At 46.4% G+C, this 71,315-nt stretch overlaps 1 protein-coding gene across 1 annotated transcript; it reads right to left on the minus strand.

The window, feature by feature from the left end:
- Window positions 1-33,437: 33,437 nt before the first annotated feature.
- C5H6orf62 (chromosome 5 C6orf62 homolog) lies at window positions 33,438-59,489 on the minus strand. The gene is made up of 5 exons (XM_063923274.1): window positions 57,765-59,489; window positions 56,122-56,298; window positions 55,243-55,365; window positions 36,259-36,393; window positions 33,438-34,768 (listed from the first exon to the last, which is right to left on the minus strand). The coding sequence occupies exons 1-5, from the start codon at window positions 57,891-57,893 to the stop codon at window positions 34,643-34,645; spliced, it is 690 nt and encodes a 229-aa protein (XP_063779344.1). The 5' UTR covers window positions 57,894-59,489; the 3' UTR covers window positions 33,438-34,642.
- Window positions 59,490-71,315: the final 11,826 nt, after the last annotated feature.

The following is a 71,315-nucleotide window of genomic DNA, read 5'->3' on the forward strand; positions in this document are numbered from 1 at the left end:
GGGTCAGACATGGTTTGAGCAGTGGTGTTTGGTACCTAACTAAAGAACATTTTATTAGTAATAATCCGGTGCTGGTTAGGTAAAGATTAATCGCTCCTGCGTATAGTTATGTCTATTAGTAGTTTCTGGACATTTACTATATTTGCGGTTCATTATCCATGCGGCGGGAATTCTGAGATTCCCTCCCACCTGAGCAGTTTGATATAGTCACAGCCCACCTGTTCAAACTAACCTATGACCTTTTGTTATAATGCGGAGAGACATTCCTGTGTCCAATGAACAATAAGATTGTAGGGCCCTTTGTAGTACACTGTATGTTGTGTATATAAGGGTCACTGTCCCCAGACCGGCCAGTACTCTCTCTCTTCAACATTTATCTCTGATAATTGGAGGACTGGATCCGGTTGCGCTAGCGAGTGTTCCCCGTATGGTATGTTTCTCTGTGGCCACTTTGTTACCCGTTTTAATGTTAGCCATTCATTCTTAGTCTATGTATTTGTGTTTGCGATCGTTCGCTATTGTGTATATTTCTGTTTAGTTATTCTGTTAGTTATTAATGTTAGCCTGTAGTGTATAAGCTGTTATTGTATCTCTTTTTCCTTTTCTTACTTACATTGTTTAGTAAAGGTGTTGGAACCTTAGCAAGGAGTGTGTTTCACCATTTGTTATTAAGGGTTGCTGAGCATCTCAATCGCTCAAACAGCTAGCTTACAGACCAAGGTTATACAGTGTTATATCATTGCAGTATCTCAACACTAAGATTTACAGTATAAGCATACTCTGTGTAAGGTTTAAAAGGTTATCTGTGTGTACGCTCGCTGTGTGTATTCCGTACTCACAGCGCAGCGTGTGTACGTAACTTGCGTACCACGTGCGAGGTCTTTGTACGCAAATAGCGTACGAAGTGCGTAGCACGTGCACGAGGGACAGCGGCCATTACGGCTTCACGATATTAGTAAATAGCTTGTGTTCTACGGTAAATAATCAGCTTTATCAATTGGGGCCTCGTCCGTCCTCCACATATCCACACTGGTGAACAGACTTTATCTGTCAGCAAAGGGCGGGAAAGCAGTATCCCTTCGTATCCGTATTGGTGGTGAGGGATACTGTGGTGCTGACTATATAAGCGTCTGTTATGCTACGCTGTAGGAGTGCTGGGGTGGAATCCGGAAGGTAGGAAGGTAAGAAAAATACGCTATTATCTTTTATAACTGTTTATTTCTGTTTTGCGTACGCACACACCTGCATTGTTGCATCTCACTCTCTTGTTGGCATTAGAATCGATTATTAGAGACGTGCTGAGGAAATCTGGTGCTATTTAGTTGAGATTAAAAAGGATAATTTTTAAGGGAATAATTGTAAAGGACACGCACACAGCATAGCAAATACTGTGTGGTGTACGGTAAGCGATTACAGTTGAACATCGTTTACATTTATAGAAGCGTGTTAGTTGCGTTGCTGTGGGCATATCTGGACTTTGTGCATACGTGTCTCGGGCAACGTGCGAGATTACGTACGCAACACAAAGGCATACGCACGTGGCATGTTTACGCAACGGAGCGTACGGATACGCCCACCGAAACTCAAATCACACGATAACATTGTTTTAGTGGGGGCGGTATAGTATAGCCACCTGATAATAGCACAGGTTTGTTCAGTTTCCAAAAAAAAAAAAAAAAAGCTTAGTTAAAAGAGAACCTTTTTCTACTGCAAAATCCAGGGATTGAACTACTGCCAGTATGAAAGGAATTTCTGTACAGAAAGATCAGTGTGCATATGAGTGAGTAGGAGTGAGTGTGGAAATAAAGGTATTATTTTGTGAACCCAGAAATCGGGATCCCGTCGGAGACCACATCAGGTGAGTGGACACTTGGTGGCGTGGGACTGGCTTGCCCGCGTTAACATTATACAAGGTAAAAGGAGCAAGTAGTATCCGCAGACAAAAGGACTGCGAAGGTTTAAGCGCAGCCCGGGGGGGGGTTTGCGTATTACCCATATAGCTCCGGCTGAAGGTTTCGCAGCCTAAACAACCGATTCCGTTGGTCATACAGCGTATAAATATTAAGTTACTTATGCGCAGTGCGACTGGACCGCACGTAATTGTGTGCATTAGTTTGTTACCTTGATACCCATTAAAATTTACTGTGGGATCATAAACGCTATTTGTACATTCTAACGTGATTTGTGTAGGTTTTTGTTATTTTAAGGGAGTTTCGCTGTTCACTCAGGAAATCTCCAACAACCAATACTTACTGGGGAGGGTAGCATACTCCCACACGCCCGAGTAAATAGAGGTTACAAAAAGATCCCGCGAATTGGGTACGTCCAGTGGTGGGCACATTGCTGGAACTCGTATTGGCCAATTGGGGCGTAAAGTGAGTGAAGGCACTAGTTGAACTTTCACCGTCGCCTTACCGCGGGCAACTTGGTTTGTTTTGTAAGAATTCGCTGAGACAGCAATATCTGCAAACAATGGGGGCCAGTTGTTCAAAGAAGGGACGTCCAACAAGGGTTCACGTTGGTATTTGTTGGCCCAAAGGGTCAGCACGGTATATAATGTGTGAAAAATACGGATCACACACACAGGTATTTTGCAAAGAATGGGAACGAATGACAGAGGATTATGGGGAGCAGTTTCCCCGGGTAGGCAGTTTGAACCCTGAGGTATTGCAGAATCTAAAAAAAAGGATAGGTCTAAAAAAATTTGCAGAGCATTAGACATTATGATTGTTTACAGGTATGGCAACAGGAAAGTGAAATACAACAGGAATTAGCTCAGAAAGCAAATTCAAATCCTGGTAGGAGTCTGATAGCAACGGCACCACCACCGTATATAGTAGGGGAAAAAGTGGCTGCAGAGAATGACATGCGGGTGTACGATAAGGGTGCACTTAACCAATGTAGTAGTGATAAGAATAAAATGAAAATTAATGCAAATGTTGATACTAACGCTAACCCATGCAAGTTGTATCCCATTTTAAACTTCCCCCAGGAATACGACCAGGAAGATGAGCCCACTACGATTTCAGCTCTCTCTCTAGTGGCCACCATAAACGATACTTCAGTGGGCACCGCCCAACCAGTAAGAGTGGTATCAAAGGCACATAGTTCAGGGACAGGTGAGGTTGTATCTAGAGGTAAGTACGGCACTGTACAATATGCTGAAACTGTTGCACCACACACTGTAGAATCAACCCAGAGTGAAGTAATTAATCTTAATCCTGTTAGAGTGATAGCGGTCCCCAATGGGAAGACCGACACAAATGGGGTCACACCCATCAGGAATATTGCAATGCACTGTCCCTGGTCCCGAGCAGAATTAAGAACAATTTTGTCTGAATTTCCTGATCCCAGAAAAGATTTAGCCGCATGTCAGAGGTTCATTAAGGACCTGGGTAACTCCACTGAACCTAACAACAAAGATTGGCGGACACTACTGAGGGCATGTCTGCCCTCTAGTATTGACCTTGTGAAATTTATAGCTGACTGTAAATTAGATGAAGAAGTACCCCTTACGGATGAGTATAATCAAGATAATGTAACCAGAATCAATCTACAGCTGGGAATATACTTCCCAGCTGTGGTAAAATGGAACAAAATTTTCTCCATCAAACAAATGGAAGGAGAAACTGCCTCTGACTATTTCCACCGGGCACTGGAGGAAATGGCTAAATATACTGGGATCGTGGAAATTGAGGCAAATGTACACCATAGAGAGGTAGCGGTGTCCGTCTTGATGGACGGTTTAAAGGAGGTATTAAGGAATAGGGTACAAACCACTCAACCTAACTGGAGAGGTATGTCGGTGGCCGCCTTAAGAGAGACTGCTGTTGGGCACGACAGGAACATCACAAGACGCAGGGAGTCACAGAGTGATAAACTGTTGGCTATAAGTATCCAAGCCCTTACAACAAGGCCGCCTCAGTCTAAATCTCAGACCCCTGGTGGTAAGCCGCATATGGTAAAATGTTACAATTGTAATAGGGAAGGTCATTTTGCACGTAACTGCACCAGTAACCCACACAATGCATATAAAAACCCTAGACAACGACATGACATACGAGATTGGGATCAAGGACCGCAGAGACGGAGTTATGAGCCACACGCAGGGGAAACAAGAAGGTATCCCCCAAGAAGAGACTGGCAAGTCTCTGATAGTTCCCATTTACCCCCTTCACAGGTAATAGCTGCCAGCGCAATGCAGGGAGGTCACCACGCACCATAGGGGTGGGGCCACACCTGTAGTCTGCAGCCAGTGAAATTAATTGCGAGCCTTGGAAGTGAACCCGAGGTTACAATTGATGTAGCTTGTAAATCTCTAAATTTCCTTGTAGATACGGGGGGGCCAAGTCAGTGATAAATTCGACCGTGGGCATGAGAACCACTGGTAAAACAATTCCAGCCATGGGAGTAACAGGAGTAGTGCGACAATACCCTTTAAGCAAACCAGCAGAGATTACGATAGGGCCTTTGCATACCAAGCATTCTTTTCTGCTGGCTGCATCGGCTCCGACTAATCTCCTAGGGAGAGATTTACTGTGCAAAATGGGATGCGTCATATACTGTAATCCTGAAGGTGTGTTCTTGGACATACCCGAAAACCACGCTCAGGAAGCGCAGGATATGCTAGACTCCCCAACAAGATTAATGTCACACACTGTTGTTGTAAATAGGTGTCCGTCCAAGGTAGAGGAAATGATTTCCCAGATACCGGAATCACTTTGGACCAAGGATGGGCAAGACACTGGATTAATGGCAAACGTAGCCCCAGTAGTTGTGCAAGTAAAAGATGGTAGGATAGCTCAAAAATCCCACAATAACCTCTGAAGCCAGAGGTGGAGATAGGAGTTTACCCTGTAATAGAGCGCTTGCTACAACAGGGCATTCTGGTAAGGACGTCCAGCACTGCCAATAGTCCCATCTTCCCTGTTAAAAAGAGTGGGGGGAGGGGTTACAGATTAGTGCAGGATCTAAGAGGGATCAACAAAATAGTTGAGTCAATTCCCCGTAGTGCCAAATCCAGCTGTCATCCTTATGCAAATCCCTCCCACTGCCAAATTTTTCACTGTGATTGACCTCTGCTCCGCCTTCTTCTCGGTACCTCTGCACCCTGACAGTCAATACTTATTCGCATTCACATACAGAGGAGTTCAGTACACTTGGACTCGATTACCACAAGGTTTCATAGACAGTCCAAGTATTTTCTCACAGGCCCTGCATGATTGTTTACAGTCTTTCCAACCAGAGTGGATCAATATTGATACAGTATGTGGATGATTTACTGCTGTGTTCAGATTCACTGGAAGCGTCCCTGAGAGATACGAAACAACTCCTGTTTCATCTTTCAGACACAGGACACAAGGTTTCCAAGGACAAGTTACAATTATGCCAGACCCGTGTGAAGTATTTGGGACACTGTTTAACACAAGGACTGAGACACCTCACCGCTGATAGAATTCAAGCAATTCGTGACTGTCAGGTCCGGGTGTTTTTGTGAATCCGTAAACCCTGAACCAACCACAGGTGTAGGTGCTGGTGGGAAATGAAAGCAGGGAGGACGAAGGAAGTTCCGTTTCATATTTTATTAGAAATAACAATTCAGTAAGGTGTTAAATGGCAAGTTGTTAATCATCATATTATACTGAAGTATTGCAGGAATGGCAGAAACAATATGCAGGATAACACTCAAAGATAAATAAAAGAAATGTTCATGAAACTGTATGCAAAACAAGCTGATGAATAAATGTAGAATTGTCCAAATATAAACAAGCTTTGATGCTGAACTGCAGAATGTGTTTAACTGGTTAATGCAGACATGGAGAAATAACTGTAAGGGTTCGCAATGGAGTTTTGAGAGTTAACTGAGAGACTGTGAAGAATTATCCTTGTAATGACAACATAACAAATAAAAAGTTCTGAATTGGGTTACTTGCGGGTTCCGGAGATCACTGTGAAACTGTAGTAGATGATAAGGTGATGAATGGGTTAAATGCAGAGTTGAACAAACGAACAGCTGAGAGAAACAGAATCCTCCAGACTTTGAATGATAGGCAGACTGACAAGGTAACCTCATGCAGGACACTGGGAATCCAACTATTTCCAATAGGAGTGCAATTAACTGACAGCACAGCAGAGAGCCGGTAGATCTTTCAGCAGTGAAGGCTGCAGACGGACCTCTGGGAACGGAGGCGATATCTGGACCACGGGAATCACACAGGAATGCACGGAGAGAGCTCAGAGCTAGAGCACAGCTTTGATACAACAAAGCACTGGCCCAGAGTGACATAATCCCAGCCTACTTAAAGGCAGCACAAGCACGGGATTGGTTTACACCTGCCCACAGGTGTTTTCACAAGTGCTCAGTATTAGCTATTTGGTCTCCAACATGGCCACCTCCTATACAGCAGACACACCGCAGTGCCTTAGGCCATTTGGTCCCCGCACTCACAGTTCCCAGACTCTGCATTACCTGTGCCATTGATCACGCCGTGTCCCCACACGGGCGCACAGCACCGCGAGCAACCGCACTGGCAACGGATGAACCCCAGAACCCGCAAAGGTGAGAGACCGGTTCGTGACAGTACCCCCTCTTCTACGGGTGGTCTCCGAACACCTTTGAACCTTGTCAGGATTTTTGGAGAAGTATTTCTGTACCAGTCTTGGAGCATGAACATCTTCAGAGAAAACCCAGGATCTCTCCTCCGGACCGTAACCCTTCCAGTCGACCAGAAACTGTAAACGTCCATATCGGGAACGTGAGTCCACAATCTCCTTAACTTCAAATTCCTCATTCTGCAAAGAGTGAACTTTAGGAGATTTGGACTGGGTAGTACGGAACTTATTGAGAATCAAAGGCTTCAGTAAAGATGTATGAAAGGCGTTAGGAATTCTCAAAGACGGTGGCAGCTTGACTTTGTATGACACAGGGTTGAGTACCTTTACAATGGGAAATGGACCAATAAACCTGGGAGCAAATTTCTTAGAAGGAACTTTGAACTTGAGATTGCGCGTAGAAATCCAAACTTGGTCTCCCACTTTGTAATTCGGTACAGCTTTACGTTTTCTATCTGCAAAAGATTTATAACGAGCGGAAGTTTTGACCAAGGACTTACGTACACAACTCCAGATGCTAGATAGACGTTGAAGCTCTTGATCTGCCGCTGGGACCTCTAGGGCTGGCAATGGATGAAACTCTGGCACACGAGGATGAAAGCCGAAGTTAATATAAAAGGGCGTAGATTCTGAAGATGAATGGAAGAGATTATTATGAGCAAATTCTGCCAATGGAAGGTAGTCAACCCAGTCATCCTGTGAGGACGATATATATAGCCGGAGAAATGTTTCAAGGTCTTGGTTGACTCTCTCAGTTTGTCCATCTGTCTGAGGATGATATGCAGAAGAAAAGTTCAACTTGACATTTAAAGATGAACAAAGCGACCTCCAAAACTTGGCCACAAACTGTGTTCCCCGATCAGAGATAATTTCTCGAGGAAGGCCATGCAACTTGAAGATTTCAGAGATGAACAATCTGGCTAGTAAAGGGGCTGATGGTAACCCAGTTAATGAAATGAAATGTGCCATTTTCGAAAATCGATCCACTATCACCCAAATGGTATTTCGCCCTTTTGATGGAGGTAGATCGGTCACGAAATCCATTGAGATATGAGTCCATGGTTGTTTGGGTATGGATAGTGGATGTAGTAGACCTGGTGGAGAACTTCTTGGACTCTTATGTTGGGCACATTTAGGACATGCTGCTATAAACTCTTGGACATCGGCTTTGAGACGTGGCCACCAATAAGACTGTTGAATAAATTTGAGAGTCTTTAGAACCCCAGGATGACCCATGAAGGAAGAGGAGTGAGCCCAGGTAAGCAGCCGTTTTCGAAGACTTGTGGCGACAAAGGTCTTGCCAAGCGGAGGAACTGGAGAGGTTCGAGTCATTAAAAAGGACGTAGGATTCACAATGGCTTGATTCGTGGTAGCATCGTTTAATTCAGAAGAAGCAAAGGACCGGGAAAGGGCATCTGCCTTTTTGTTCTGAGACCCTGGACGATAGGTGAGTTTGAAATCAAATCGTGAGAAGAAAAGCGCCCATCGAGCTTGTCGTGGATTCAAACACTGAGCTGACTGCAGATACAGAAGATTCTTATGATCAGTATAAACTGTAATGCGATGTTGAGCTCCTTCTAGAAGGTATCTCCACTCCTCAAATGCCAACTTGATGGCAAGTAACTCTTGCTCACCGATTGCATAATTACGTTCTGCCGGGAGGAACTTACGGGAGAAATATCCACAGGGATGGACCTTTTTATCTTCAAAGACTTGTGACAACACAGCTCCTACTGCTTCTGTAGATGCATCCACCTCTAGTAGAAAGGGACGATTCAAATCAGGCTGTCGAAGAATGGGGGCTGACACAAAGGCTTGCTTTAAATCAGAGAAGGCTTTGATTGCTTCAGAAGACCAGTTCGTAGGATTTGCTCCCTTGCGAGTTAGGGCTGTGATGGGAGCAGCTAACGTAGAATAATTCTTGATGAATCTCCTATAGAAATTCGCAAAGCCAAGAAATCGCTGAATCCCCTTGAGAGTTGAAGGAGTGGACCAATCTCGGATAGCTTGTACCTTACCTGGATCCATACATAGCTCTGATCCAGAAATGATGTAACCAAGGAACGGTATGGAAGATACTTCAAAAGTGCACTTCTCTAACTTACAATAAAGTTGATTTTTCCTCAGACGTGTCAGAACCTCTTTAACTTGGTGACGGTGAGACTTTAGATCCTTAGAGAATATTAGGATATCATCCAGGTACACTACTAGACACTTGTAGAGAAGATCACGAAAAAGTTCATTCACATAGCTTTGAAAAACTGCAGGTGCATTACAAAGACCAAAGGGCATTACGAGGTATTCGTAATGCCCATCCCGGGTATTAAAAGCAGTCTTCCACTCGTCCCCTGCACGGATGCGGATTAAATTGTAGGCCCCTCGGAGATCCAGTTTTGTAAACACAGTAGCTCCCTTTACCCGGTCAAATAATTCTGGAATTAAGGGTAATGGATACTTGTTTTTCACAGTGATCTCATTGAGTCCACGGTAATCTATGCATGGTCGTAACCCACCGTCCTTCTTCTTAACGAAAAAGAATCCGGCTCCTGCAGGTGAAGAAGATGGTCTGATAAATCCTTTGATTAGATTTTCCTGTATATAGTCAGACATAGCTTGCGTCTCTGGGATGGATAGCGGATAAATTCGTCCCCTAGGAGGGGTTTTGCCTGGAACCAGGACGATTGGGCAGTCCCATTCGCGGTGAGGAGGTAGAGAGTCTGCTGCTTGTTTACTGAAAACATCTGCAAAAGATTGATACACCGGAGGTAGGTCGGGAAGGCTAATTGACCGGAGAGGTACAATTGAGGCTAAACAGTCCTTGGTACAAGATTTACCCCACGAAAGGACTTCCATGGTTTGCCAATTGAGTTGAGGATTATGTTTCTGCAGCCAAGGTAAACCAAGTATCACATCTTGAGAGGCTTTGGGAATCACGTAGAAGGAGAGGTATTCGGAATGGAGCACACCAACTTTCATCTTGAGACATACGGTTCGATGAGTAATTATACCATCTGGAATTCGACTTCCATCCACTGCTGTAACGGCAACTGCTGCTTCCAGAGGCATGGTTTGAACTTTAGACCGCATGACAAAGGCTGAGGAGATGAAGTTCTCGGCTGCCCCGGAATCTAGGAGAGCTGAAACCTTCACTGTAGAACTTGGAACTTCTAATTGAATAGACAAGGTCGGCTCTTTCCCAGAACGTGGTTCTAAAGTAACTCCTAGCTTAAGCTCCCTTGAATAAGCTAGGAGCGAGAGTTTTCCAGGCCGGAGTTTGCAGGATTTAACTAAATGTTCGGAGGACCCACAGTACATGCAGAGGTTACCCTGTCGACGATGAAGTCGTTCCTCCTCTGTGAGGCGAGAGCGCCTAATCTGCATAGGTTCTTCTGTTGTTACCGGCGACTGTGATGAAGTATCTTGTCGAGGCCTAGGATGATAACGTGGACTAGATCGCTCTGTCCTGGATTTCTCTAAAGATCGCTCTCTGTAGCGTAGGTCAAGTTTGTTACAGAGAGAAATCAATTCATCCAGTGTAGTAGGCACATCCCGGATGGTTAAATCATCCTTGATTTTCTCTGAAAGTCCATTCCAAAACGCGGCGATCAGGGCCTCCTCATTCCAATTTAACTCTGAAGACAACGTACGAAACTGAATAATATATTGACTGACAGGACGTAAACCTTGACGCAGACGGAGAATCTCTAAAGATGCTGAGGTGGTTCTGCCTGGTTCGTCAAAGATTCTCCGGAAGGATGATACGAACTCCTTGTAATTAGAGAGGATAGGATCACCTCTTTCCCATAATGGAGATGCCCACTCCAGAGCCTGACCGGAGAGGAGGGCAATAATATATGCAACCTTAGAACGAGCTGATGGGAAACTGGCGAACAGTTCAAACTGGATCTCGCATTGATTCAGGAATCCTCTGCAAAGTTTTGGGGTTCAGTCAAACTTACTTGGAGAGGGTAACTGCAAACAGGACGTAGGTAGCGTCTCAGGAGAAGCTGTAGTGGTAACTGGGACAACTGGAGTTGGAATCTGGACTAGAGACGTTTTAATAGCTGTATGAAGAATCTCTAAACGGTCTGCCATAGTTTGCATAAACTGCACTATTTGTGTCTGTATAGACTCCTGGTTTTCCAGACGGGAAAGGATATCTGATGTAGCACCGCCTCCTGCGAATTGGTCACTTGACGGATCCATGTGGCCAGTGCTTACTGTCAGGTCCGGGTGTTTTTGTGAATCCGTAAACCCTGAACCAACCACAGGTGTAGGTGCTGGTGGGAAATGAAAGCAGGGAGGACGAAGGAAGTTCCGTTTCATATTTTATTAGAAATAACAATTCAGTAAGGTGTTAAATGGCAAGTTGTTAATCATCATATTATACTGAAGTATTGCAGGAATGGCAGAAACAATATGCAGGATAACACTCAAAGATAAATAAAAGAAATGTTCATGAAACTGTATGCAAAACAAGCTGATGAATAAATGTAGAATTGTCCAAATATAAACAAGCTTTGATGCTGAACTGCAGAATGTGTTTAACTGGTTAATGCAGACATGAAGAAATAACTGTAAGGGTTCGCAATGGAGTTTTGAGAGTTAACCGAGAGACTGTGAAGAATTATCCTTGTAATGACAACATAACAAATAAAAAGTTCTGAATTGGGTTACTTGCGGGTTCCGGAGATCACTGTGAAACTGTAGTAGATGATAAGGTGATGAATGGGTTAAATGCAGAGTTGAACAAACGAACAGCTGAGAGAAACAGAATCCTCCAGACTTTGAATGATAGGCAGACTGACAAGGTAACCTCATGCAGGACACTGGGAATCCAACTATTTCCAATAGGAGTGCAATTAACTGACAGCACAGCAGAGAGCCGGTAGATCTTTCAGCAGTGAAGGCTGCAGACGGACCTCTGGGAACGGAGGCGATATCTGGACCACGGGAATCACACAGGAATGCACGGAGAGAGCTCAGAGCTAGAGCACAGCTTTGATACAACAAAGCACTGGCCCAGAGTGACATAATCCCAGCCTACTTAAAGGCAGCACAAGCACGGGATTGGCTTACACCTGCCCACAGGTGTTTTCACAAGTGCTCAGTATTAGCTATTTGGTCTCCAACATGGCCACCTCCTATACAGCAGACACACCGCAGTGCCTTAGGCCATTTGGTCCCCGCACTCACAGTTCCCAGACTCTGCATTACCTGTGCCATTGATCACGCCGTGTCCCCACACGGGCGCACAGCACCGCGAGCAACCGCACTGGCAACGGATGAACCCCAGAACCCGCAAAGGTGAGAGACCGGTTCGTGACAGTGACATGACCTTGCCACAAATCCAGCAACAGATTAGAACGTTTTTGGGAATGTGTGGGTATTGCCGTAACTGGATCCCAGGTTTTTCCATACTGGCCCTACCTTTGCAGGAGATGGTCTCATCAAGCAAACCTGATCGGATTTCGCACACAGACGAATCCGAGATGGCATTTGAGAGACTCAAACAGTGCCTAACGCAGGCACCGGCATTAGGTATGCCAGACTATGGGAAACCCTTTGAGCTGTACGGAACAGAGAGTGCTGGGTGCGCGGCAGGTATCTTAACCCAGAAGCATGGTGATGCCAGCAGGCCGGTAGCCTACTACAGCGCTCAGCTAGATACGGTAGCGCGATCCCTCCCCACATGCTTGCGAAGTGTTGCAGCAATAGCATTGCTAGTCACAAAGAGCGAAGATGTAGTGCTAGGACACAACCTCACAATTCATACACCACATGCAGTGTCAGCCTTACTGAATTCGGCCCAAACCAGACACGTCTCATCAGCGCGGTTTACAAGATGGGAATTGACATTGATGGCCCCCGTAAACATCACCATAAGGAGATGCAGCGCATTAAATCCTGCAACGTATCTCCCAGGTGTGCCTGGACAGGCACAAAGGGTGGAGGAGGAGAGTGATGGTGAAGGAGGATTTAATACAGGGGATGACACGCATGATTGTATGGAATATTTGACCCAAAATTTCATGGCAAGGCCTGACATCAGTCACAACCAACTGGAAGATGTAGATTTTACTTTCTACACTGACGGTAGTTGTCACAGACAGATGGACTCTGGAGACTTGTGTACTGGATACGCAGTCGTAGATGACCAAGGTACCATAGAAGCGGAACCGCTAGGCCCACCACACTCAGCACAAGTTGCTGAACTGGTTGCCCTAACCAGAGCATGCGAATTGGCTAAGGGCAAATCAGCCAATATTTACACAGATTCTAGGTACGCCTTCGGAGTAGTCCATGATTTCGGGGCCCTATGGCGCCTCAGAAACTTCATGACGGCAGCTGGCACACCCGTAGCACATGCAGCCCACATCAAAAGACTTCTAACAGCGATACAGGAACCCGACAGAGTGGCTGTTATCAAGTGTAAAGCTCACACATATAGCCAAGACCCGGTATCACTTGGTAACAGCCGAGCAGACGAAGCTGCTAAATCAGCAGCTAGTAACCCCATACAAACAGACAGTACACAACTGATGGTATTTAATACTGTAAACACACAGAAATTGGGTGAAATGCAAAATTTGTGTTCCCCACAGGAAAAGGCAGTTTGGAGGTCGAAAGGATATGGCCAGGAGAGTGATAGGGGTACCCATTTTACAGGTGAAGTCTTTCAAACAATGTGTAAGTTGATGGGAATTAATAGTAAGCTGCACACTCCGTACCGCCCCCAGGCGAGTGCGAAGGTGGAAAGAGTAAACAGCACTATTAAAAATAAATTGAGCACGGTAATGACTGAAACAGGACTGTTATGGCCTGAAGCTTTGCCAATCGTATTATACAGCATCAGAACCACTCCCAGGTCCCCTCTTAATCTGTCTTCTTTTGAAATTCTGTTTGGTCGACAACCTCATGTTATCATTAACCCCCAGGATGATTTGAAATGTAACAATGAAGTAACCGTAAAGTACTTGGTTAAGATGAGTAAACAATTGAGGAATCAGAATGATAATCTAAAGTTGGTGATTCCTGATTTGCCAGACAGTAATTGTCATGACATTGAACCTGGGGATTATGTAATGATACAGAATTTTCTACGCTCAGGTTGCCTTATTGACAGATGGGAAGGACCATATCAAGTCTTATTGACCAGCACAACAGCATTGAAGGTTGCCGAGAGAGAGACTTGGGTCCATTCGTCTCATTGTAAAAAGGTCACTGACCCAGAGAGGTCCCGTGATAAAGAACAGACGGTAGAGGTTGTATCACTAGAGTGTCTGTTCAGGGAGGATTGAGACGACACCTGAGCGCTGAGAATAATAAGACCAGAAGCTTGTCGAGCCAGATTTCTTTTTTCCATTTGTTATTTTCTCCAGTTCCCACCTCCCTCCTATTTCCTTTCCCCCTTCTTATTTTTCTCCTTTTACTCCTCTAAGATGGACTTGCCCCAAGAGACTGTGATCCGGATTTTCCTGTTAACCATGATGTTGACCAGAGCAGTCTGTTTCGGTGAGAGTACCATGGAGGTCGAGAAAGGATCTGGAATGGGTTCTGATGACCAGGATGGAGGCGTAAATTTCCAAGAGCAACATAATCTCCGAGTAAAGGCGAGTATCAGAAAACGATCTGGTAGCATTGACAATAGAAGAAATTGTGAAGGATTGTTAGCTGAAGAGAACTGCATCTGTAGGCATTGTGACAATATAGTTGAGGATGGGTACATCAAGAAATGTCAGTCCAGTTTTAATGTCCACATGGACCAGCATCCATTGAGTGACTATCACTCCTTAGTGGGTAAAGTGTTAAACCAGACAGACTGTTGGGTATGCTCTCAAGTACCTCAAGGTCATAGCAAATCAGGACTAGTGCCATTCCCTTTAACTGTAGGAGAGGTACTTGAGCTAAGTGGTGGGAGGCCGGTGGACAAGAGGTTTAATATCTCTAGTCCTCCTAGTTTGAAGCTCCACCAATATCATGTGGATAGGTCCTTAGTGTGCTTTAACATTTCCAATCCCCGAAAGCTGGGAAATTGGGAAGTGTCATGGAGTAATCAAACCATGACCTTTTCATACAGAGCCGACAGAATGCCCATAGACACAGAACTTATACGCCAGATAGCCGACCATGGAAGATTTTTCCGGTATAGGTACACTCTAGGAAGTAGGATCATGCGAGTTGGAGAAGTATCACCAGGATACTGTGCACATATCGTACAAACAGATACATGTACTAAACAGATGGGAGAGTTAGGGTTAGGAGATTTCACATGGAAAATTTGTAACATGGTAATGTCATACTCCGTCCCATATGTTCTCCCCGATGATGCATATTTCATATGCGGGAGGAAGGCGTATAAGTGGCTTGCCCCAAACTCAGAGGGATTGTGTTATATTGGAAAAGTACTGCCTGAAGTAATGACTGTATCTCATAACAAAATGAAAGATATTCACCACAGTGCCCAAGCTCCTTATACTCACACTCATTACGAGCACGTCGTTAAACGGCACCTGATAGAGAGGACAGAGCATCCAGCCTCTGATCTGATCCATGAATCCACCGGGATTCAATTCCTACTCGCGTTAGATATCACTCGTACCGCCAGAGGAGTGATAAATTATAGATATATATCTGCGCTTGCAAATTTATTAGACAATATCACCAAAATGCATGACGACACATTCAGGTACACTGGGAAAGAGTTACAAGCCTACAAAACAGAACTGGTTCAGTATAGGATTCTTAATTACCTCACAGCTGCAGTGATCGCGCTGAGCCAAAAAAAAAGTGGGTCCCAGGGACCCCTCACTTTTAAAATTTGGGGTCCTACCGGTCTTTTTCTGGGTTCCATTGGAATGAAGGTTCTTATTCATCTTAATCTTGTTTGGACACTAGAAAAGTGTTGCAAGGTGGGGGGGGGATGGGGTGACAATGCTCCTGGGCTGTGTAGCATGCAGGACACCCTGCATCAGAGGTATAATTAGACATTTTGGTGCCCTTAGGCAGAAAGTGAATTGAAGGCAAAGTACAGGTAGTGCGCGCCGAAGGTGCGCCTCAAAATTTTGGGGGCGTGGCTTCATGGGGAAGGGGCGTGACCACATAATAGTGCCAATTCACATTACACCACACAGTAGTGCCGCTTATACAAATTGCACCAGGTAGAACCTCCTATGCACACTGTGCCAGGTAGAGCACGTTATACACTTTGCTCCAGGTAGAGCATGTTATACACTTTGCTCCAGGTAGAGCACGTTATACACTTTGCTCCAGGTAGAGCACGTTATACACTTTGCTCCAGGTAGAGCACGTTATACACTTTGCTCCAGGTAGAGCACGTTATACACTTTGCTCCAGGTAGAGCACGTTATACACTTTGCTCCAGGTAGAGCATGTTATACACTTTGCTCCAGGTAGAGCACGTTATACACTTTGCTCCAGGTAGAGCGCGGTATACACTTTGCTCCAGGTAGAGCGCGTTATACACTTTGCTCCAGGTACAGCGCGTTATACACCTTGCTCCAGGTACAGCGCGTTATACACCTTGCTCCAGGTACAGCGCATTATACACTTTGCTCCAGGTAGAGGACTTATACAAATTGCACCAGGTAGATTACAATATGCACATTGCACCAGGTAGAGCGCGTTATACACAATGCGCCCGGTAGAGCACGTTATACACAATGCGCCCGGTAGAGCACGTTATACACATTGCACCAGGTTGAGCACATATAAACATTGCACCAGGAAAAACACTTAGACACATTGCACCAGGTAAAGCGCATTATACACAATGCACCAGGTAGAGCGCGTTATACACATTGCACAAGGTTGAGCACATATAAACATTGCACCAGGAAGAACACAGACACATTGCACCAGGTAAAGCGCATTATATACATTGCACCAGGTAAAGCGCGTTATACACGTTGCACCAGGTAGAGCGCATTATACACATTGTAGCCACCATCTCGGACCCCCAGTTGTCGTCCACAGACACAGTGGGTGTCAGTGGAGGGGGTGTCAGATGGGTGTGTGCAGTAGCGGATCTTGCCACGGGCAAGCAGGACTTTTGCCCGGGGCGCCGCCTTCCGGAGGGCGCTGACGCCATCCGGAGGGCGCCGCACCGTGGCAAGATCCGCCACTGCTGCCCGCTGTGTCCCCCGTCCGCCTCCGCTGCCGTCCCCCTCCTGTGAAGGGAACTAGACGCTATGCGTCTAGTTTCCCTTCGTGGAGAGTAACTTTGCTGAGCGGTGCGCGATGACGTCATCGCGCACCGCACAGCAAAGGTCCTCTCCACGAAGGGAACTAGACGCAGAGCGTCTAGTTTCCCTTCGTGGAGAGGACCTTTTGCTGTGCGGTGCGCGATGACGTCATCGCGCACCACTCAGCATTCAAGCGGCGCTAGCAATGTACAGGGGGCGTAACTGACCACGCCCCCTGTATTAGGCCACACCCCTTTTCCTGCCCGGGGCGCAGAGCGCCCTTGAACCGGCCCTGGGTGTGTGTATAATGGGCACTGTGAACATGTTGTGGGGAGTGCGTATGATTGGCACTACGGTTGGTTCTAAATCGGAGTGGGAGAAGGGACCTTCCGACATCACTAGGGGAAGAGACACGTCAACAGGGGAGGAGCTACGGCCAAACAGGGTACCCGAAAAGTACTCTCGCAGGCTCGCTTCGCTCGCCGCGCTTCTGGCTCGGTGGCTCGCTCCGCTTCGCTCGCCACCTGATTACTAAAGGTATTAGTTGGTGGCGTGGATCGTAGAGGAACTATCCCGCTGGCATAGCTCCTCCCCCTTGTGTCATGGCTCCTCTCCCTTAGGCCACTTAAATCTAGCATCAACATTGGCACTACGTGTCCACACTATCTGACCCCCGGAACTCACCACCACCTCGGCTGTAGTGTGTGTGTGGCAGCTCCTAGAAAGCTTGAATGGAGCACAGGCAGGCTAGGCAGGAAAGATGCAGCCGCACCTTGTCACGGAGCCCAGCAGCAGTCTGCACTCCCGGCCAGCAGAGCAGTACGTCACCTGCGTGAGAGTCCCGGCGACAGTACTCTGACAGCAAGACCAGGTCCCCCAGCAGATGCACGAGGCAACGTTCAGGAAGTCTCCGGTCCCCAGCTCACTGCAGCGGGATAGACGCCGCCAGGTCCCCTGCAGACTTCAGATCTCAGCATCAGCGAATGCATATTAAACTCACATAGTTTACGACTGCATTTATAATAATTGCTTCTTATCTTCACCTCTACAACCTTAAGGTAATGACACACATAGTCATTAGGGAATATAGATACAGAGATCAGCACTCACATATCCCCCCATTCATGTATCATCAACTAAATGTACTCCCCCATTTGTTGCAACCAAAAGCCGAAAAGAGCTCGGTAAAGTTTGACAGCCCATCCACAGACCCGTAATACGGGATAAGAAGGATTCAAATGTATACTTCGCAATACCTCGAAGCTTGATTTAAAACACGTACGGCACATGACCCCTCAAACATGGATTCATACACACATGCTTCTACTATCTCACTAGGTCATACCTTTTTCCCACCTGCTCCTCTCCTCCCTTTACCCAATCATAAAATGGTATTTACATTATGACATATATTTTTCTTTTTTGAACTGTTTTAGGAAGTGGCAGTTATTGATGACTGCCAAAGGGTGGACTGTCAAAGTCGGAAAAATATCATGCTACACGTTGCCATATATTCACCTCATGCGCTTGCCCGCTGCACGTGCACATTCTCTCCCGTGCGTGCGGATACTCGCAGCTGCGTGATGGCGCCTCCTCGGCCATGCGCTCGAGCACGTGGTATGTGCATTTACGATAGAGTTTGTGTGCGTCTAGCGGGCGACTCAATCGTTAAATAATAAAACCAAATAGTATGTTTTATAGATAATGTTCCCCTTAATAATAACTGTAAGTTTGTTTAATGTAACTGGTCGCTGGACAGAGGAATTCCTCTTTGCATGATACGAAGGGTCAGACAGGGTTTGAGCAGTGGTGTTTGGTACCTAACTAAAGAACATTAGGAACAATCCGGTGCTGGTTAGGTAAAGATTAATCGCTCCTGCGTATAGTTATGTCTATTAGCAGTTTCTGAACATTTACTATATTTGCGGTTCATTATCCATGCGGCGGGAATTCTGAGATTCCCTCCCACCTGAGCAGTTTGATATGATCACAGCCCACCTGTTCAAACTAACCTATGACCTTTTGTTATAATGCGGAGAGACATTCCTGTGTCCAATGAACAATAAGATTGTAGGGCCCTTTGTAGTACACTGTATGTTGTGTATATAAGGGTCGCTGTCCCCAGACCGGCCCGTACTCTCTCTCTTCAACATTTATCTCTGATAATTGGAGGACTGGATCCGGTTGCGCTAGCGAGTGTTCCCCGTATGGTATGTTTCTCTGTGGCCACTTTGTTACCCATTTTAATGTTAGCCATTCATTCTTAGTCTATGTATTTGCGATCGTTCGCTATTGTGTATATTTCTGTTTAGTTATTCTGTTATTAATGTTAGCCTGTAGTGTATAAGCTGTTATTGTATCTCTTTTTCCTTTTCTTACTTACATCGTTTAGTAAAGGTGTTGGAACCTTACCAAGGAGTGTGTTTCACCATTTGTTATTAAGGGTTGCTGAGCATCTCAATCGCTCAAACAGCTAGCTTACAGACCAAAGTTATACAGTGTTATATCATTGCAGTATCTCAACCCTAAGATTTACAGTATAAGCATACTCTGTGTAAGGTTTAAAAGGTTATTATCTGTGTGTACGCTCGCTGTGTGTATTCCGTACTCACAGCGCAGCGTGTGTACGTAACTTGCGTACCACGTGCGAGGTCTTTGTACGCAAATAGCGTACGAAGTGCGTAGCACGTGCACGAGGGACAGCGGCCATTACGGCTTCACGATATTAGTAAATAGCTTGTGTTCTACGGTAAATAATCAGCTTTATCAATAAATAGGTTCTTAGCCTGACGACCTTGGCAAAAGTGATTACAGCAAGGAACTGGTTTGCTGCATCCTCTCCTGTATAACTGGCGGGCGTTGGTTAACGAGGTACCTGGGCGTGAAAGGTTTACACAGATCTAGAGGGACCCTGCATCATTATCTTAATAAGTGGGACAGATGGAATACCTCCCATCTGGTTACAGCTAAGGTGGTTCCAGCTCAAATCTGATTAAATTAAATGAAGGATGGGTAGGTGCCCGATATATTTCCGAGATCTCTAATGTGGTACCTTCTTTTATTTTCTGGTCTACACTCAAACCACTAGAATCCTTGCTGATTTTGAAATTCTGTGAATTATTTCTTTTTGCCTGTTGAATTGGAACTTTTTGCTGCTCTACTTATCTACACTCAACGCTTATGTATGTGCTTTAAATGTGTTTGTGATTAATGACCAGAAACTACTTTTCTTATTGATGTCAGCATGACACTATTGTTATATTCATGATACTGTGACATGAGCATTATATGCTTCTTTGTACTTTGTTCTTTCTTTCTTAGTTTTATATGTTTTTACTCTGGAAAATTCAATAAAAAAAAAAATTTACACAAGTAAAAAAAAAAAAAAAATGTAAACCTGGTTGTCCAGCAGCGCTGTACTGCTGCAGCCCTGGGACCTACAAAATATGGTAATCCCTATGTTTTCAACAGAAAATTAAAGACTTTTTGCCTGTTTGAGCATAGCTAGCAATGAGCATACGGGAAGAGCGGAAGCTCCTTTGCATACCATCAAAAGGGATCCAGTCAGGATCTCATCAGTCGAAATAACTGATGCCAGGATTCCGACAATACACAGAACGCCGGCATCTCAAATAGTGTCACCTGCCCAGCGCCGGGACCTGGAACGAGCAAGTAACAGTACGCTGGGGAGGTGGATGTTAGGGTCAGGCTGCAGGAAGGGAGGGTTAGGGGGAATATTTGGGGAAGGTAAGTATACTTACCTATGCCCCTGTCAGTATGCTGTGGTCAGTAGTCTTGACTCTACTGAACCCCAGCATTCTCTACCAAACCCCATCAAAGGGTGTTTTTTTAACTAGCTGTATGCATATATAGAGGGGATTCTAGCTCAGTATATGGGCTGCCATTGAGAACTGGTGTGAGTCTTTTCCTCCAATAAACAGACCTTTTCTCTAAATCTATGCTTGTTACAAAGTGCTCATGTCATGTTGGCACTTTTGATGGCTTTGCCCAGAGATGAGTAACATTTATTTATTATTTATTAACAGTTTCTTATACAGCACACATTTGTCTCAAGGTCAGTGATTTGATACTCTGTTACAGATAATGCACACTTTCTACAAACCACATCTGATTTTCAGTTTGGCTTCCCTTGGTTATATGCCACCTATGTCTTACAACTTTTAAGAGCTTGCCCAATAGTCCTCCTTTAGACATTGTTTTATTCAAAGTTTCAGCCTTAATTTTTCTACCATTTGCAGCTTAATTTTGACATGAGATCTTTCACTTCCACCCTGCCATCTGTCTCACAATATATTAAGATAGATTTTCATTGCTGGTTAAGATACAAGCAGTTGCTTTATCCCTTAGTTGGGAGAAACAGCAGTTATGCTTTGCGCTGACTGAAATGACTAGTTTTTAGTCACTCTCAAGCTGGGTACACATTAGACCAGGGGTGGGCAATTATTTCAGCTGGGGGGCCGCATAACACTTCCAGTGAATATTCGAGGGCCACACACAAAATACTCAAAAAGAGATCCCTTTTTACACATTACGGCAGACAGCGTGCCCTTTTTACACATTACGGCAGACAGCGTCCCCCTTTTTACACATTATGGCAGACAGCGTGCCCTTTTTACACATTACGACAGACAGTCCCCTTTTTACACATTACGGCAGACAGCGCCCCCATTTTTACACATTACGGCAGACAGCGCCCCCGTTTTTACACATTATGGCAGACAGCGCCCCCGTTTTTACACATTATGGCAGACAGCGCCCCCGTTTTTCCACATTACGGCAGACAGTCCCTACCCCCCTTCCCCCCCTAAACCCATATTGCAGTTTTTAACTCCCCTCCCTCCCCACCCCTAAACCTATATGGCAACTTAAGCAGTGATCCAGGGGCTGGCTGGACAGGGGGTTTACCTGTTTGTGACAGTGGCAGACAATCCCCGCTGTCCGACGATCTGCGCTGCTGCCGGCCGGAGTCACTGCTGATGTGGCCTCTCCTGCTCCCGCTCGCTGCCCGCCGCTTCCTCTCCTCACTGGCCGCCGCTCCTGCTCACTGCAGTGCCCGCCCCCCGTGCCACCCAGCGCATGATAGAGGAAATCCCGGTCAGCTGACCCTGTGACGTGACCGGGATTTCCTCAGCGGCGCCGCGTCTGAGAGCAGTGCAATGACAAGCGGCATGTCGGGCCGCTTGTCATTGCACTCTGGCACAGTGGGCCAGGCAGGATCGGTCTGCGGGCCGCATCCGGCCCGCCTGTTGCCCACCCCTACATTAGACGAAGTGTACCCAGCACAAGATCGAGGCAACAGGACAGAGCCTTGGCAAGTGCATACACTTGGGGGATGTATGAGCAAGCATATGGCACAGGTAGCAGACATCCCCAGACTGAAATCCGAAAAGGTCTCTCGTAGGTTTTGCCAATTTGGGTGGGGAAGGAGGTTACGATTAGGCTATGGGGGAAGGGTTAAGGAGGTGGAAGGTAAGACTAAATATTTACTAGGCAGCTTTTGAAAGCCACCGCTGATCAGCATTTGACAGTTTTATTTTTTAAATCCTACAAATCAATAGCCAAGTGTAAAACCAGGTGTTTTCACACATGATAGTATTACCAAAGTCTACTGTCAAGAGCACCGATAATCTGCTGCATTTGAAAGCCATGGTTTAGTACATAAATCCCTAACTGCAACCATGACTAGCTCCAGGCAATCCTAACAGCTCTGCTGGCACCTTAACTGAGCAAACCAGCCCCGCACAAGACTGAAATACAAAGGACAATATAGTTTGTGTGATAAGTATTTAAAAAAAAAAAAAAAAAAAGGATTTTAATACCTACCGGTAAATCCTTTTCTCCTAGTCTGTAGAGGATGCTGGGACCAACTTCAGTACCATGGGGTATAGACGGTTCCGCAGGAGCCATGGGCACTTTAAGACTTTTCAAGGGTGTGAACTGACTCCTACCTCTATGCCCCTCCTCCAGACCTCAGTTATAGGAACTGTGCCCAGGGAGACTGACATTGAGGAAAGGATTTACTTTTATACTAATGGTGAGATTCATACCAGCTCACAACTCAACCATGCCGTTCAACATGACACACGCCAACAGGCATGAACCATTTACAGCAACATGCTGAAAACAAATGAAACTTGTGTAACTATAAAGAACAAACTGCAGGTAAAGTACGCACTGGGTCGGGCACCCAGCATCCTCTACAGACTAGGAGAAAAGGATTTACCGGTAGGTATTAAAATCCTATTTTCTCATACATCCTAGAGGATGATGGGGTCCACTTCAGTACCATGGGGTTATAACAAAGCTCCAGTACGGGCGGGAGAGTGCGGATGACCCTGCAGCACCGATTGACCAAACTTGGTCCTCATCGGCCAAAGTGTCAAACTTATAAAATTTAGCAAATGTGTTTGACCCTGACCAAGTAGCTGCTCGGCAAAGTTGTAAAGCCGAGCCGCCCAGGATGAGCCCACTTTCCTAGTAGAATGGGCCTTCACCAACTTCGGTACCGGCAAACCTGCCGAAGAATGAGCAAGCTGAATTGTCCCTCTGATCCAGCGCGCAATAGTCTGCTTAGAAGCAGGACACCCAATCTTGCTGGGAGCATACAGGACAAACAGAGCCTCTGTTTTCCATAACCGAGCTGTTCTTGCGACATAAATCTTCAAAGCTCTAACCACATCTAGAGACTGACTCAGTGAAAGTGTCAGTAGCTACTGGCACCACAATAGGTTGTTTTATGTGGAAGGACGAAACCACCTTTGGAAGAAATTGTTGACGAGTTCTTAACTCTGCCCTATCTTCATGGAAGATCAAGTAAGGGCTCTTGTGAGACAAGGCCCCCAACTCAGACACCCGCCTTGCGGATGCCAAGGCCAAAAGCATCACCATTTTCCAAGTGAGAAACTTCAATTCTTTCTCCTGCAGAGGTTCAAACCAATCTGATTGAAGGATCTGCAACACCACATTAAGGTCTCATGGTGCCACTGGAGGCACAAATGGAGGCTGGATGTGTAGAACCCCTTTCACGAACATCTGAACTTCTGGAAAGGAGGCCAATTGTTTTTGAAAGAAAACTGATAAGGCCGAAATCTGGACCTTAATTGACCCCAATCTAAGGCCCGCATCCACACCAGCCTGCAGAAAACGGAGAAAACGTCCCAACTCAAACTCTTCCGTAGGAGCCTTCTTGGATTCACACCAAGACACACACTTTCTCCAAATACGGTGGTAATGTTTAGACGTTACTCCTTTCCTGGCCTGAATAAGAGTGGGGATGACTTCCTTGGGAATACCCTTTCGGGCTAGGATCAGGCTCTCAACAGCCATGCCGTCAAACGTAACCGCGGTAAGTCTTGATACACGCACGGCCCCTGCTGTAGTAGGTCCTCTCGAGGAGGAAGAGGCCGAGGATCTTCTATGAGCAACTCCTGAAGATCAGGATACCAAGCCCTCCTTGGCCAGTCTGGGGCAATGAAGAATGCTCGAACTCTTGTTCTTATTTTGAGAACTTTTGGAATCCGTGGAAGTGGAGGGAAAATATACCGACCGAAACACCCACTGGGTCACCAGTGCATCCACTGCTATTGCTTTAGGGGCTCTCGACCTGGAACTCTGAAGCTTCTTGTTTAGACGAGATGCCATCATGTCTACTTGAGGAACTCCCCAAAGATTTGTCACTTCTGCAATAGACTTCTTGGTGGAGGCCCCACTCTCCTGGAAGGAGATAGTGTCTGCTGAGGAAGTCTGCTTCCCAGTTGTCCACTCCCAGAATGAAAATTGCTGACAGAGCTCTTACACGTCTTTCTACCCAGAGGAGAATCCTTATCACCTCTGCCATTGCCGCTCTTTTCGTTCCGCCTTGCCTGTTTATGTACGCGACTGCTGTTACATTGTCCTGCTGGATCTGCACGGGATGATCTTGTAGATGATGTACCGCTTGTAGAAGGCAGTTGTAAATGGCTCTCAATTCCAGAACGTTTATGTGAAGGCAGGCTTCCTGACTTGACCATTTTCCTTGGAAGCTTTCCCCCGTGTGACAGCTCCCCAGCCTCGGAGACTCGCATCCATGGTTATTAGGACCCAGTCGTGAATCGCAAACCTGCGTCCCTCTAGTAGGCGAGAACTGTGTAGCAACCACAGGAGCGAAATCCTGACTTTGGGGGACAGGATTATTCCAGTGCATGTGTAGGTAGGATCCGGACCACTTGTCCAACAGGTCCCACTGAAATACTATGGCATGAAATCGGTCAAACTGTATGGCTTCGTAGGCCGCTACCATTTTCCCAACAACCGAATGCATTGATGGATCGACACTTGTTAGTTTCAGTATTTGACCATTTTCTGGATTTCCAGAGCTTTTTCCACTGGAAGAAATACTCTCCGTACTTGTGTACAGAATCATCCCTAAAAAAGGACAATCTTGTCGTCGGTTCCAACTGCGACTTTGGAAAATTCATGATCCAACCGTGTTGTTGGAGTATTGACAGGGAGAGTGCGATGTTCTGCGCCAACTGTTCCCTGGATCTCGCTTTTATCAGGAGATCGTCCAAATAAGGAATTATATCGACTCCTTTTTGACGGAGGACCATCATCTCCGCCATCACCTTGGTGAATACCCTCGGTGCCGTGGAGTGTCCGAACGGCAACGTCTGGAACTGGTAATGGCTGGCAATCCTGTACTGCGAATCTCAGATAAGCTTGGCGAGGAGGATAAATGGGAACATGCAAGTAAGCATCCTTTATTTCTACTGACAGCATGAAGTCCCCCTCCTCCAGACTGGAAATCACTGCCCTCAGGGATTCCATCTTGAACCTTTTCAGGTAGAGATTCAGATTTTTCAGGTTTAAAATCAGTCTGACCAAGCCGTCCGGCTTCGGAACTACGAAGAGGCTTGAATAAAAACCTTCTCCTTGCTGTGACAAGGGTACCAGGACAATGACCTGATCCTGACAATTTTTGAATTGCCGTTGTTACTGCCTCTCTTTCTGGAAGAAAAGCTGGCAAGGTTGATTTGAAAAATCAGCATGGGGGGAGGGGGGACGTCTTGAAACTCTAATTTGTACCCATGGGACACTATTTGTAAGACCCATGGGTCCAGGCCAGATTGAATCCAGATTTGACTGAAAAGTTTCAGACGTGCTCCTACCTGAGCGGACTCCCAGATTTTGCAGAAGCAGGGGTGGACTTCTGCTCCTGCGATCTGGGAGACGCTGCAGATTTCTTTCCATTTCCCCTTCCTGCAAAAAAGGGATAACCTTTGGCCTTTTTGCATTTGTTGGGCCGAAAGGACTGCATGTGAGAGTGATGTCTTTTTCGCCGGTGTAGGAGCATAAGGCAAGAATGTCGACTTACCTGCGGTAGCCACCAAGACTAACGCATCCAGCCCATCACCAAACAAGGCCTCACCTTTATACGGGAGAGCCTCCATATTTCTTTTGGAATCTGCATCAGTATTCCACTGGCGAATCCACAACGCCCTCCGAGCGGATACTGCCATGGTAGTGGTTCTTGATCCAAAGAGACCAATATATTTCATGGTTTCTAGTACGTACGCACGCAGCAGCGTCTTTGATATGACCCAACGTTAGGAGTATATCGTCTCCATCTATTGTGTCAATGTCTAATGGCAAGTTTTCTGACCACTTCTCACCCACGCACAGACAATGGTATGCCTGAGTAGTGTCCCATTGGCCACATCAATCGATCACTTCACTCACTTGCGCCTGTCAGCTCCTTAAGTGAAGCCCTTCCAGGCGCAGGGAGAAAAAACTTCTCTTTTATGACAGGGCCCTGTCTAAAATCAGGGTGACTCCCACCTTTTGGAAAAAGGGAAGCTGCCTGAATTCTTTTTTGGAATCTGAAATTTATTTTCAGGTTAAATCAGACTCCCTTTAAGAGACTGTTCCACTGCTCAGGTGGAGGGAAAATTACATTACTTCTTTACTAAAGTAAACCCTTCTCCTTGTGGTAAAAAAAAATAAGATTTTACTCACCGATAAATCTATTTCTCGTAGTCCGTAGTGGATGCTGGGGACTCCGTAAGGACCATGGGAATAGACGGCTCCGCAGGAGACTGGGCACATCTAAAGAAAGATTTAGGTCTATCTGGTGTGCACTGGCTCCTCCCCCTATGACCCTCCTCCAAGCCTCAGTTAGGAACTGTGCCCGGAAGAGCTGACACAATAAGGAAGGATTTTTGAATCCCGGGTAAGACTCATACCAGCCACACCAATCACACCATATAACACGTGATAGGAACCCCGGTTAACAGTATGATAGCAATTTGGAGCCTCTGAAGAGATGGCTCACAACAAAAACCGATTTTTGTAACAATAACTATGTACAAGTATTGCAGACAATCCGCACTTGGGATGGGCGCCCAGCATCCACTACGGACTACGAGAAATAGATTTACCGGTGAGTAAAATCTTATTTTCTCTGACGTCCTAGTGGATGCTGGGGACTCCGTAAGGACCATGGGGATTATACCAGAGCTCCCAAACGGGCGGGAGAGTGCGGATGACTCTGCAGCACCGAATGAGAGAACTCCAGGTCCTCCTCAGCCAGGGAATCAAATTTGTAGAATTTAGCAAACGTGTTTGCCCCTGACCAAGTAGCTGCTCGGCAAAGTTGTAAAGCCGAGACCCCTCAGGCAGCCGCCCAAGATGAGCCCACCTTCCTTGTGGAATGGGCTTTTATTGATTTAGGCTGCGGTAATCCTACCGCAGAATGCGCCAGCTGAATAGTGCTACAAATCCAGCGCGCAATAGACTGCTTAGAAGCAGGAGCACCCAGCTTGTTGGGTGCATACAGGATAAACAGCGAGTCAGTTTTTCTGACTCCAGCCGTCCTGGAAACAAATTTTTAGGGCCCTGACTACGTCCAGCAACTTGGAATCCTCCAAGTCCCTAGTAGCCGCAGGCACCACAATAGGTTGGTTCAAGTGAAAAGCTGAGACCACCTTCGGGAGAAACTGAGGACGAGTCCTCAATTCTGCCCTATCCATCTGGAAAATCAGATAAGGGCTTTTTTAAGACAAAGCCGCCAATTCTGAAACCCGCCTGGCCGAAGCCAGGGCCAACAGTACGACCACTTTCCACGTGAGATATTTCAATTCCACAGTCTTAAGTGGTTCGAACCAATGTGATTTCAGGAATGCCAAAACCACATTGAGATCCCAAGGTGCCACTGGGGGCACAAAAGGAGGCTGAATATGCAGAACTCCTTTGACAAAAGTCTGAACTTCAGGCAGTGAAGCCATTTCTTTCTGGAAGAAAATCGACAGAGCCGAAATCTGGACCTTGATGGACCCCAATTTGAGGCCCAACGTCACCCCTGCTTGCAGGAAGTGTAGGAATCGACCCAGTTGAAATTCCTCCTTCGGGGCCTTCATGGCCTCACACCAAGCAACATATTTCCGCCAAATGCGGTAATAATGTCTTGCGGTGACATCCTTCCTGGCTTTGATCAGGGTAGGGATGACTTCCTCCGGAATGCCCTTTTCCTTTAGGATCCGGTGTTCAACCGCCATGCCGTCAAACGCAGCCGCGGTAAGTCTTGGAACAGACAGGGCCCCTGCTGCAGCAGAGGCCAAGGGTCCTCTGCCAGCATCTCTTGAAGTTCCGGGTACCAAGCTCTTCTTGGCCAAACCGGAACCACGAGTATGGTTTTCACTCCTCGCATTCTTATTATTCTCAGTACCTTGGGTATGAGAGGTAGAGGAGGAAACACATAAACCGACTGGTACACCCACGGTGTCACTAGAGCTTCCACAGCGATCGCCTGAGGGTCCCTTGACCTGGCGCAATATCTTTTCAACTTTTTGTTGAGGCGGGACGCCATCATGTCCACCCGTGGTCATTCCCAACGGTTTACCCGCACTTGGAAAACTTCTGGAAGAAGTCCCCATTCTCCCGGGTGTAGGTCGCCCATCGGAGAATCCTTGTGGCTTCTGCCATCGCCATCCTGCTTCTTGTGCCGCCCTGTCTGTTTACATGGGCGACCGCCGTGATATTGTCTGATTGGATCAGTACCGGCTGGTTCTGAAGCAGGGGCCTTGCTTGAAGCGAAATCTCCTTGGAAATTTCTTCCCTGTGTGACTGCACCCCAGCCCCAAAGGCTGGCCTCCGTGGTCACCAGGACCCAGTCCTGTATTCCGAATCTGCGGCCCTCTAGTAGATGAGCCCTCTGCAGCCACCACAGCAGCGACAACCTGTTTTTTGCCGACAGGGTTATCCGCTGTTGTATCTGTAGATGGGACCCGGACCATTTGTCCCACAGGTCCCACTGGAACGTCCTTACGTGGAACCTTCCGAATGGAATTATGCTTCGTACGAAGCTACCATTTTTTTTTTTTCAGGACTCGTGTGCTTCCACTGGAAGAAACACTCTTTTCTGGTCTGTGTCCAGAATCATTCCCAGGAACAGAAGACGTGTCGTCGGGACCAGCTGTGACTTTGGAATATTGATAATCCAGTCGTGCTGTTGTAGCACTTCCCGAGAGAGTGCTACCCCCACTACCAACTGTTCTTTGGACCTCGCCTTTATCAGGAGATCGTCCAAGTACGGGATAATAAAAACTTCCTTCTTGCGAAGGAGTATCATCATTTCGGCCATTACCTTGGTAAAGACCTTCGGTGCCGTGGACAACTCCAACGGCAGCGTCTGGAACTGATAGTGACAGTCCTGTACCACACATCTGAGGTACTCCTGGTGAGGAGGGTAAATGGGGACATGCAGGTACACATCCTTGATGTCCAGGGAGACCCTGTAATCCCCCTCGTCCAGGCTCGTAATAACCGCCCTGAGCGATTCCATCTTGAACTTGAATCTTCTGATATAAAAGTTCAAGTATTTTAATTTTAAGATGGGTCTCACCGAACCGTTCTGTTTCGGTACCACAACCATTGTGGAATAGTAACCCCTTCCTTGCTGAAGGAGGGGCACCTTGACAATCACTTGTTGTGATTATAGTGTTGAATAGCCACCAACACCGCCTCCCTGGCAGAGGGAGGTGCCGGTAAGGCAGATTTTAGGAAACGGCAGGGGGAAGAACGTCTCGAACTCCAGCCTGTACCCCTGAGATACTACTTGAAGGACCCAGGGATCCATGTGAGAGAGCACACTGGGCGCTGAACTTTCTGAGACGGGCCCCCACCCTACCCGGGTCCGCCTGAGCAGCCCCAGCGTCATGCTGTGGACTTACCGGACGCAGGGAGGACTTCTGCTCTTGGAAACTAGCTGTGTGCTGCAGCTTTTTCCTCTACCTTTGCCTCTCGGCAGAAAGGATGAGCCTCTAGCCCTCTTGCTTTTCTGGGGCTGAAAGGACTGTACTTGATGATGCGGTGCTTTCTTTTGTTGTGGGGTAGCCTGTGGCAAAAAAGTCGATTTCCCAGCAGTAGCTGTGGAAACGAGGTCTGAAAGACCATCCCCAAACAGTTTTACCCCCTTATAGGGCAAAACTTCCATGTGCCGATTCGAGTCGGCATCGCCTGACCATTGCCGAGTCCATAACCCCCGTCTGGCGGCAATGGACCTAGCGCTTATTTTTGATGCCAGCCGGCAAATATCCCTCTGTGCATCACGCATGTATAAGACCACGTCTTTTATATGCTCTATTGTCAGCAAAATATTGGCCCTATCCATAGTAATTTTCCGACAGGGAATCTGACCACGCAGCGGGAGCACTGCACATCCATGCCGAAGCAATGGCTGGTCGCAATATAATGCCCGAGTGTGTGACTATATCTTTTAGGGTAACCCCCTGCTTTTTATCAGCAGGTTCCTTCAGGGCGGCCGTATCCGGAGACGGTAGTGCCACCTTTTCTGATAAGCGTGTAAGCGCTGTATCTACCCTATGGGGTGTTTCCCAACGTGACCTATCCTCTGGCGGGAAAGGGTACGCTGCCAATTACCGTTTAGAAATTATCAATTTCTTACCGGGGGAAGACCACGCTTCCTCACACACCTCATTTTATTTTCTCAGATGCAGGAAAAACTACTGGTAGTTTTCTCACCAAACATAATACCCTTTTATGTGGTACCTGGGGTATTATCATAAATGTGTAATACATTTTTCATTGCCTCAATCATGTAACGGGTGGACCTATTTGGAGGGTACACTAGTCTCATCGTCGTCGACACTGGAGTCGGTATCCGTGTCGACATCTGTTTCTGCCATCTGAGGTAGCGGGCGTTTTTAGAGCCCCCCATGACATTTGAGACGCTGGAACAGGCACAAGCTGAGTAGCCGGCTGTTCTGTGTCGTCGACCTTTTGTGTAAGGAGTTGACACTTTCACGTAATCCTTCCATAAGTCCAACCACACCGGTGTCGATCCCGCAGGGGGTGACATCACATTTACAGGCATTCGCTCCGCCTCCACATCATTATCCTCCTCATACATGTCGACACAGCTGTACCGACACACAGCACACACACAGGGAATGCTCTGACAGAGGACAGGACCCCACAAAGCCCTTTGGGGAGACAGAGGGAGAGTATGCCAGCACACACCAGGGCGCTATATATCACAGGGATATCACATATAAGAGTGTTTTCCCTTATAGCTGCCTATATATATTGTATACTGCGCCTAAATTGTGCCCCCCCCCCCTCTCTTTTTAACCCTTTCTGTAGTATTGACTGCAGGGGAGAGCCAGGGAGCTTCCCTCCAACGGAGCTGTGAGGGAAAAATGGCGCCAGTGTGCTGAAGGAGATAGCTCCGCCCCTTTTTCGCTGACTTTCTCCAGCATTTTTATGGATTCTGGCAGGGGTTAAAAAGCACCTATATAGCCTCTGGGGCTATATATGGTGCCAGTTTGCCAGCCAAGGTGTCAGTATTGCTGCTCAGGGCGCCCCCCCCCAGCGCCCTGCACCCATCAGTGACCGAAGTGTGGTGTGCATGAGGAGCAATGGCGCACAGCTGCAGTGCTGTGCGCTACCTTGGAGAAGACAGAAGTCTTCAGCCGCCGATTTTCCGGACCACCTTCTTGCTTCTGGCTCTGTAAGGGGGACGGCGGCGCGGCTCCGGGAACGGACGACGAGGTCGGGTCCTGTGTTCGATCCCTCTGGAGCTAATGGTGTCCAGTAGCCTAAGAAGCCCAAGCTACCACCACTTAGGTAGGTTCGCTTCTTCTCCCCTTAGTCACTCGATGCAGTGAGCCTGTTGCCAGCAGGTCTCACTGAAAATAAAAAAACCTAACAAACACTTTCTTCCTAGGAGCTCAGGAGAGCCCCTAGTGTGCATCCAGCTCAGCCGGGCACAGAAATCTAACTGAGGCTTGGAGGAGGGTCATAGGGGGAGGAGCCAGTGCACACCAGATAGACCTAAATCTTTCTTTAGATGTGCCGTGTCTCCTGCGGAGCCGTCTATTCCCATGGTCCTTACGGAGTCCCCAGCATCCACTAGGACATCAGAGAAAAGAGGGGGCTTTGTAAACTTCTAACACCACCTTTATAGCTAAAACATGTTTTGAATGTTTTTTTTTGTTGCTAACTTAGGACCTATTCCCCTGGAATCACTAGTGTCGACACATGAATCAAGAGTCCGTGTCGGTATCAGTTTGTACTACTTGTGCAAATTTGTATGTGACCCAGAGGGGTCCCTGTGGATGAAAGGCAGAACTATTTTTAGTTTTCTGTACGAGATTCAGTCCAACCTCTTACTGATATCATTCACACTATCATGTAACCTTTCACCCGGTCAGGCTCTTGGTGTCATATTACACCTCTGTGTCCCTAACATGTCTCCCACAGAGGAAGAGTTCCCTGCCACAGACATGTCACACACGTGCACAACCACACCACAGACACTCCTAGGGGACAGACCCACAGTAAAATCTGTCAGAGGGACACAGATAGGATTTGCCAGTTCACAACCCAGCGCCAGTAACACAATGTCTGTGAACACAAAATGCCCACTGACATGCAGCGCTTTTTGGGGAGTGAGCATCTAGGCACGGCTAGCGTTAAGTTCCCTTCAGGAGCTAATGGTGTCCTGTCAGCCAGAAGCAGAGCCATGAAACTCTTTAGGAGGTTGGTTCCTACTTCTGCCCCCTCAGTCCCACAAAGCAGGGACTGTTGCCAGCAGTTCTCCCTGAAAATAAAAAACCTAACAAGTCTTTTCAGAGAAACTCAGTAGAGCTCCTCTGGAGTGCATCCAGTCTGCCTGGGCACATTTCTAAAACTGAGGTCTGGAGGAGGGGCATAGAGGGAGGAGCCAGTTCACACCCTTAAAAAGTCTTAAAGTGCCCATGGTTCCTGCAGAACCGTCTATACCGCATGGTACTGAAGTGGACCCCAGCATTCTCTGGGACGTATGAGGGAAGAAAAAATAAAAAAAATAAAAAGTCTATAAAAGCTGGCTCTTACAGCACAACCAGTCTGGGTATACATTACAGGAGGCTGGGACACTTGCTAGTTTGCAACATTCATTTAGAGGTATATTTCTGAAGGTGTGTACACAGTGTTGGTGTTTGACCGTAGAATTTAAACCACAATACTATTCAGTGTAAATGCAGACTGAAAAGCCTGCCTGTTAGTAAATGCAGCCCTTAAATATTAATACAAATTAACACATTGATTTACACAAATACTTCATAGCAGAAATAAAAACTTCATTTATTTCAGCATTGCAGAAATTAGACTACAGCTGAACATTCAGATTTAATCTCATTTAGTTTTAAATTTCCATTGTAATCCAATTTCAAACAAAAGCTAGATACAAATTTAAACCAGGTAAGCACTAGTATTAGCCAACAGGATCAGGCATATACGAGTCTAATCAAAAAGGTATTGTAACCTTTTAAGCAAAGCGTTCTCTCAAAATACAGTAGTCAACCTTATTTTCATTGCACAAAATAAAAATTCCTCTGATCCAACTTTGCACATGTCAACTTTCATTTACAGTTTGCAACTGCTTTATAACTTAGTTTCTAGAACCCACCAGGAGTTCGTAGATGTATTACTTTATTTCAGAACAAAGTAATAACTGCAAAAAAAAAAAACCACCAGCAGGTTTCTGTCTCAATTCCTCTATCTAAAAAGATATGGTTTCCACAGTGCCCAAGTACTTGACTTATAATATTTAATATAGCTACTGCCGTCTGCTAGGCTATATTAATGTCAACGCATCCTCAGTGGGAAATGCAGATCGGTATGCAGCAACTGGGAAAAGAGATCAAATTTTTAAGTGCCTGTACACTTTCTCATCCCTGCGAAAATGAACTAAGATATGAAAGCAAATGCTGAATAATCAGGATTTATTTTCCTATATCTGTCCAAAGCCAGCCTTCATTTTACTGCAACAAATCCTTGCTTCTTTGAAGCGATTCAGATAGTGCTTTCATAGTTTGGTAAAGCAGTGAAGCTTCTATACCTGTTACATTCATGTTTCAGCCTCAAAATTGTAGACTAACTCTCTAAACTTTGTTAGGGGACATGACCAGTGCAAATGGGAAGACCACCAAAACAAATAATACCTTGTGCTTACTGATACATTTGATTCAGTGTGCCACAGTCCCATTATTTCACATTTTACGAGACTAAAGCAAAAGATGTTGCAGAACATCATTTCTTTTTCACAAGGTCCATGCAGAAAAAATAAAAAAGTCCAGATACATAGTAATGGAAAACAAAAAACAAAACAAAGAAATAAAATTAAGAAAAAAACAAAACAAAATATCCAGCATGAAGGTTCACAACATACAAGTGTTCTGAGCATGAGTCCATATTCTTCTGGAATCTGGAGAAGAAAAATAAATTGCCACTAATATCTGATCTTCCCAGTTTGACTGGTCACAACCTTATTCAGGCATGTATGGGCAGAGGTGATCCTCAAGGGTGCCAACCGCCCAATGGGTGAGCTGTTCCTGTGGCAGGTAGAGACAGATGCTGCATAACTTGAGGATTGTGGCTTTGCTTTTAGGAGTCTGAAAACAGATCAAATAAAAAAAAGTTACAATACGGTTAAGTTTAAAGTTATATTCAACTAAATAAAAAAATAAGCAAGGTAAAATAACCATCTATATACAATTACTTACACAATACACTTTCTGCAGCAGAAGAAAGTGCATGGAAGCAGCACTGTTTGGGTACACTTCTACTGCAATAACTTACATAAAAGGGTTCTGCGACCTCTTAACTATGTATAACAATCTCTCAGACATAACTTGATGTTCATAGAGTACACTATAGAAAAGTTATGTAGTGAGGGCAATGCCTCATTTGCAGGACATTTCTATAAACTGCCGCACATCACCACATGTCTGCCTAATTTAGATAGACTATGTCAATACAGTTTTCTGTAGTTCATAGTTACCCAAATGCCATTACAGTCCAGATGGTTAAAATCAAGTTGACTGAGGTAATTAAGTCACCTGTATACATCTCTCTAAAACCTGGACTGCAAATGCCAGCGTTTGGGGAACCTGGCTGTAGTTTTTAGGTGAGTGGTGAACAAAATATAGAATTTAGGAACCAGCAGTACAGTCTGCAGGCTATTGTAAAGGAGCTAAGGAACGTATTTACAGACATACCCAGAAATGGTTTCTACAGGTAAGATGTACTGGCAGTCGCCTACAGTTTCTCCAGTCATGCTGTCAGGCCAATATTTACCTGAACACATGGCTGGCCTTGTTACAGTAATATTAAGTACTTGCAATGATACTGTGGTGAGAAGCCCTGTGTAAACCAGGAGATGAATATGCTTGTATGAGCAGCTAAATAGTAATCAAAGATCAGTGCTTCAAATTACATACCAGAAGATGCAGTCATTTTTTGGGAACAGATTCAGTGCAACACACAAGTCTGTAACTTCTGCTAGAATAGTATGAACTTTTAAATATATAAAAAGCTGCAAAAAACAAGTCCAGCATTTTTCCAAGATATAAAGGGTAAACAAAAAAAATTGTTATTTGCATTAGAGATACTGAAAAAGTTACTGATAAATCAAATCCAATCCTCAAGTACAACAGGTCACATTTCCTAGATATATTTTAATTTCATTTAGAAAGTCATGTTTTGGCAAATTAATCTATTTGCTAGAACAGTGAATCATCATCATCCCAGTTTGCAGAGCCCTGAAAACATGACCTGCTGGAAGTCGTGGAATTGAGTTAAAAAACACTGACCCATACATTAGAAAAGTAAACTCATTAAGCACAAGACAAACTGTCCTTCAGTAGAGAAGATCAGTGTGCTATATACTTTTCCTATTAATAATAGCATCATTTATCCACTTTACATGGGAAATGAGTAATCCAGGGACAGACCAATGTTTCCTTGGCATAAAGTAAAGCAGTTATGGTTTATTAGTCTAATAACAGAATATTTAGAAGAAAAATAAAATTGAACATTCATATTCCCCTATACATACACACTTTTTTTTTATATTATTTTTTTTTAGAAGAGATTAGATTACCTGCAAGTGCTGTCTATCAATGAAGAGGAACACGGACTGGTTAGGATTGTTCAGAACAATTCCAGTCTTGTCATTACGGCTAAGTACATGCAGAAGATGTTTTTCATAATCACCATGATGAAATTCAAACTTGGCCTAAACGAAAGAAAAAGCTTAGCAACATATAGAGTATTTCTACTAGTCAGTGGCTGTAATCATCCATCAAGTGCTCAAATAACCTGTTTATACTTCTCAGACTAAACCATCATTGATCAAGGACAATACAACCATCAGAGGAGATATACTGAGCAACAGTGTCTTGGCTGCAAGATTACCTTGTATCAAGGAAAGAAAAAAAATAAGAATTTACTTACCGATAATTCTATTTCTCGTAGTCCGTAGTGGATGCTGGGAACTCCTTAAGGACCATGGGGAATAGCGGCTCCGCAGGAGACTGGGCACAAAAGTAAAGCTTTAGGACTACCTGGTGTGCACTGGCTCCTCCCCCTATGACCCTCCTACAAGCCTCAGTTAGGATACTGTGCCCGGACGAGCGTACACAATAAGGAAGGATCTTGAATCCCGGGTAAGACTCATACCAGCCACACCAATCACACCGTACAACCTGTGATCTGAATCCAGTTAACAGCATGATAACAGAGGAGCCTCTGAAAAGATGGCTCACAACAATAACCCGATTTTTGTAACAATAACTATGTACAAGTATTGCAGACAATCCGCACTTGGGATGGGCGCCCAGCATCCACTACGGACTACGAGAAATAGAATTATCGGTAAGTAAATTCTTATTTTCTCTGACGTCCTAGTGGATGCTGGGAACTCCGTAAGGACCATGGGGATTATACCAAAGCTCCCAAACGGGCGGGAGAGTGCGGATGACTCTGCAGCACCGAATGAGAGAACTCCAGGTCCTCCTCAGCCAGGGTATCAAATTTGTAGAATTTAGCAAACGTGTTTGCCCCTGACCAAGTAGCAGCTCGGCAAAGTTGTAAAGCCGAGACCCCTCGGGCAGCCGCCCAAGATGAGCCCACCTTCCTTGTGGAATGGGCTTTTACCGATTTTGGCTGTGGCAGGCCTGCCACAGAATGTGCAAGCTGAATTGTACTACAAATCCAACGAGCAATAGTCTGCTTAGAAGCAGGAGCACCCAGCTTGTTGGGTGCATACAGGATAAACAGCGAGTCAGATTTTCTGACTCCAGCCGTCCTGGAAACATAATTTCAGGGCCCTGACTACGTCCAGCAACTTGGAGTCCTCCAAGTCCCCAGTAGCCGCAGGTACCACAATAGGCTGGTTCAGGTGAAACGCTGAAACCACCTTAGGGAGAAATTGAGGACGAGTCCTCAATTCTGCCCTATCCGTATGAAATATTAGGTAAGGGCTTTTATAGGACAAAGCCGCTAATTCTGACACGCGCCTGGCTGAAGCCAGGGCCAACAGCATTACCACTTTCCATGTGAGATATTTTAAGTCCACAGTGATAAGGGGTTCGAACCAATGTGACTTTAGGAACCCCAAAACCACATTGAGATCCCAAGGTGCCACCGGAGGCACAAAAGGAGGCTGTATATGCAGTACCCCTTTGACAAACGTCTGAACTTCAGGAACTGAAGCCAGCTCTTTTTGGAAGAAAAACGACAAGGCCGAAATTTGAACCTTAATGGACCCTAATTTTAGGCCCATAGACAGTCCTGTTTGCAGGAAATGCAGGAAACGACCCAGTTGAAATTCCTCTGTAGGGGCCTTACTGGCCTCGCACCACGCAACATATTTACGCCAAATACGATGATAATGTTGTGCAGTTACTTCCTTCCTGGCCTTGAGCAGGGTAGGGATAACTTCATCCGGAATGCCTTTTTCCTTCAGGATCCGGCGTTCAACCGCCATGCCGTCAAACGCAGCTGCGGTAAGTCTTGGAACAGACACGGTCCCTGCTGGAGCAGGTCCCTTCTTAGAGGTAGAGGCCACGGGTCCTCTGTGAGCATCTCTTGAAGTTCCGGGTACCAAGTCCTTCTTGGCCAATCCGGAGCCACGAGTATAGTTCTTACTCCTCTCCGTCTTATAATTCTCAGTACCTTGGGTATGAGAGGCAGAGGAGGGAACACATACACTGACTGGTACACCCACGGTGTTACCAGAGCGTCCACCGCTATTGCCTGAGGGTCTCTTGACCTGGCGCAATACCGGTCTAGTTTTTTGTTGAGACGGGACGCCATCATGTCCACCTTTGGTTTTTCCCAACGGTTTACAATCATGTGGAAGACTTCTGGATGAAGTCCCCACTCTCCCGGGTGGAGGTCGTGTCTGCTGAGGAAGTCTGCTTCCCAGTTGTCCACTCCCGGAATGAACACTGCTGACAGTGCTATCACATGATTTTCCGCCCAGCGAAGAATCCTTGCAGCTTCTGCCATTGCCCTCCTGCTTCTCGTGCCGCCCTGTCTGTTTACGTGGGCGACTGCCGTGATGTTGTCCGACTGGATCAACACCGGCTGACCCTGAAGCAGAGGTCTTGCTTGGCTTAGAGCATTGTAAATGGCCCTTAGTTCCAGGATATTTCTGTGAAGTGACGTTTCCAGGCTTGACCACAAGCCCTGGAAATTTCTTCCCTGTGTGACTGCTCCCCAGCCTCTCAGGCTGGCATCCGTGGTCACCAGGATCCAGTCCTGAATGCCGAATCTGCGGCCCTCTAGAAGATGAGCACTCTGCAACCACCACAGGAGAGACACTCTTGTCCTTGGGGACAGGGTTATCCGCTGATGCATGTGAAGATGCGATCCGGACCATTTGTCCAGCAGATCCCACTGAAATGTTCTTGCGTGGAATCTGCCGAATGGAATCGCTTCGTAGGAAGCCACCATTTTTCCCAGGACCCTTGTGCATTGATGCACTGAGACCCGGTCTGGTTTCAGGAGGTTTCTGACTAACTCTGATAACTCCCTGGCTTTTTCTTCCGGAAGAAACACCTTTTTCTGGACTGTGTCCAGAATCATTCCTAGGAACAGCAGACGTGTCGTCGGAATCAGCTGTGATTTTGGGATATTTAGAATCCACCCGTGCTGTCGTAACACTACTTGAGATAGTGCTACTCCGACTACTAACCGTTCCTTGGATCTCGCCCTTATCAGGAGATCGTCCAAGTAAGGGATAATTAAGACGCCTTCTCTTCGAAGAAGTATCATCATTGCGGCTATTACCTTGGTAAAGACCCGGGGTGCAGTGGACAATCCAAACGGCAGCGTCTGAAACTGATAGTGACAGTTCTGTACCACAAACCTGAGGTACCCTTGGTGAGAAGGGTAAATTGGGACATGGAGGTAAGCATCCTTGATGTCTAGAGACACCATATAGTCCCCTTCTTCCAGGTTCGCGATCACTGCTCTGAGTGACTCCATCTTGAACTTGAACCTTTGTATGTAAGTGTTCAAAGATTTCAGATTTAAAATAGGTCTCACCGAGCCGTCCGGCTTCGGTACCACAAACAGCGTTGAATAATACCCCTTGCCCTGTTGCAGGAGGGGTACCTTGATTATCACCTGCTGAGAATACAGCTTGTGAATGGCCTCCAATACCGCCTCCCTGTCGGAGGGAGACGTCGGTAAAGCAGACTTTAGGAACCGGCGAGGGGGAGGTGTCTCGAATTCCAATTTGTACCCCTGAGATACCACCTGAAGGACCCAGGGGTCTACCTGCGAGTGAGCCCACTGCGCGCTGAAATTCTTGAGACGTGCCCCCACCGTGCCTAAGTCCGCTTGTAAAGCCCCAGCGTCATGCTGAGGACTTGGCAGAAGCGGGAGAGGGCTTCTGTTCTTGGGGATTGGCTGTCTGTTGCAGCCTTTTTCCCCTTCCTCTGCCCCGGGGCAGAAATGAGGAGCCTTTCGCTCGCTTGCCCTTATGGGGACGAAAGGACTGCGCCTGATAATACGGCGTCTTCTTCTGTTGAGAGGCGACCTGGGGTAAAAATTTGGATTTCCCAGCTGTTGCTGTGGCCACCAGATCTGACAGACCTACCCCAAATAACTCCTCCCCTTTATAAGGCAATACTTCCATATGCCGTTTGGAATCCGCATCACCTGACCACTGTCGCGTCCATAACCCTCTTCTGGCAGAAATGGACAGCGCACTTACTCTTGATGCCAGTCGGCAAATATCCCGCTGTGCATCACGCATATATAGAAATGCATCTTTTAAATGCTCTATAGTCAGTAATATACTGTCCCTGTCTAGGGTATCAATATTTTCAGTCAGGGAATCCGACCAAGCCAAACCAGCACTGCACATCCAGGCTGGTCGCAGTATAACACCAGTATGTGTGTAAATACATTTTAGGATACCTTCCTGCTTTCTATCAGCAGGATCCTTAAGGGCGGCCGTCTCAGGAGAGGGTAGAGCCACCTGTTTTGATAAGCGTGTGAGCGCTTTATCCACCCTAGGGGGTGTTTCCCAACGCGCCCTAATCTCTGGCGGGAAAGGATATAATGCCAATAATTTTTTAGGAATTATTTTTTTAATCGGGGGAAACCCACGCTTCATCACACACCTCATTTAATTCCTCAGATTCAGGAAAAACTACAGGTAGTTTTTTCTCACCGAACATTATACCCTTTTTAGTGGTATTAGTATTATCAGAAATATGTAAAACATTTTTCATTGCCTCAATCATGTAACGTGTGGCCCTACTGGAAGTCACGTTTGTCTCTTCCCCGTCGACACTGGAGTCAGTATCCGTGTCGACGTATGTATCTACCATCTGAGGTAACGGGCGTTTTAGAGCCCCTGATGGCTTTTGAGAAGCCTGGACAGGCACAAGCTGAGTAGCCGGCTGTCTTATGTAGTCAACTGTCTTTTGCAAAGAGCTGACACTGTCACGTAATTCCTTCCATAAGATCATCCACTCAGGTGTCGACTCCCTAGGGGGTGACATCTCTATTATAGGCAATTGCCCCGCCTCCACATCATTTTCCTCCTCATACATGTCGACACAACGTACCGACACACAGCACACACACAGGGAATGCTCTGACAGAGGACAGGACCCCACTAGCCCTTTGGGGAGACAGAGGGAGAGTATGCCAGCACACACCAGAGCGCTATATATATATATACAGGGATAACCTTAAGTAAGTGTTTTTCCCCCTTATAGCTGCTATTTGTTATTATTACGCCAATTAGTGCCCCCCTCTCTTTTTTACCCTGTTTCTGTAGTGCAGGACTGCAGGGGAGAGTCAGGGAGACGTCCTTCCAGCGGAGCTGTGAGGGAAAATGGCGCCTGTGTGCTGAGGAGGAGATAGGCTCCGCCCCCTTCTCGGCGGCCTTTTCTCCCGCTTTTATGTGGAATCTGGCAGGGGTTAAAATTCATCCATATAGCCCTGGGGGCTATATGTGATGTATTTTCGCCAGCCAAGGTGTTTCTATTGCTGCTCAGGGCGCCCCCCCCTAGCGCCCTGCACCCTCAGTGACCGGAGTGTGAAGTGTGCTGAGGAGCAATGGCGCACAGCTGCAGTGCTGTGCGCTACCTTGGTGAAGACAGGATGTCTTCTGCCACCGATTTTCCGGACCTCTTCTTGCTTCTGGCTCTGTAAGGGGTCCGGCGGCGCGGCTCTGGGACCGGACTCCGAGGCTGGGCCTGTGTTCGGTCCCTCTGGAGCTAATGGTGTCCAGTAGCCTAAGAAGCCCAATCCACTCTGCACGCAGGTGAGTTCGCTTCTTCTCCCCTTAGTCCCTCGATGCAGTGAGCCTGTTGCCAGCAGGTCTCACTGAAAACAAAAAACCTAAAACTAAACTTTCACTAAGAGCTCAGGAGAGCCCCTAGTGTGCACCCTTCTCGGTCGGGCACAAAAATCTAACTGAGGCTTGGAGGAGGGTCATAGGGGGAGGAGCCAGTGCACACCAGGTAGTCCTAAAGCTTTACTTTTGTGCCCAGTCTCCTGCGGAGCCGCTATTCCCCATGGTCCTTACGGAGTTCCCAGCATCCACTAGGACGTCAGAGAAATAAGAATTTACTCACCGGTAAATCTATTTCTCGTAGTCCGTAGTGGATGCTGGGGACTCCGTAAGGACCATGGGGAATAGACGGGCTCCGCAGGAGACTGGGCACTCTAAGAAAGATTTAGTACTACTGGTGTGCACTGGCTCCTCCCTCTATGCCCCTCCTCCAGACCTCAGTTAAGGAAACTGTGCCTGGAAGAGCTGACATTACAAGGAAAGGATTTTGGAATCCAAGGTAAGACTCATACCAGCCACACCAAATAACTTGTGATAAACTTACCCAGTCAACAGTATGAACAACAGAGCATCAAACAATGGATGCCAACATAACCCTTTGTTAAGCAATAACTATATACACGTATTGCAGAAAGTCCGCACTTGGGACGGGCGCCCAGCATTCACTACGGACTACGAGAAATAGATTTACCGGTGAGTAAAATCTTATTTTCTCTAAGGTCCTAGTGGATGCTAGGGACTCCGTAAGGACCATGGGGATTATACCAAAGCTCCCAAACGGGCGGGAGAGTGCGGATGACTCTGCAGCACCGAATGGGCAAACACAAGGTCCTCCTCAGCCAGGGTATCAAACTTGTAGAATTTAGCAAATGTGTTTGAACCCGACCAAGTAGCTGCTCGGCAAAGCTGTAATGCCGAGACCCCTCGGGCAGCTGCCCAAGAAAAGCCCACTTTCCTTGTGGAATGGGCTTTCACTGATTTTGGATGCGGCAATCCAGCCGCAGAATGAGCCTGCTGAATCGTGTTACAGATCCAGCGAGCAAAGGTTTGCTTTGAAGCCGGAGCACCCCGCTTGTTGGATGCATACAGGATAAACAGCGAGTCAGTTTTCCTGACTCCAGCCGTTCTGGCTACATAAATCTTCAAAGCCCTGACTACATCTAGTAACTTGGAAGGGTGGTAGTCATGTGACCGCCGGTCGGCTGACCGACAGTCACATGACCTCCTCCGTGAGCCCGACGGCTCACTATCCCGATGGTCGGCATGCCGACCAACAGGGACTATTTCCACTCGTGGGTGTCCACGACACCCATAGAGTGGGAATAGAACCCGTGGCGACCGCAGGTCGCCCGCAGCGTGGCGAGCCCGAAAGGGGCTTGCTGCACTCGCCCCTCCCCGCCGGGATCCCGGCGTCGGTATGCTGCCGGGATCCAGGCGTCGGTAAGGTGACCGGCGGTCAGGAGACCGCCGGTCACCCGTACTACACCCAACTTGGAATCCTCCAAGTCACGAGTAGCCGCAGGCACCACAATAGGTTGGTTCAAATGAAAAGATGACACCACCTTTGGCAGAAATTGCGGACGAGTCCGTAATTCTGCCCTGTCCATATGGAAAACCAGATAGGGGGCTCTTACATGACAAAGCCGCCAATTCTGACACACGCCTAGCCGAAGCCAAGGCCAATAGCATGACCACTTTCCACGTGAGATTTTAACTCCACGGTCTTAAGCGGCTCAAACCAGTGAGATTTCAGGAAACTCAACACCATGTTAAGATCCCAAGGTGCCACAAAAGGGGGCTGAATATGCAGCACTCCCTTTACAAATGTCTGAACTTCAGGTAGAGAAGCTAGTTTGTTTTTTTTTTGGAAAGAAAATGGATAGGGCCGAAATGTGGACCTTAACGGACCCCAATTCTAGGCCCAAAGTCACTCCCGACTGTAGGAAGTGAAGGAAAAGGCCCAGCTGGAATTCCTCTGTAGAGGCATTCCTGGCCTCACACCCAGCAACATATTTTTGCCGTATACGGTGATAATGTTTAGCCGTCACGTCCTTCCTAGCCTTTATCAACGTAGGAATAACCTCATCCGGAATCCCTTTTTTCTACTAGGATCCGGCGTCCAACCGCCATGCCGTCAAATGCAGCTGCGGTAAGTCTTGGAACATACAAGGTCCCTGCTGCAACAGATCCTGCCCTAGAGGCAGAGGCCATGGGTCCTCTGTGAGCATTTCTTGCAGCTCTGGATACCAAGTCCTTCTTGGCCAATCCGGAACAATGAGTATTGTTCTCGCTCCTCTTTTCCTTATGATTCTCAGCACCTTGGGGAAGAGAGGAAGAGGAGGAAACACAAACCGACTGGAACATCCACGGTGTCACCAGTGTGTCTACAGCTATCGCCTGAGAGTCTCTTGATCTGGCGCAATACCTCTGTAGCTTTTTGTTGAGGCGGGATGCCATCATGTCCACCCGTGGCAGTTCCCACCGACCTACAATCTGCGCGAAGACTTCTTGATGAAGTCCCCACTCTCCCGGGTGGAGGTCGTGCCTGCTAAGGAAGTTTGCTTCCCAGTTGTCCACTCCCGGAATGAACGCTGCTGACAGTGCGCTTACTTGATTCTCCGCCCAGCAAAGAATTCTGGTGGCTTCTACCATCGCCACCCTGCTCCTTGTGCCGCCTTGGCGGTTTACATGAGCTACTGCGGTGATATTGTCTGATTGAATCAGAACCGGTTGGTCGCGAAGCACGGTCTCCGCTTGACTTAGGGCCCTTAGTTCCAGAATTTGATGTGAAGGCAAGTCTCCTGCCTTGACCACAGCCCTTGGAAATTTCTTCCCCGTGTGACTGCCCCCCACCCTCGGAGGCTTGCATTCGTGGTCACCAGGACCCAGTCCTGAAAGCCGAATCTGCGACCTTCGAGAAGGTGAGCACTCTGCAGCCACCACAGGAGAGACACCCTGGCTCTGGGGGATAGGGTGATTAACCGATGCATCTGAAGATATGATCCGGACCTCTTGTCCAGTAAGTCCCATTGGAAGGTCCTCGTATGGAGCCTGCCGAAGGGAATGGCCTCGTATGATGCCACCCTCCTTTTCCCAGGACTCGAGTGCAGTGATGTACTGACACCTGTTTTGGTTTTAATAGATTCCTGACCAGTGTTACGAGCTCCTGAGCTCTCTCTATCGGGAGATGAACCCTTTTCTGGTCTGTGTCTAGGATCATGCCTAGGAGAGGCAGATGAGCTGTAAGAACCAACTGTGACTTTGGAATATATAGAATCCAGCCGTGTTGCCGTTACACTTCCAGAGAAAGTGATACGCTGTTCAGCAACTGCTCTCTTGATCTCGCTTTTATGAGGAGATCGTCCAAGTACGTGATAATAGTGACACCTTGCTTCCGCAGGAGAACCATTATTTCCGCCATTACCTTGGTGAATATTCTCAAGGCCGTGGAGAGACCAAACGGCAACGTCTGAAATTGGTAATGACAATCCCGTACCGCAATTCTGAGGTACGCCTGATGAGGTGGATAAATGGGGACATGAAGGTATGCATCCTTTATGTCCCGAGTCACCATAAAATCTCCCCCTTTCAGGCTTGCAATGACCGCTCTTAGCGATTCCATCTTGAACTTGAACCTTTTCAGGTATATGTTCATGGATTTTAAATTCAATATGGGTCTGACCGAACCGTCTGGTTTCAGGACTACAACATGGTCGAATAATAACCCCCTCCTTTTTGAAGGAGGGGAACCTTGACCATCACCTGTTGAAGATACAATTTGTGAATTGCAGTTAACACTGTTTCCCTCTCGTGAGGGGAAGCCGGCAGGGCCGTCGGTGAGGGGGGCATCTTCTCAAAGTCCAGCTTGTATCCCTGAGACACAATATCTATTGCCCAGGAATCTAATAGGGAGTGAACCCACTTGTGGCTGAACTTACGAAGGCGTGCCCCCACCGGGCCTAGCTCCGCCCGTGGAGCCCAAGCGACATGCGGTGGATTTTTGTAGAGGCCGGGGAGGACTTCTGTTCCTGGGAACTAGCTGTGTTGTGCAGCTTCTTTCCTCTGCCCCCGCTTCTGGCAAGAAAGGACGCACCTCGGACTTTGTTTCTTTATTCGAAAGGCTGCATTTGATAATGTCGTGCTTTCCTAGGCTGTGCAGGAATATAAGGCAAAATATCAGAATTACTAGCTATAGCTGTGGAGACCAGGTCCGAGAACCCTTCTCCACACAATCCTCAGCCTTCCGCCTCTTAAGTCGGCATCATCTGTCCATTGCATATTCTACAGGACACGTCAAGCAGAAATCGACATAGCTTTGACTCTAGGACCCAGTATACTCATGTCCCTTTGGGCATGTTTTATATATACATATATCTTAAGGCAGCATCTTTAATATAATAAGAATTTACTTACCGATAATTCTATTTCTCGTAGTCCGTAGTGGATGCTGGGAACTCCGTAAGGACCATGGGGAATAGCGGCTCCGCAGGAGACAGGGCACATCTAAAGAAAGCTTTAGGATCACCTGGTGTGCACTGGCTCCTCCCCCTATGACCCTCCTCCAAGCCTCAGTTAGGATACTGTGCCCGGACGAGCGTACACAATAAGGAAGGATTTTGAATCCCGGGTAAGACTCATACCAGCCACACCAATCACACTGTACAACTTGTGATCTGAACCCAGTTAACAGCATGATAATAGAGAAGCCTCTCGAAAAGATGGCTCACTACAACAATAACCCGAATTTTTTGGTAACAATAATTATGTACCAGTATTGCAGACAATCCGCACTTGGGATGGGCGCCCAGCATCCACTACGGACTACGAGAAATAGAATTATCGGTAAGTAAATTCTTATTTTCTCTGACGTCCTAGTGGATGCTGGGAACTCCGTAAGGACCATGGGGATTATACCAAAGCTCCCAAACGGGCGGGAGAGTGCGGATGACTCTGCAGCCCCCAATGAGAGAACTCCCGGTCCTCCTCAGCCAGGGTATCAAATTTGTAGAATTTTACAAACGTATTTGCTCCTGACCAAGTAACTGCTCGGCAAAGTTGTAAAGCCGAGACCCCTCGGGCAGCTGCCCAAGATGAGCCCACTTTCCTTGTGGAGTGGGCAGTTACAGATTTTTGGCTGTGGCAGGCCTGCCACAGAATGTGCAAGCTGAATTGTACTACAAATCCAACGAGCAATAGTCTGCTTAGAAGCAGGAGCACCCAGCTAGTTGGGTGCATAGAGGATAAACAGCGAGTCAGATTTCCTGACTCCAGCCGTCCTGGAAACATAATTTTCCGGGTCCTGACAACGTCTAGCAACTTGGAGTCCTCCAAGTCCCTAGTAGCCGCAGGCACCACAATAGGTTTGGTTCAGGTGAACGCTGAAACCACCTTAGGGAGAAACTGAGGACGAGTCCTCAATTCCGCCCTGTCCGAATGGAAAATCAGATAAGGGCTTTTACAGGATAAAGCCACCAATTCTGACACGCGCCTGGCCCAGGCCAGAGCCAACAGCATGACCACTTTTTCTGTGAGATATTTTAAACTCCACAGATTTAAGTGTGTCAAACCAATGTGACTTTTGGAACCCAAAAACCACCTGGAGATCCCAAAAGTGCCACTAAAGGCACAAAAGGAGGCTGTATATGCAGTACCCCTTTAACAAATGTCTGAACTTCAGGGACTGAAGCTAGTTCTTTTTTGGAAGAAAATTGACAGAGCCGAAATTTGAACCTTAATGGACCCCAATTTCAGGCCCATAGATACTCCTGTTTGCAGGAAATGTAGGAATCGACCCAGTTGAATTTCCTCCGTCGAGCCTTACTGGCCTCGCACCACGCAACATTTTTTCGCCAAATGCGGTGATAATGTTTTGCGGTTACATCCTTCCTGGCTTTGATCAGGATAGGGATGACTTCATCCGGAATGCCTTTTTCCTTCAGGATCCGGCGTTCAACCGCCATGCCGTCAACGCAGCCGCGGTAAGTCTTGGAACAGACAAGGTCCTTGCTGGAGCAGGTCCCTTCTTAGAGGTAGAGGCTACGGATCCTCCGTGAGCATCTCTTGAAGTTCCGGTTACCAATTCCTTCTTGGCCAATCCGGAGCCACTAATATAGTGCTTACTCCTCTCCATCTTATCAATCTCAGTACCTTGGGTATGAGAGGCAGAGGAGGGAACCCCTACACTGATTGGTACACCGACGGTGTTACCAGAGCATCTACAGCTATTGCTTGAGGGTCCCTTGACGTGGCGCAATACCTGTCGAGTTTTTCCCAACGGTTTATAATCATGTGGAAGACTTCTGGGTTAAGTCCTTACTCTCCCGGGTGGAGGTCGTGCTGAGGAAAACTGCTTCCCAGTTGTCCACTCCCGGAATGAAAACTGCTGACAGTGCTATCACATGGTTTTTCGCCCCGCGAAGAATCCTTGCAGCTTCTGCCATTGCCCTCCTGCTTCTTGTGGCACCCTGTCTGTTTACGTGGGTGACTGCCGTAATGTTGTCCGACTGGATCAACACCGGCTGACCTTGAAGCAGAGGTCTTGCTAAGCTTAGAGCATTGTAAATGGCCCTTAGCTTCAGGACATTTATGTGAAGTGATGTCTCCAGGCTTGACCATAAGCCCTGGATATTCCTTCCCTGTGTGACTGCTCCCCAGCCTCGCAGGCTGGCATCCGTGGCCACCAGGACCCAGTCCCGCATGCCGAATCTGCGGCCCTCTAGAAGATGAGCACTCTGCAACCACCACAGGAGGGATACCCTTGTCCCTGGTGACAGGGTTATCCGCTGAAGCATCTGAAGATGCGACCCGGACCATTTGTCCAGTAGGTTCCACTGGAAAGTCTTGCGTGGAATCTGCCGAATGGGATTGCTTCGTAGGAAGCCACCATTTTTACCCAGAACCCTTGTGCATTGATGCACTGAGACTTGGTTCGGTTTTAGGAGGTTCCTGACTAGCTCGGATAACTCCCTGGCTTTCTCCTCCGGGAGAAACACCTTCTTTCTGGACTGTGTCCAGGATCATCCCTAGGAACAGAAGACAAGTCGTCGGAACCAGCTGCGATTTTGGAATATTGAGAATCCAATCGTGCTGCCGCAACACTACCTGAGGTAGTGCTACACCGATCTCCAACTGTTCCCTGGATCTCACCCTTATCAGGGAATCGTCCAAGTAAAGGATAACTAAAATTCCCTCCCTTCGAAGGAATATCATCATTACGGTCATTACTTCAGTAAAGACCCGGGGTGCCGTGGACCATCCCTACGGCAGCGTCTGAACTGATAGTGACAGTTCTGTACCATAACCTGAGATACCCTTGGTGAGAAGGGTAAATTTTGACATGAAGGTAAGCATCCTTGATGTCCCGAGACATCATGTAGTCCCCTTCTTCCAGGTTTGCAATCACTGCTCTGAGTGACTCAATTTTGAATTTGAACCTCTGTATGTAAGTGTTCAAAGATTTTAGATTTTAAAATCGGTCTCACCGAGCCGTCTGGCTTCGGTACCACAATAGTGTGGAATACCCCGTTCCCTGTTGCAGGAGGGGTACCTTAATTATCACCTGCTGGGAATACAGCTTGTGAATGGCTTCCAAAACTGCCTCCCTGTCAGCGGGAGACGTCGGTAAAACAGACTTTTGGAAACGGCGAGGGGAATACGTCTCGAATTCCAATTTGTACCCCTGAAATATTACCTGAAGGATCCAGGGGTCTACTTGCGAGTGAGCCCACTGCGCACTGAAATTCATTGAGAACGGGCCCCCACCGTGCCTGAACTTGTAAAGCCCTAGCGTCATACTGAGAGCTTGGCAGAGGCGGAAAAGGGTTTCTGTTCCTGGGAACTGGCTGATCTCTGCAGCCATTTTCCTCTCCCTCTGTCACGAGCAGAAAAGAGGAACCCTTTTGTCCGCTTGCCAACCAGGACTGCGCCTGATAATACGGCGTCTTATTTTGAGAGGCGACCTTTTTTAAGGCAATACTTCCAAATGCCATTTGGAATCCGCATCACCTGACCACTTTACTGGTATAATTGGACAACGCACTTATACTTGATGCCAGTCGGCAAATATTCCGCTGTGCATCATGCATATATAGAAATGCATCTTTTAATTGCTCTATAGGCAATAATATACTGTCCTTATCTAGGATATCAAATTTCCAGTCAGGGAATCCGACCACGCCAACCCAGCACTGCACATCCAGGCTGAGGCGATTGCTGGTCGCAGTATAACACCAGTATGTGTGTAAATACATTTTAGGATACCCTCCTGCTTTCTATCAGCAGGATCCCTAAGGGCGGCCGTCTCCAGAGAGGGTAGAGCCCTTGTTCTTACAAGCGTGTGAGCGCCTTATCCCCCCTAGGGGGTGTTTCCCAACGCACCCTAACCTCTGGCGGGAAAAGGTATACTGCCAATAACTTTTTAGAAATTATCAATTGTTATCGGGGGGAAACCCACGCATCATCACACACCTCATTTTATTTCTCAGATTCAGGAAAACTACAGGAAGTTTTTCCTCACCAAACATAATACCCCTTTTTTTTTGGTGGTATTTATATTATCAGAAGAGTGTAAACTTTTTCCATTGCCTCAAACATGCAATGTGTGGCCCTATTGGAAATCACGGTTGTCTCTTCACCGTCGACACAGGAGTCAGTATCCGTGTCGGCGTCTGTATCTGAGGTAACGGGCGCTTTAGAGCCCCTGTATGAGACGTCTGGACATGCACAAGCTGAGTAGCCGGCTGTCTCATGTCAACCACTGTCTTTTTTACAAAGCTGACACTGTCACGCAATTTCAACAGTACATCCACTCAGGTGTCGACCCCCCAGGGGGTGACAACACTATTACAGACACTCTACTCCGTCTCCTCATCATTTTTCTCCTCATACATGTCGACACAAACGTACCGACACACAGCACACACACAGGGAATGCTCTGATAGAGGACAGGACCCCACTAGCCCTTTGGGGAGACAGAGGGAGAGTTTGCCAGCACACACCAGAGCGCTATATATATACAGGGATAACCTTATATAAGTGTTTTTCCCTTTATAGCTGCTGTATTGTTTATACTGCGCCTAATTTGTGCCCCCCTCTCTTTTTTAACCCCTTTCTGTAGTGTAGTGACTGCAGGGGAGAGCCAGGGAGCTTCCCTCCAACTGAGCTGTGAGGGAAAATGGCGCCAGTGTGCTGAGGAGATAGGCTCCGCCCCTTTCTCTGCATCCTTATCATCCGTTTTCTTGTATGTTTTGGCAGGGGTTAAATGCATCCATATAGCCCAGGAGTTATATGTGATGCATTTATTTTAGCCATAAAAGGTTTTCTATCGATTTATTGCGTCTCAGGGCGCTGCCCCCCCAGCGCCCTGCACCCTCAGTGACCGGAGTGTGAAGTGTGCCGAGAGCAATGGCGCACAGCTGCGGTGCTGTGCGCCTACCTTTATCTGAAGACAGGAAAGTCTTCTGCCGCCGATTTTTCCGGACCTCTTCGCTCTTCTGGCTCTGTAAGGGGGCCGGCGGCGCGGCTCCGGTGACCCATCCAGGCTGAACCTGTGATCGTCCCTCTGGAGCTAATGTCCAGTAGCCTAAGAAGCCCAATCCACTCTGCACGCAGGTGAGTTCGCTTCTTCTCCCCTTAGTCCCTCGATGCAGTGAGCCTGTTGCCAGCAGGTCTCACTGAAAATAATAAACCTAAACTAAAACTTTCACAAAGAGCTCAGGAGAGCCCCTAGTGTGCACCCTTCTCGTCGGGCACAGAAAATCTAACTGAGGCTTGGAGGAGGGTCATAGGGGGAGGAGCCAGTGCACACCAGGTGATCCTAAAGCTTTCTTTAGATGTGCCCTGTCTCCTGCGGAGCCGCTATTCCCCATGGTCCTTACGGAGTTCCCAGCATCCACTAGGACGTCAGAGAAATATATATATATATATATATTCCAATATTGGATACCTATGCAGGCAGACCTATAGGACAACTGCTGGAAAATTAAAGGGATATTTTTATCCTAAGTTTACAAGTGGATCCCTTCTGTTGGACTTCACTGATACTTTGAAAAACTGAGGAAATGCCAACCCAATGAGCCAAGAAAAATGAATGAAATATATATCTACATGCTGGAGAAGAATATAATTCATTAGGTGGCCTATAATAAGGAATCCCAATAAACGCTATCATATTCTGGGAATAATTTTTTTCAAGTTTTTTTCAACTTGGTAATAAATATTTTTCAGTACAACTTTGGTTCAATTAGAACTTCATACCTTTTGAATACTACAGTTATTCCAATATAAACAGAGAGCTGTTATTTAGAAAACACCCCTGAAGAAGTAGATAGACGAAACGCGTTGGGTGAAAGCTCATTATATTGTTTTTTTCCTTATACAAATAATGTTGAAATATACAATTGTATCTCCAATGTAAAAGAAAAAGGAAAAGTTTTATGATAAGTTTTAAATCAAAATCTTTTAATAAAGAGATATATGTGATTCTAATATGGGTGTATAAATGTGTAAGGTCATCCTCTCTTTATATAACATCCACCAACAGTCATCTAATTATATCAGATTATAGAATAAGAGCGCTCCATAGAGATATTATATATATATATATATATATATATATATATATATATATATATATATATACATACATACATACATACATACATACACACACATATATATATATATATCTATATGCATACTAGGGTCTCAATCTCTGCTGATAAGGTACCTGTCCACGCTGCCACAGCGCTATAAACCCATGCCGACACAATCGCCGGTCTGAGTAGTGTACCAGGATGTGCACGCTATCTGCAGGATCCCTGAGAATAGCTAGGGCTACCTTCTGGGCAAACGTGACACCCTAGGGGAAGATTCCCATCACATCCTGGCCCTAGTGGGGAAAGGATACTGCCTGAGAATTCTTTGTGGGAAACTGCAGTCTCTTGTCTGGAGATTCCCGCTCTTTTTCCTCATGAGAGGAGGGAAATTTACCTCAGCTTTCTTCCCCTTAACATGTGTACCCTTGTGTCAGGGACAAATGAGTCATCAGTGATATGCAAAACATCTTTTATTACAATAATCATATATTGAATACTTTTCTGCCATTTTGGCTGTAACTTTGCATTATCGTAGTTGACACTGGAGTCAAACTCCGTGTCGATATCAGTTTATTATTTTGGATAGTGAGCATTGTGAGACTCTGAAGGTCTCTGTGCCATAGGGACAGACATGGGTAGATTTCCTGTCTGTTCTCTAATCTTTTGTGCAATAAATTCACCTTAGCACTTACACATATCCAAACAGGTGTCGGCGGAGACACCCACCCTCTCACACACATTTGCTCCATCTCCTCCTTAGGGGAGCCTTTTACCTCAGACATGTCGACACACACGTACCGACACCACACAAACACAGGGGATGCTCTATTTGAAGACAGTTCCCCCACAAGGCCCTTTGGAGAGAGAGAGAGAGTATGCCAGCACACACCCCAGCGCTATATGACCCAGGAATCACACAGTAACTTAGTGTTAACCCAGTAGCTGCTGTATATATTGTTTTTACGCCAAATGTATGTGCCCCCCTCTCTTTTTACCCTCTTTCTACCGTGAGTCTGCAGCGGAGAGCCTGGGGAGCTTCCTCTCAGCGGAGCTGTGGAGAGAAAATGGCGCTGGCGAGTGCTGAGGAAGAAGGCCCCACCCCCTCAGCAGCAGGCTTCTGTCCCGCGATTTTGTGTAAAATTAATGGCGGGGGCTCATGCATATTACAGTGTCCAAATGTATATATGCTGCTTTTGCCAGGAGGTACTTAATTGCTGCCCAGGGCACCCCCCCTACAGTGACCAGAGTGTGTGGGTTAGTGTGGGCGCAATGGCGCACAGCTGCAGTGCTATGCGCTACCAGGAGTCTTCTGCCGCCGATTTTGACGTCTTCTTGCTTCAACCCGCCGGCTTCTGTCTTCTGGCTCTGCGAGGGGGACGGCGGCGCGGCTCCGGACGACCAAGGTTAGGTTCCTGTGTTCAAACCCTCTGGAGCTAATGGTGTCCAGTAGCCTAAGAAGTGCAACCTAGCCGCAGTTAGTAGGTTTGCTTCTCTCACCTCAGTCCCACGTAGCAGAGAGTCTGTTGCCAGCAGAAGCTCTCTGAAAATAAAAAACCTAACTAAAATACTTTCTTATTAGCAAGCTCAGGAGAGCTCACTAAAATGCACCCAGCTCTATCCGGGCACAGATTCTAACTGAGGTCTGGAGGAGGGGCATAGAGGGAGGAGCCAGTGCACACCAGTAGTACTAAATATTTCTTAGAGTGCCCAGTCTCCTGTGGAGCCCGTCTATTCCCCATGGTCCTTACGGAGTCCCCAGCATCCACTAGGACGTTAGAGATTATATATACATACATATATATATATATACATACACACACACATACACACACAGCACAATCGTGGACCCCCTAATGGTTAGTACTTGACTTAAGCCTATTGTTATTAGTGCAATTATACAGGTTCCACATGTAAAGTGGTCTACATATTTCCATTGTGGAAAAGGAAACAGTTATATTAATTGTATACTTCTGTACCTTACTTGTCACGCATTATTTGTGTTACAGACAAGTTGGTTAAATTGAAAGGTTAATAGATAACCAGTAATGGAATGGTTAAGTCAAGGTGCATACACACAGAGCGATTTTGACAGTGATTTACCTTGAACTGGCAGTAGGCAATTTTGACTAAGTGTGCAAGCGATTTTGCCTATGGGCAATTTTGACATTTAAATAAGGGGATGCTTTTACTTTTCCAGTGACATAAGGTGTGTACACAGAGCAATATGGCTCAGCAATTTTGACTATATAGTCAAAATTGCTACGAAAGTTAATGCATATTGCTCAGTGTGTACACAGCGAGCGATTGTGATGCGCGTCCCCGCCAGGTCGCTATCGCTGGGAAAAACTGCGCCGGCAAGTCAATTTTCACTATGCACTGGAAAAGTAAAAGCATCCCCCTATTTAAATGAGTTAGTCAAAATCACCCTGTGTGTATGCACAAATAGCCAAACTTGACTTGCTTGCACAGTCTATTTTTCCTAGCAATGCTTGTCCCCGCCAGGTTGCTATTGCTCACTGTGTACACAGAGCGATATGCACTAACTTTCTTAGCGATTTTGTCCATATGAGCCATATCGATCTGTGTGTTCACACCTTAAGCTGCATTTAAACAGCAACTCAGGGGGCAGAACGACGGGCACAGGACAGACCTAAATATGACACTTACCAGAACAGGCCTAAAGGGCTCCTCTGATCCCTTCCATCTTGAAAACAGAAGACAGACAATCTTCTCTATATCATTCCGAGGCCAAAGTATAAAGTCCATCTCTTGAGTGCACCCAATTACATCCTATAAAACACAGAAACTCATGAAGCTTACCATGGTGATAAAGTATTTGGTATCATCTGTGCAATACATTTGATACTGTACACTACAGAAACTGTGATGGTGACTGGATAGTAAGACGATGTACTGTACCACTGACCAACCATAAAATTGATCAAGCCGTAACAAATAAATCTGTCTCAACGAAATTCACAGCATGCCACAGTGCTAAGTGAAACCAATCATTTCATACTAGACCTGTGAACATTGGGTTTAATTCAGACTTCAGCGTAGCCGTGCAACATTTTTTTGCATGGCTACAGTTACTCAGACATGCGGGGGGATGCCCGTCACAGGGCCAGTCAGCCCCCCCCGCGCACAGTTACAAAAGCATTGCACGGCAGCTGTGCTTTTGTACCTGAAGAGTAGCTCCATACCAGTGCAGCTCATGCCCGCTGGCAGGGAGCTACCCATCGCTCTCCGGGTCGCAGCGGCTGTGTGTGACGTCACGCAGCTGCCGCCTGCCCCCCCCCCCCCCCCCCCACGGTCCGGGCACGCCTGCGTTGCCCAGACCACGCCCCCAAAACTGCAGCCCAACGCCGACGGCCCACCCTCACCCAGTGACCACCTCTGCCTGTCTATCAGGCAGAGGCGATCGCAGAGCTGACATGGCCATCGGCTCTCTGGCATGCGCTGGCGCAGTTTAGACCTGACCGGCATGATCAGGCATGCATTAGCCCCATTGAACAATGTAAATTAAATACAAAACAATAATTTTACCCTGCGCATGGACTGATAGCGAGGTGCGTGAAGCTGTACTACATCCTTCTGCAGAAGCTCAAGGGAACTTTCCAAAGAATAGCTGGAATCCCGCACACCTTTCAGAATATTTTCCTCATAATTATTAGTCATAACCGGTATAACATCAGCCACCTCAAAGAGAGCAGACTTCTTTTTCTGCAGGAGGGAGAGGGGAGAAATAAAAGAATTGCATGTTACAAATAGTTTTTGTATTTCAATTGCATTGATGTGAAAAGAAAATCACTTTGGACCCACGCATTTCAGGAGCCAGTTCTTCCAGAAGCCACTGAATAGCTGTCCACGGAGCAGAGAGAACATGTGCAAGCCACCCATCCAAAGCATGCATTTCACTCAACTATGCAAGCCGTCAAGGAAGAAGTGACAGCTACAGGTGTTGACAGGGTTACTAACTGAAGTCGTCCCCGGAATGCAACTAAACTGTGGTGTAGGGTAGAGAACACCTACTGAAAAACTACAGATAGCAATCCGTTTAAAATATAGGCTGACCAATCATTCTTCCCATAGAGCTTCATTTTATATTCCCCCAATTAGATATTTTTTCTCCACATCTCTACAACAATTAGGTGAGACGCATCAAGCTCCTAAGCAGTAGAGCAGTGACCAAGTTGCCATTAGCAGCCTATTAGCTAGCATTTAATTAATTCTGTAAAATTACAGGTAAAAGTAGATTGGTTGCTATGGGCAACTTACCCACTCTTTAGCAAAAAGACTTATACATCTCCCCCTAAATGTTAAACATCTTCCAGGATAATGTAGCAAATTTGCACCGAAATAAAGTAGTAACTAGTGAAAAATTGTATAGAGAAAGGAATAAAATAAATAAAAAATCCAGCCCACTATAGCTGGTATGAAAAACTTAAGATGTGTGCTTACTTTTACACTTGCAGTAGAAGTCTTCAGTAAAGAATCAATTTTTGAGGGCCCTTTAACACTACATGATGCGGGGGAACCTGGCAAACGTCACAATCTATGGGATGAGATGTCAGTTGTCCACACTAAACAGTTGTGCGCTATATAGTTCATGGCTGCATTCAGCAGCATGACATCACCCGCCGTACAGTACAGCCAATGGGGCGACCCAGATGTCAGCATGTGGGGAATATGCAGTAGTGTGTACAGACTTCCTGATGTCAGTCCGATCAGCCGGATCGGACAACATATCACCTAGGGTGTACCCAGCTTAAGTGAAGTGCATCCGACAGTTTTCAACTCCTGTTCTAATTGGGCTCCCATTATGCCTCCTAAGGTGGCAGACAAATAGTTAAAAGCGCCTCTATGGGGCATGCAAACTACCATTTCAACAGCACGCCCAATAGTTTAGATGGGTTTAGCAGGTTTACGCAGCTAAACCTGGTGCTTTGAGCAGCAATGCAGTAAGTACAGAAAACCCATGCATGAACAAAACAATTGAATACTTCTGTTAGCTCCCCCAAAGAAAAAGTTGAATCTCCCGCTTATTATAAGTGTGCCACATCCTACAGGATCCTGTTTTACCTGCTAAAAAGTTATTCGAAGTTGAGCAACAGGTTTGTGTACAAATTCTCAGGTCATAGAATCTAAATAGTGAACTTCAATGAAAATGCTATTTCATGTTTTATTACCTTATCTTTAAACACAAAGGCGATGTACATCTTGAAGTCAAACTGGTCAGCTAGAGACTCTCTCTTCTTCCTTAGCTGAGAGCGCAGTCTGTTCAAAGCCTGCTTCTTACGAGAGTTTGGGTCCCCCATTATTGCAATATAGCCGGCTAATGCCTATGGAACTTGTGTACTTGTCACTAATTGCGGGTAATTTTTATGTGCAGGTAGGACACCAGTTCAACAGAAAGAAGTCATGTTACCTCCTTTAAATTACTTAATCAGGTCAATGCAACCTAAATCACTACTTAGGCAACGCGTGACAGGGCCATAGCACTACCAGGGTCAAGAAATGTAAAGGCTGTACAGCCATGACAAAGTGGTATTTTCTGATGAAACTGAAAGAGGCATCATACACACATATATGAACAGATAACCAAAAACATGTTAAAACACTAGGGGCACGGTGGTGAAAAAATAAAGATGTTTCTTGCTTTCAGCCTGTACCATAAAATCAAAAGCCATCCCGCCTAGGCATGTTACTGTAGCCCCCCTGCTCAGATGGAGGAGAGAGATCTCGGAGCGGCCAGCCCCAGGCCTGCACTACACATACTGAGCCAGAGAGACGATGCTGTGCCCCTTCTTCCTCTACACTGCGGACACTCGCTGCTAGTATTTCTCCCGATGACAGCAGCTTGGGGTGGGCTGCTCACAGCACAGGTTGAGTCGCCCCAAGGTAGCGGCCTTAGGGGCAGAGAGGAAGCCCATGTGCGAGTCCAGCGGACACCCCCCGGGGAGGGACACCATGATGTCGGGGCAGGGGTAAGGCAGTAGAGGGGTAGAGGGCGCCTGTCCTCGCTGATCCGGTCACCGATTCCCTCTGCTCAGGCTCCCTAACTGCAGGCTCAGCGATAAGGGACTGGGGCGGTCATGTCGCGATAAGAGGCGACAAGAAGAAACAAACAGGGAGTATGGCTGGGGGTGGTCGCTCTGGTGTTCTAGCCACGCCGGCTACCGGTACTGCTCATCGCTTTGTGGCTGCTGTCTGCTGCTGGGCTCAGCGGTCTCTGCGGGGGGGAGGCTGGCGGCGGTGAGGGCGGGAGCTCCGGCTGGATCCATGTCAAGAGAACACCAGGGACCCCAGCGGAGCCCTCTGCTTGTGAGCGGCAGTGCTCAGCGGGCTGCGCACCCTACTCCACCCCGACCCACCCATACTCCGGACCGGAGGTCGCGCTGGGAGAGGGGAAGGAGGCGGCGGCGAGAGAGGGAGGAGCGGGCGAGGGCCTCGGTGCCACGCACTGCTCTCAGCTTGTGGGAGGGAGGCGCTGGAGCTAGCCGGGACCCCTAGTCCGTCACGGAGGAGTTATACAGGGAGGGCGGCGCAGACGCACAGCCGGAACAGCGGATCCAGCGTCTGCTCAGCCCGGAGAGAACAGTAGCAGGCAGCCAGCAACACTCACACACAGGGATAAAATGGCCGCCGCTGCGTCACCTACTGACTGCTCCCGCCCAGAGCCCTCCGGGCCAAACCACTGCCGAGCACGGGGAGGTAGAGGTGTAATAACGTAGCGCCGGGTGTCTGACTCTGTGCCCTCACAACGAATCGTTGTGCCAATATCATAAGTGTGTGTGTAACGCTTGGCATAACATCGCCACACTGCACTGTGCAGCGGCGGCGGCTGCTCAGGCCGTGAGTATTCCTAAACCCCTTCCCCCCAGCCCGCGAGTGGAGGCGCCCACTGTCCCCACTCAGGAAGAAGAGCGCTGGGCTGGGCATAGAGCGAGCACGATGGTGACGCTGATTCACATGACGTCTCGTGCACTCTGCCCAACTGTGTGTCTCATCATCACTAAACTTTATTGAGATGAAAATGGAGAGCAAAACGACAGACCGACAGCGTCTGCCAAAGGTCACCGACCAGGGAAGTCCTCCACAGTATGGTCTACCTTCACAACATCAAGACTTATCCCTGAAATGTCACTATTCTTCAGTACATGTTTTTGGTTGTTGTTCTCCAAAGACTGTCAAGACAATAGAATCTGGTTACCTGTGTCTGATGCACATGGCAGGCTGAGCAGTGAAGTGTCAATTGAAAATATTTAAAAATGTTGGCAAATAAATTACTGTACCATTGGGCTCGATTCAATTGAACGCAAATTGAGTAGTGCTGGGAAGGAGGTTCTATTTAGATTCTACTAGTGTATTGGTCCCCATTTATCAAGCCTTGGAGAGTGATAAATAGCGCGGTGATAAAAGTACCAACCAACCACCTCCTAACTGCCATGTTACAGGCTGTGTTTGAAAAATAACAGGAGCTGATTGGTTGGTACTTTATCACAGTGCTATGTATTACTCTCCAAGGTTTGATAAATCTGGGCCACTGTCTCACAATGGGGGTCATTCTGACCCGATCGCACGCTGCAGTTTTTCGCAGCGTAGCGATCGGGTCAGATCTGCACATGCGCCGGCACATGGCCGACCGGCGCTACACTACGATTGCCTCTGCCTGATTGACAGGAAGAGGCGGTCGATGGGCGGGAGGGGGCAAAATGGCGGCGCTTGGCCACCGTTTTGTGGGCGCAGTCCGGCCAGCGCAGGCGTGGCCGGACCGTCAGGGAGTGGCCCGCAGCGGCTGCGTGACGTCACACGAAGCAACTGCAGGCCGGAGAGCAAAGAGTAGCTCCCGGCCAGCACGCTAGAGCTGCGCTGGCTGGGAGCTCTGCGCTGGCTGGGAGCTCCATGGCTTTGCACTTCTGTGGGGGGGGGGGGCAGCGGCACTGACATGCGGGGTGGACTAGCCCTGTGCTGGGCGTCCCCCCGCATGTCTGAGTTCAGGATCGTAGCTGAGCTAAATTTAGCACAGCTACGATCAACTCGGAATGACCCCCAATGTTTGGCATGCATAGTTATCGGATGAGCTCACCTAAATGCCATTGTTTGTCTTACAACTAGGGCATCAGCTGGGCTCTAATACAGTCATATTTGAGGTGCTGGTCAACTAATTGACACTATCTATGCACTCCCTTGATCTTCACACTGAAGGCTCCGCAGATTCATACTATTGTCCATGTATGGGATCACTGGTGATTAGGGAGGCCAATCCCAGGCTGTTTTTTCAATCCCGGGATTCGGGACTGAAAAACGGTCAATCCCGGGATTGCAGTAGGGACCAGTGAAAGATGTAGGGAGCAGCGCTGGAGGGAGGGTGTAGGTAGCGGTGCGGGAGGTAGGGAGGTGGTCGGCATAGGCGTGCACAGACACTGACAGGCGGGTGCCGCACCGGACTCCCCCCCCCCTCCACGGCATTATAGTGTTCTCTCACCTCCCCTGTCCTGGATATAGACTGCTCACCTGGGCGGCCCAGGTAAGCAGTCTATGTCCAGGACAGAAAAAAGAAGAAAAAAATGGAACAGCGCAAGGGGCTCATTTGCGCTCACCACGCTGTCGGTATGCCGTGGTCGGGCTTCCGGCGCCGGTATGCTGGTCGCCGGGAGCCCGGCCGCCGGCATACCATAGTACACCCGAATACTACTAATATCATCAATGATCCTATACGTGGACAATTGTATTAATCTGCACATGTACAGAATGCATTCTGCGTTGACAGGGAGGGGCGGGACGACCGGCGTTGACAGGCAGAGGCGTTGGCAGGGAGGGGCGGGCCGGCCGGCGTTTGGGGCCCCTGTTTTCCATATCGCCTCCGTTCTGCTACGAACAGCTTTGCATTTGCATTCCTTAATGAATCAGGAACATGGAGCAGTGATGCTCACACCGCCAGCACTATAATTGAGGAAGGATAGAATCTGCAGTACCTACATTATATAAGAGATGACATTCCTGAATGAACGTTATGAATAAATGACAACAGTGTCAAGACCAACTAAATAATACACACATTGATTTAATTAACCTAATAATTTAGCCAGTTTATTACTCCTGAGGATACATTAAACAACAACTACAGGTTGAGTATCCCATATCCAAATAGTCCGAAATACGGAATATTCCGAAATACGGACTTTTTTGAGTGAGAGTGAGATAGTGAAACCTTTGTTTTCTGATGGCTCAGTGTACACAAATTTTGTTTAATACACAAAGTTATTAAAAATATTGTATTAAATGACCTTCAGGCTGTGTGTATAAGGTGTATATGAAACATAGATGAATTGTGTGAATGTACACACACTTTGTTTAATGCACAAAGTTATTAATAATATTGTATTAAATGACCTTCAGGCTGTGTGTATAAGGTGTATATGAAACATAAATTAATTGTGTGAATGTAGACAAACTTTGTTTAATGCACAAAGTTATAAAAAATATTGGCTAAAATTACCTTCAGGCTGTGTGTATAAGGTGTATATGTAACATAAATGCATTCTGTGCTTAGACTTAGGTCCCATCACCTTGATATCTCATTATGGTATGCAATTATTCCAAAATATGGAAAAATCCCATATCCAAAATACCTCTGGTCCCAAGCATTTTGGATAAGGGATACTCAACCTGTACCCAGAAATTGAAGTCTCGAATGTACACATGGTGGATAAATAAAGAAACGATTTTGGTGGATACAAATTACATTTATTTAACAGCTGGAGAAAGTAGCCATATGTGTAAAACAATACTAACCATTCAACGATATCATATTACATAAGGAGAAAATATTTTAAAGCTGGCAGATACGTGGCTAAATGCCGTGAGAACATAATAAATACAGTAATCAGAAAATAATTAAAAGATATACATCTCAGTTAAATATAAAGGATTATCAACAAGTGGTGTAGTATTTTAATATCACATAATTTTATTCAAAGTTATACAGAAAAAAAAGTTTTTCAACTGCACTTATATTTCACTGGCTTTTTAGAGATTATAATTAAAAGTACATTTTATTATTAGTGGTCACTTACCCAATCAGGTATGTGACTTGAAGTTTTAGTACGATATAGTCAAATAGTCAGTGAGCACCCTAATAAAGGAACACTTTCTCTTCAGTTCAGTTATATGCAGGGCCCGATTAAGGCTATTGGGGGCATCGGGCAACAAAGGTGTAGGGGTTCCTACCAATAAAATTGACTGTGCACACCGCCGCTGTCACTAAAGAGAGAGGGGGAGAGATTAAGACATTGGGGGTCATTCCGAGTTGTTCGCTCGTTGCCGATTTTCGCTATACTGCGATTAGTCGCTTACTGCGCATGTGCAAGGTTCGCAGAGCACATGCGCTTAGTTATTCACTCACGGCATAACGAAGCTTTTTCATCACTGTGCTGATCGTAGTGTGATTGACAGGAAGTGGGTGTTTCTGGGCGGAAACAGGCCATTTTATGGGAGTGTGCGGAAAAACGCAGGCGTTCGAGTTGCAAAACGCAGGAGTGGCTGGAGAAACGGGGGAGTGGTTGGGCAAACGCTGGGTGTGTTGTGACGTCAAACCAGGAACGAAACTGACTGAACCGATCGCAATGGCTGAGTAAGTCTGGAGCTACTCAGAAACTGCTAAGAAATTTCTATTCGCAATTCTGCTAATCTTTCGTTCGCACTTCTGCTAAGCTAAGATACACTCCCAGAGGGCGGCGGCTTAGCGCGTGCAATGCTGCTAAAAGCAGCTAGCGAGCGAACAACTCGGAATCACCCCCAATGTCAAGGAGAAAAAGAGACAGAGAGGATCAGCGAGAGAGGGAGAGGGAAAAAGGGTGTCAGAGAGGGAGAGAAAGACAGAGATAGAGGGGAGGGTGAGCGAGAGAGGGAGGGGAAGCGAGCAGGAGAGAGTCAGGGAGGGAAAGACAGAGCGAGATGGTCGAACGAGAGAGAGAGAGGGGGAAAGAGAAAGGTTGTCAGGGAGGGAGAGAGAGGGAGAGTCTGGAAGACAGAGAGGGGGACCAAGTGAGAGAGAGAGACGGTGTCAGTGAGGGGGAGAGAGAGAGAGCAGAGTCAAAAAGACAGAGGGGGAGGGGGACAAAGCATGGGGGGGGAGAGAGAGAGAGAGAGTGTTTATCCTGCTTTATCCCTCCCTCTCCCTACCAGTTGGGCTACAGCAGCATCAGGTCACTGATGTGGGCAGGCACTTCACAATGTTAGGCTTCACCCACGAATCGTGGCATTATGTCCACGAGGGGGCAGGGCTTACTGTAGAGATGGAGACAAAGCTGTCTCTGTCTCAAAGGAAAAAACATCCGGGACTCAGAGCTGGCCACAAAGGGTGCAGGGGGGCCGACTGGGGTCAGTGTTTGCCGGTGTGTTGGGGCCCCCAACGTGTGGGGGCCCCTGGACAACCACCCCATCCTCCCCGCCTAAAATCCGTCTCTGATTATATGTACCAGTAACTGCAAAATAATTCCATCGTACTGTACCATATGCCATCTTGAATGCAGTGTAAATGGGTAGGACATACACACACTGCCCCTGTAAGCTGTCCTACTTAGTAAGTATGTATACATATAGTAATAAATCTTTTTTGTCATAGTGGCTTTTTTTTAATTAATCTATAAAACGGTCTATCTTCATATGATAGCTTATAACCAATCAATTAATAAAAGGAGGGGGGAAGACATTACTGTTGTGCCTAGGGGCGCCCTCGCCCCTAAATCCACCTCTTCATGTGGTCAGTGTTCTGAGGCAGATAGCTATGCTAGCCCAGTGGTCTCATATTATGACCTTGACCTAGAGGCAGATTGGGATCAAAAACCAGCCCGGGAAATTTATGGAAGCAGCCTAATAGGGGTGGGGTCTGTTGAGGGGGGTGGAGTCTGTCAAGCGCGCGGGATTACTGCTCAGAAGGCCTGATCATATGCAGGCAAAGAGAGTATGCGCCGCAGACGCGTATAATTTTTTGGGGGGCGTGGCTTCATGTGGAAGGGGCATGGCCACATAATAGTGCCAATTCACATTACACCACACAGTAGTGCCGCTTATACACATTGCACCAGGTAGAACCTCCTATACACACTGCACCAGGTAGAGCATGTTATACATATTGCACCATGTAGAGCACAGTTTACACTTTGCGCCAGGCAGAGCACATTAAACACATTGTACCAGATAGAGCACATTATACATATTGCACCAGGTAAAGCACATGATACACATTGTACCAGATAGAGCACATTATACATATTGCACCAGGTAAAGCACATTATACACATTGTACCAGATAGAGCACATTATACATATTGCACCAGGTAAAGCACATTATACACATTGCACCAGGTAAAGCACATTATACATATTGCACCAGGCAGAGCACGTTCTACACATTGCACTAGGTGTATGTTTTATTTATATATTTATATATATATATATATATATATATACAAACGCTCGGCTCCGGCACTCCAGATGCATTAACCTGCTAAGGTGCCTTCCCTGTGGGGCAATCCCACATAGATATGCAGATGGGATAAAGGCGGCACTCAAAGACTTGCACAAGTAGTGAAAAAAGCATCCGTGCAGGGATGCTGTTTCAATAAGTGTTACATTTCGGGGACGTATCCCCTTCCTCAGACGCGTTTCGTCCTATCTGGACTTCCTCCTTGAGGAAGTCCAGATAGGACGAAACGCGTTGGGAATACCACCTTCTCTTAAGTTAAGATATTGTTTTTTTACCTAAAGTTGGTCTTATTAACTTATACTATATCAATTTTAAATTGAGTCCTCGTATGCTATACCATATATATATATATATATATATATATATTATTATTTTTTTTTAAATACATTTTTTTCTTCTTCTTTTTATCCTATAATTTTTTTATAATCTTTTTCCTGTGGTATTGTGTTCTAGCTTTTATTGGTGCAAATTGTGTTGTGATTAAAAAAAATTTTTTAAAGTATAACCTCCTATTTTTTATACCCTCATGTGCTTATCCTTTCTTACTTTAATAATCTTCAACTGCACCACATCCAGCAGTCTTCTGCCACCTGATACTTATTCCAGTGTCATCTGCTGATGTAACTATGTGTATTTACCCTGTACTTGTCCTTTACTGTCATCAACTGTAAGTTGCTGTTTTCCTGTTTGATTATTTGTTTATGTATTCTGTAATTGGGCGCTGCGGAACCCTTGTGGCGCCATATAAATAAATGATAATAATAATAAATAATAATTGGTCGCTCTTAAATATCCTATCTACCATTTTCTGATATATATATATATATATATATATATATAAAGCAATGCAAAAATGCGGCACTCACGGCTTATACAAATCAACAACCAGACTTAGGGATGCTCTCAACATTTCAATTTCTCATCGAAATTTTCATCAGGAGATAAAACAACAGACATTAGAAATCTCTTACCTTATATCCCAACACCCTGTGCAGAAAGTCCACCTCCAGACTCTCGGTCCCGACGTCCGTGCTGCGCTCCGTCGCGCCCATATGACGTCAGCGTACCGGAGTCTGGTTGCTAAGTGATGAAAAATAAAGGAAAAAGGAAACAAGGACACTAAAAAGCATATTCAGCTCTATAGTCTCTACCAGATAAAGAATGACTAACTAGCCACATTTTAAATAGCTATAGGTTCTCAATACTACAGAGCACACAGGCTGGATAATTATATAAATACATTTAGATTCAACTGCTCATTTAATCCGTTCGGATGCACGGTATTAAGGTTGTAGATCCAGCACGCTTCCTTCTGTAGAAGCATTTTTGCTCTGTCCCCTCCACGTGCCTGTTCAGGGACCCCATCAATCATTTTGTAATGTAGTGTGGACAAACCATGCTTGTAATCTCTGAAGTGCTTGGCTACTGGCTGATCCGTAGGCTTGCCGTTAATTGCAGCTTGGATGGCACTACGATGGAGTGCTATCCTTTCTTTACATTTCCTGATTGTTTTGCCCACATATACCAGGCCACAGGGGCACCTGATACAGTAGACAACATAGGTAGAACTGTATGTAAAGACTTGCTTGATTTTTAATAATTTGCCAGTGTGTGGATGGGGAAACGTATTACCCTGTTCAAGATACCCACAGGTAGTACACCCCAGGCACCTGTAATTTCAAGTTCCCCTTGATGAAGTCCTCTTCACTAGGATGAAACGCGTTGGGTCAGGGACTTGCTGCTCACCCAGAACTTCCCATAGCGGACAGATAAGCAGTTTTTATGTTTTTATCTTGTACGTTTTTTACCTGCATTTGCTAAAGGACTCTGTATTAAATCGGTTTACTTTTTACCTAAGCTTGCTCTTTTTCTATGAGATTTGGGACCAGTAGTGTTCCTAATTAAGAGCACATCTGTAAACATTCAGGAAACAGTACACACAATGTTTATCTATTTTTAATTTACATGCTCCTAAGAGTCATCAGTCTGAAGGCGTTTTAAAGAGCCAAGTTGTTGCTTTTTTCTTTATCTTTACTGTGTCCACACGATTCGCAGGGTGAATGGTCACACTAAAACTTATATGCTAGACACTAGTAGGCGCTCTCGTGCACTTCATTTTTGTTATATTTTATACCCATTTATTGGGCAGGAGCTGCCACCCATTGATAGATGGGGAGTGTCGTATGTTTATAGATAAAGAAACTGAATACATATAAACTCACTCATTTGTGTGTCTAAACTTGGATTTTCATAGGTGCTATTCTCTATTTTTTTGTGATATATATATATATATATATATATATATATATATATAAATAACTGCAGCAGAGCCCGGCACTACAGATAGATGTTACAACGGCCCCGGTGCCATCCTAAAGAAGACGTTAGGCAATTTGTTAGAGGCGGCACTCACCGAATGACTTATACATACAAATAAAGACATAGTACTACCACCAGCACAGTACTGACGTCTCGGAGTCTAATCCTTCATCCTTCGAAACGTTAGTACTGTGCGAGTGGTAGTGCAGTGCCTTTATTTATATGTATAAGTCATTTGGTGAGTGCCGCCACTAGCAAATTGCCTAATATATATATATATATATATATATATATAACAGCTAAAAAAAAATGTAAGCATTAGTGTGGTGCCAGGTCAAAAAGAATTATGATACAGGTTGAGTATCCCTTATCCAAAATGCTTGAGACCAGAGGTATTTTGGATATCGGATTTTTCCGTATTTTGGAATAATTGCATACCATAATGAGATATCATGGTGATGGGACCTAAATCTAAGCACAGAATGCATTTATGTTTCATATATACCTTATACACACAGCTAAGATTTTTTATAACTGTGCATTAAACAAAGTGTGTCTACATTCACACAATTCATTTATGTTTCATATACACCTTATACACACAGCCTGAAGGTCATTTAATACAATATTTTAAATAACTTTGTGTATTAAACAAAGTTTGTATACATTGTCAAAGTTGAAAAATATTGCAGTACACACATCATGTACAAACTACACACAGATGGCCTCCGTGCGTGTACTTGTTCTGCTGTGCATGCGCATATTCGCAATTTGCGTATGGTCGCTCCCGCGGTCCTGCGCATTAGCGCGTGGTATGAGTATTTACGGTAGAATTTGTGAACGCATGGAAAAGCTATCAAAACACATTACATATTTAAATCCAAATAGTGCACAATGTACACATAGTCTCCCTGCACCACACCAACAAGTTTCAACAGTTTAAATGGTAACAGAACAAAGGGATTCACCTTTACAGTATAGGAGGGGACAGAACAAGGTTATAAGGTGGTGTTTGGTATCCAGCTGTAGGGTATTTTAAGGGTGATATTCCGGTGTTGGTTTGCAGAAGATTGCACGTTCCTGCGGATAGTTATGTGCAGGAGCAGAATATAGATATAAACTGTATTTACTGTACATTCGGTATGCGGCGGGAACCCAGAGGAGACGACCCACAAGTGCATCTGGAACAGACATCGCCCACCTATTCAAACCAACCTATGACCTCTCCTGTACTGTAAATGAACATCCCTGTGTCCAATAGACAAAGAGATTACAGTATCCATTGTGTTAAGTTTTGGAAGATTGTATAAAAAGAGCTAGCTGCAGGCCCGGTCTCTCTCTAAAGACTCTTAAAGTTATCTATCTAGATGACCGAAGACCAGACTGGGTAGCGCGGCGAAATCCAAACAAGTATGTACCATTGACTGTAGCCATTATTTTTTTGTATTGTATTGTTTTGTTATTGTAACCCCCTTTTAGTAATAATATGCTGTGGTGTCGGAACCCAGCAGTTTAATCACAATCTGGTGTCGTGTCTTCCTTTCCCTGCTAAGGTTTAAAGTGTATTATCATCGAATGCATAGCTGTTAAGGGTTCACGGTGTATCTCTGAGTGTGTACGCGCTGTGTGTACTTTGTACAGCCAGCGCGGCGTTTGTATGCAAAGTCCGTACACAGTACGGGACTCTGTACGCTAATGGTGTAATAAGTACGTAGGTTGTGGATTAAGTATAGCGGCCGCAGTGGCTTCATTTAAAGTATATGAAATGTCTTTTTAAAGTGTTGCTTTTATTCCTGTACGTAAATCGGCATTTACAACATTGAGCCATCAAAAAACAAAGCTTTCACTATCTCAGTCTCACTCAAAAAATTCCGTATTTCGCAATATTTGGATATGGGATACTCAACCTGTATCACTCACATTCCCATAGAGAAAAAATGCAAAAACCAGCACTCACGATTCAGTTGAAAGCAGAAGAGGATTTATTCTTCAATACAAATCCAGTAGTGATACATCCACAGTTGTTGTATATATATATATATATATATATAACACCAGATACGACCCGCACTCCTACAGCAGATAATGAATACCAGGGTGCCTTCCCGTGGCACTACAAGGCCCAGCAAACAGAAACAATGTAAAGGGCGGCACTCCAATGGATTTTGAAAAATAAACAGCTCACCAAGCCAGCTTCATTTCTTTCAACGTTTCAGGTGTCTTTATTTACACCTTTCGTCAGGATACAAAAATACAAAAGCACATACCTTATATAGCACCAGCGTGTACAGCACGCCACGCTCCCCCTGCTTCCGGCACCCGGCGCCGACGTCACAAACGCCGTCCCCTACTGTGACGTAGGGTATGGGCGGGATGGTAATCATGGCAACGGACCGGAGTTTAGACGCGTCGCGTCATGTTCCCGCAGGCCGTGCTGACCACGCCTAATAGGCGCGGCTGTTACCATATGCTATAATCTGTATGATGTGGTATGGTCTTATTACTATTTACACAGCCACACAAAATTCTGCTCTAAACAGGCTATCTTTATATTTGTTTGTCCCTTCTGGTGCTGGCATTAGGTGGGGGTTTATGTTTATCACGTTGATATCCTCATTAGAGCTTTTTGGACTGAGTGTAATGTCTCTCAGCCCTTCTTGCTCTGCACGGGGAGAGATCCGCTGTATGTAGCGGTATTTTCACACGGGGTTGCCACGGGCTCCCTATTCTGATAGCCCGGCGCACTGGCGGGTTGTTTAGCAAGTCGCTATGGTAACAGCCGCGCCTATTAGGCGTGGTCAGCACGACCTGCGGGAACATGACGCGACGCGTCTAAACTCCGGTCCGTTGCCATGATTACCATCCCGCCCATACCCTACGTCACAGTAGGGGACGGCGTTTGTGACGTCGGCGCCGGGTGCCGGAAGCAGGGGGAGCGTGGCGTGCTGTACACGCTGGTGCTATATAAGGTATGTGCTTTTGTATTTTTGTATCCTGACGAAAGGTGTAAATAAAGACACCTGAAACGTTGAAAGAAATGAAGCTGGCTTGGTGAGCTGTTTATTTTTCAAAATCCATTGGAGTGCCGCCCTTTACATTGTTTCTATATATATATATATATATATATATATATATATATACATATATACACTGCTCAAAAAAATAAAGGGAACACTAAAATAACACATCCTAGATCTGAATGAATGAAATATTCTTATTAAATACTTTGTTCTTTAAATAGTTGAATGTGCTGACAACAAAATCACACAAAAATTATCAATGGAAATCAAATTTATTAACCCATGGAGGTCTGGATTGGGAGTCACCCTCAAAATTAAAGTGGAAAAACACACTACAGGCTGATCCAACTTTGATGTAATGTCCTTAAAACAAGTCAAAATGAGGCTCAGTAGTGTGTGTGGCCTCCACGTGCCTGTATGACCTCCCTACAACCCACACAAGTGGCTCAGGTAGTGCAGCTCATCCAGGATGGCACATCAATGCGAGCTGTGGCAAGAAGGTTTGCTGTGTCTGTCAGCGTAGTGTCCAGAGCATGGAGGCGCTACCAGGAGACAGGTCAGTACATCAGGAGACGTGGAGGAGGCCGTAGGAGGGCAACAACCCAGCAGCAGGACCGCTACCTCCGCCTTTGTGCAAGGAGGAACAGGAGGAGCACCGCCAGAGCCCTGCAAAATGACCTCCAGCAAGCTACAAATGTGCATGTGTCTACTCAAACGATCAGAAACAGACTCCATGAGGTTGGTATGAGGGCCCGACGTCCACAGGTAGGGGTTGTGCTTACAGCCCAACACCGTGCAGGATGTTTGGCATTTGCCAGAGAACACCAAGATTGGCAAATTCGCCACTGGCGCCCTGTGCTCTTCACAGATGAAAGCAGGTTCTCACTGAGCACATGTGACAGACGTGA

Source organism: Pseudophryne corroboree, chromosome 5 (assembly GCF_028390025.1).
Source record: "Pseudophryne corroboree isolate aPseCor3 chromosome 5, aPseCor3.hap2, whole genome shotgun sequence".
NCBI classification, from domain to species: Eukaryota; Metazoa; Chordata; class Amphibia; order Anura; family Myobatrachidae; genus Pseudophryne; species Pseudophryne corroboree.

Coding starts and splice junctions, on each gene's coding strand:
- C5H6orf62 (XM_063923274.1), bottom strand. CDS start 57,893: ATGGGGGACCCAAACTCTCGTAAGAAGCAGGCTTTGAACAGACTGCGC. Junction 36,394..55,242: donor AGCCCTTTAGGCCTGTTCTG/GTAAGTGTCATA, acceptor TCTTTCGTTTAG/GCCAAGTTTGAATTTCATCA. Junction 34,769..36,258: donor TTGATAGACAGCACTTGCAG/GTAATCTAATCT, acceptor ATCTGTTTTCAG/ACTCCTAAAAGCAAAGCCAC.